The following is a 72,089-nucleotide window of genomic DNA, read 5'->3' as shown; positions in this document are numbered from 1 at the left end:
GAGAGCCAACAACACAATACGGGGCAAGGGTGGAAAGTCAGGTGGGTGCTAAGGGTGGGTGCTAAGGAATCTGAAGGACAGATTCAGGAGCAGGCGCTCTCTGAAGTGACGACAGCTAGCCATTTCAAAACTAAAGAAAGACTCTAATCGCTTGATTTGGAAATCTCAGAAGACAGAATGGAAGAAAGGAACTCTCAAGGTCAAAGTGTGGCAGACAAGAAAGAGCATCAGGAATGCGGGGCAGTCAGACAAGAGTAAGGAGGCCTCTGCGTCAGAGCTCTCAAGTGAGAGGCAGTGGGGTAGCATCTTCAGCATCCTGAAGGTCTGCCCGGAATTCTAAGCTGGTTTAGCTCTCACCCAGGAAGACTGGGGGTTAAAGGGCACAGAGTCGGGTCAGGCAAAACACCCACTTTACAACACATTCTTCACTCAAGAACAAACGAAGGCAAATGATTACAGAAAGGACATCTAGGAAACGAGGCATGTTTTGTTTTGTTTCTAAGATAGCGTCTTGTTACGTAAGCCCAGACTGGCCTTGAACTCACCACCCTTGCCTTCACCTCCTGAGATTAGAGATGACTATGTACGCCAGTATGCCCAGTTTATACGAGGGAATTTTGAAAAAGGAAATGTGCAGAGAAAACTAAACAGATGCCAACTAAACGCTGACAACGATGGGCAGTGCTGGGGTAATTCATTTGCAATGAAATCCTTGATCAGTGAAAGCAAGTGAGGCAGAATGGGTAGGAGGAGGAGATTTGCCTTTACTTACTAAAAGCACATTCTGAGTCATGAAGAGGAACCAGTGAAACGAGAGAGGGAGCCGTTGAAGCCAGTTAAAGGAAGCAGACAGAATTTCAACAGTCTTCCTCAAAGCTGAGCGCCTGACCTTGAGGATCTGAGTCTGAGCAAGGGGCACGGCCTCTATAAGGGCAGAACTGTACTGGTGGCTTTTCCAGTGCACACGAAGGTCAAGGTTTAGTGAAAATGGTGGGAAGCAGATTGTCCTGGTTACTCCAGAGGACACCTGCCACTGGCTACCTGACACTCCTCTCTCATTATGGGCACCTAGTCTCAGAAGCATCTTAAATGCCCTTTAGTACACAAATGGATGGAAGATGGATGTTTCTGTGCAGAGGAAAGGACAGAATAAATAAATACAATGCGCTCTATTATCGATTATTCAACACCCCCTAAACACACAAATGGGGGGAGGGGCGTTCTTTCAAGCCCAACACAGAACCTCAGAATTGGATCCTGCAAGCAAACTGAACTGAACTGAAAGCGCAAACAACTCTAGAGAAGCATCAACTGAACTGGATCTAAAAGTTTCTCTTAGCACAAAGAAAAGAAACTAAGAGAAGAAGCTTCCTGGCTGACCATCTGGAGATGTTCCATGCACACAGCAAGGAGAAGGGGCATTAGAAGAACGCAGCCTCATCCCCGGCACGTGAGACAGAAGTGTGCACCCTCCTCCCATTCCCGCACACCCAGAGACCTGGGAGTTTATGACCAGACTTGGGTTGGCATATCACAAAGAAAAGAAGGCAGGAGAAGGCCAAACAAGCTGCCCTCTCCCTTGTCTCCTTCCCTGGCTATCAGCTCTCCATTTCCTACCTGACCAAATATGTCAACCATGCTCTCAAAAACTTCTGTCTTTGAGAAGAGTTGTGGGGGACAAAGAGCCTGGATCTCTTAGAGTCATCGTGACATGCAGCTCATGTCTCTGCTTCTGCTCCCTTTCTGTGTCTGTCTTTGTGTCTGTCTCTCTGTGTGTGTGTCTGTGTGTCTGTGTCTGTGTGTGTGTGTTATTTTCTATTGCCTGTCAAAAACATCATGACCAAGGCAACTTATAAAAGAAAACATTTAATTTGGGGCTTATGGTTCCAGAAGGCTAGGGTCCATGACTGTCACACAGGGAGTACAGCAACAAGCCATCCCCAGTGACAATCCCTCCGAGAAGGCCACACCTTCTCATCTTTCCCAAACAGTTTTACCCACTGGGGACCAAGCATTCGGGTAGATCAGCCTATGGGGGTATTTTCATGCAGACCCCACAGTGTATGTATACATTTATTCTGTTTCTACAGCAACACTGCTACCTTCGCACATAGAAAACCGTCTCCCACCATAACCAGAGCACAATTTGGATACTGGAGGATAATCACCTCCTTTCTATGCCTTAGTCCTCGATCATCGCTCTTACACCTATGCCTGCCAGTCCACACTTTATCAGAAGACAAGTATCTTGTCCCTACTCACAACAAGCTGTTTCTTACTTCACTAACAGTGTTGCTCTGTGTATCTGAGAATCTTTTCCTCTCTGGTCTGGCCAACAGTCATTTGTTTTCTAGATTGGGCTTCGGAATCACCATCTCTATGGAGTTTTCCTTGACACTCCTATGTTCCAAGTTGGCCTAGGTGTTTCTCTTTGGGATTCCCTTGACTCCTTGAGTTATGTGTATTATAAAACTTATGGTGATTAGCAAACCAACATCTATAGTGGCCTCTGGTCTATCAGGAGTAGTACAAAGCAGTTAACTTATATAACTATTACATTTGTTTTCTTTGAGGCAGGGTGTCACTATATAGCTCAAACTGTCCTCAGACTTGAGTCTTTACTTATTCTGCCAACAAGTGATGGGTTACAGGGATGTGTCACTAAACCTGATGGTATTCCGGTTTCCATTCTCTATACTATTCTTATGTCACAATTGTGCCTGCTTTCCCTCCTTGTCGTCACGTAACTAATGCCTTCGTGACTAGCAATGTGCCCAGCTTATTAATCACGCATCACTGCTAACCCACAGTTTAACTTTCGCCAGTGGGAGCTGTTGGAAGAGACAATAGTAACACTCTTTAAATGGCGGCTGCTGCAGCTAGAAAGCACCTGTTATCCTCTATCCTTCCTCCAGCCTGTAATGTTGACATGATGGCTGGGAGCACCCTAGTCATCTCGCAACTGTAAGACAGTCTTCCAAAGGATGCCAATCCCAAAATGGTTATTTTTTTAAAAAAATTTAGAAAGAGACCCACTTCTGTTATGATGATACAAACTATTGGAACAAACCTCTCACCATGTGTATCTGTTGACTCTAAGCAAAATAAAAGCCGCAACTGTCTACAGGCGCTGGCAAACAAAAGCTGGAAGGCAGATTGGGAAGGAGAGAGAGTTGACATTCAGAAGGAGGAGGTTCGGAACACCGAGTGACTGCAACTTTCATGTCCTACACACAGTAGTTCAGAGTCATCTTGAGTAGGCATTGAGCGACAGGCATCCTGTGCGGTGACGAACTCTCGTGCAGAAAATCCAAAGTTTGTCTAAGTTTAAATAAAACAGAACAAAACTCAGGAAAAGCTCAGATGCTGGGAAAGAAAGAAGCAATTCCAGAGAAGAAGGCAGAGACGGGGGCTTTGGGTTCTTGGCATCAACCAGTCCCCTGGCTAGTGATGAACCATCACTCACGGGGCAGACTCCAAACTGTCCAGATGGTAACAAAAGAACTCAGCTGAGATTTGAATTGCTTCCCTGAGACAGTTTTGCAGACTAAATCCAACCCCTTAACTTGCCAGAGAAAACAAACACCAACACTCTACACAATGATATAACATAGTCTTCATCTCCAAATTATACCTCCAATGTCCAGGGCACCAAAAATTATCCAATATACCAAAATAATAGGAAAACACAATTAGTTCCCAAAAGGAAAGACAGATAACAGAGACCAAGATGTTGGAATTAGCAGACAAGGATTTTAAAGCAGTTCTGTGATGAAGAGTGTGTAGCAAATGTGCTTGCAATGAAGATGGAAAGAAACATTTATGATACTGGATCTTGGAGTGGGTGTACCTGGAAAACTCAATGTATCCAAAAGACTCCAGCATCCTCCAATATTGCTGAGTCCAGGCAAAGCAAGGGAAATGAAGTATTCAATCAACTATGCATTGATGTAGTTACTATCTCAGGCAAGGCACAGGGAACCAAAGTACTCAGCCTACTGAGCATTTAGTATAGTTACCAGTCAGGACTCATCTATACAACTGTGTTGAAGGAGCTGCGGGGTAGCACCACGAAGTGGTGGCTTACCGGAAAGGATTCTAGTGTACCATCTTGGGCTGGAGCTTCATCGCATCTGCCCTGGAGAGGAGAGGCGTGGCGTCTGCCTCACTTCCTCTTCCTCCCAGCATTTTGTTCTGTTTACTCCACCCACTTATGTTCTAACCTATCAGGCCAAGCAGTTTCTTTATTAAATAACCAATGAAATCAACAGATTGATATATGACGCTTCCACATCACAACTGTGTAACCCCTTTCCAGTATAGACCATCAGTCCCACACTGTGAGTGCCCTCAGGACTGAACCTTCAGTAAGATCTGCAGCCCATCCTGAAAGGACTCTGTCTGGACGGTGGCCCGAACAGCCAACACTGCCTCACCTTCATCTTCAAGAGCAAGAGCCAGCACTGGCGGCTGGAGGGGCATCTTCAGGATGGGAGTGTTCTTGAGGCTCTGGCCTTAGGCAGAGAAACAAAACCTTCAAGATCTGATTCTGCAAGTCCAACACCAGAGCAATGGTACTTGGTTCACTGGCAGTGGCACACAGGACTCCAGTAAGCATCAACATCTGGGGGTCTTCCTGCCTGCCATTGATCATGACATTGGGCTGGCATTTGCCCAGTGGGGCTTCTGTGGGATTGCTAAGATAGGTTTCTTCTCTCCCACTTTACACGGGTAACCAGACAGTCATGGTTTCAGTACACACAGTGGGAGACAGTAACAATAGACGCATGTCTATAATCCAAGAGTCCTGTTTCCCACTTGGAATTCTAGTCTTCTAATCACACGGGTGGCATCATTCATCTCCCACCTACCCCACGTCACCCCATTGTCCTGCACCCCACTGTTGCTTATGGTCCAGGATTGTCCATTTCTGTCAACTCTGAGCTCTTTGAGGTCAGAGACTCTGTCTCTAGAGCCAACAGTATGCTATAAAGTCTAAGTCAGTCTTAGGAAGACAGGACACAGCTGTAATCCAAGGAAAACTCCTCTAACGCTCACCTCTCCTCTCCCAGCAAGTCTAAGATGGCAGTGACCGATCTGACAGCCACCAAGATAAAACACAATCCATGCCATCTTTAGGCAAAGGAAATTGAAACCAACTAGTCTGGTTGGTAGTTCTTTTTTTTTTTTTTTTCTTTTTCTTTTTTAAAGCATCCCTCTGAACACGATCAGGCAAAGCAGTCTCCTTAGAACCTGGAGAGCTGGAATGCATTTGAGGTCTCTGAGGTTGTCCAACCGGAACCTGCATATCCAGAGACCCCACCTCATTCCTGGGATCTGACAAGCTGATTGAGCCCCTACAGGAAGAGTAACTCGCTGGTGATTGCAGATATCCAGTGTCAGCTCATTGTTGGGGAGGAAGCTGTCAGAGCAGACCTCCCTGGAGTGCCTGGGGCACTCTGGTTCTTATTTTCCCTTTGGAGGTGGGAGGATGGTGGGGGTGGTATCAGGAGGTCATCACTCTTTCCCTCACCCAACTGGACATTCAAAATCAGATATCGCCAGTCCAGGGTCTCCCACCCCTAGAGGGCTCAAACCAGGGAAGCAGAAAACACCTAATGCTATTTTCTCTGAAAAAAATTTTAAAATTTTTTCCCTTAAAACGTATTTTAAATTTCGTTATGATTTGACATTGAATGTGAGACCTATCTTCTCAGTATTTAAAAACTGCACAAAGCAAGATGTTTGACTGTGGGTGGACCGCTGAACAGCAAGAGCTCTAGAACATTCTCACTGTGCTTCCTTCAATTTCATGCTCGGCTGGCCTCCCTGCATCCTGGAAGTTCTGCTCCCCTCCGGTCGGTGGGGCTCTGACTGCTCCCCGCACTTGGGGCATGTTTCAAACCCAAAATCCATGTATTGAAAACTTAATTCCAGTGTGAGGCAGGAAGCCTCCCAGGAAAACCCCCTAATATCATTGACCTTCCAACCGCACTTTTTCCTGTTCTCAGCTAAAACTTAAAGCAAGCTGAGCATGCCTGTTGTACTCTCATCCCTCATCTACGCTCCTAGATAAGCATGCTCAGAAGTATTGATGTCCACCAGTTTATTTTTTTCTTTTTTTTAATTTATTTTTTTTTGAAAAATTACCACCTCCTCCCCCTTTCCCATTTCCCTCCCCCTCCTCCCACACATCCCCCCTCCCCCCCACTCCATTCCCCCTCCCTCTCAAGAATGATGAGCAGTCCAGGTTCCCTGCCCTGCGGGAAGTCCAAGGTCCTCCCACTTCTATCCAGGACCAGGAAGGTGAGCATCCAAACAGGCTAGGCTCCCACACAGCCAGTTCATGTATTAGGATTGAAACCTAGTGCCATTGTCCTTGGCTTCTCATCAGCCTTTATTGTCCGCCATGTTCAGAGAATCCGGTTTCATCTCATGCTTATTCAGTCCCAGTCCCACTGGCCTTGATGAGCTCCCAATAGATCAGTTCCACTGTCACAGCAGGTGGGATGTCCCCCAGTTTAATCTTTCAAACGTGTGCTCCATGACACAGCTAAGTGGCCTGAATGTGCCCACCATCTTTCCTTCTTCAACTATGACTTTAAAATGAGCATGACCAGAAACACAGTAACTGAGCATGCTCAGAAATACAGTGCTCTCTAAAAGCTTTCCTATGTGAACCATTTGTTCTGTGGACCAAAGCCCCCATGTTTCTCTGTTGAAAGAGCTCATTGTCTTGGAAATAGCACTCATTCTGTCCTTACCCACCACAGGTCATTACTCTTCCTCCACTCTTTCAATCCTTAGCTGGACTTTGCACTATAGGGGCAGAACCCATTATGTTTGATTACTATACACTAATGGTATTTAGGGGTGGATCTTTGAGAGGAAATTAGAGTTTATGAGATCACGAAGTTGGAACTCACCATAGTTAGGTTTTATATTGCTGTGATAAAAGTCCATGGCCATAAACAACTCGGGGAGGAGAGGGTTTATTTCAGTGTGACAACTCTAAGGTCACACACGACTGCTGAGGGAAGTCAGGGCAGGAACCTGGTGGCAGGAGCCGAAGCAGAGGCCATGGAGGAATACTTCTTACTGGCTTGCTCATCATGGCTTGCTCCGCCTGCTTTCTTAGAGCACCCAAGACTGACAGCCCTGGGGTGGCACTGAACACATTGAGCTGGGCTCTCTCACATCAATCAAGAAAGTCTCCAACAGACTTGCCCACAGGCCAATCTGGTGGGGGCATTTTCTCAACTGAAGTTTCCTCTTTCCAAACAACTCTAGCTTGTGTAAAGTCGACACAAAACTAGCAGGCACAGACTCAGTGATTTGATGAGGATGATGATGATGATAAAGAGGAGGAGGAGGAGGAAAGCTCCTATTAAGCAGCTTGTCCTGTCATGCCATGCAATGCCCTTATGTCATGACGCGGGAAGAAACTCCTCAATAGAAGCCAGGTCACACCCTTGAGTTCCCATGCTCCAGAACAATCAGCCCGCATGACCTCAATTCTGAGTTTAGACATCCAGTCCATGGCAGTTAGTTGTAGCAACACGAAAACATGACATGAAACTGTACATTTGGCTTTCTCTTACTGGTGTATTTCACTTAGTGTAATTTGTTCAAAGCACATCCACGTTCTCGCACACAACAGAGTTTGCTTCCCATTCAAGGTTGAATAATATTCCATTGTGTGTGTTTACACCATGTTTTCCTTATCTATTAATCCTCTGCCATTTGGGCCTTTAGACCTCTGAGCTACCATGTCTAGTGCAGATATGAACATGGAAATGTTAAACAGCCCTTTAATATCTTGTCTTCAGTCATTGCGAACACTCAGACTGGAACTACGATATCAGATGCAGTTATAGTTTTAATTTTTCCAGGAATCCCTACACTGTCCCAATGTTCTACAACTGCTGCCCCATTTTATGTTCCCACCAGCTTGGTACAGGGGATCCAGTGTCTTGGCAGAGCATCTTGTCTGTCGTTCATCTGATAATGGCTGTGCTGACAGGCATGCGGGGGTATTTCGCTGTGCATTGGATTTGCATTTTCCTGGCGATGAGTGAAGCTGAGTCTCCTTTAATGTGTCTGTTGGCCACCCGTGAGCCTCTTTACAGGAATGTCTGCTGGGGCCTTGGCCACTTTTTTCATGTCAGGTGACTGGGTGTCTTGCTATACAGCTATAGGAATGCCTTGTGTATTTTGGACACTAACCCTCTGCCAGATACATGGCTCACAAATACCCTCCCATCCCGTAGGCAGATTTTCACTGTTTTCCTCTTCACTGTGAACCATTTGGGTTGATATAATCTCACTTGACTTTTTAATTGCCTGTGATTTGATGTCGTGTGTGTATGTGTGAAATAATCGACATTTGGCCAATGTCATGTTCATTTTTGCTATGTTTTCTTCTACCACATTTACAGCAATAGGTATTTATTTAAAGTATTTATTTTACATATTTGTTATTTTTACAATTGTTATTAGTCCCTTGAGAATTTGTATGATATATTTTGATCATGCTTACCTTTTTATATGGTATAACAGCCTGATTTCATTGTTTTGCCTGTTTGATAGTCAGCTTTTCCAACACTGTTTGTTGAAGAGACTATTTTGTATGCATATTCTTATGTATTCTTGGCAACATCATCTAAGATGTTGACTGTATCTGCACACATTTAAGTCGGGGTTCTTTATTCTGCCCCACTGGTCTATATGTTTTTCTTTATGCCAGTGCAATTGTGCTTTCATTAAAATATTAGTAATATACTTTCTAAGTGTCCCAAGATTTAAAAAAGACATATGTGAAATTCCTGCTGAAAGCATCATAATCAATAATGAAAAAAGATAGCATTTTCCTCTAAAATAAAAAAAAACAAGGCTATGATAGCCACTCCTATATTTCTAACATTGTAAGGCCAAGACAAAACAAATAAGTGAGAAAAAAGATAACAAGTGTCAAATCAGAAACAAGTGAGCTAACCCTATTTTCAGTATTTCTGTATTAACATACAGAATGTGTAAATACTCAATAAAAATTGTAATAAGTGATAAATTACCCCAGTAAAGTTGTAAGATACATACACACAACACACCCAAATCAGTTATGTTTCTATACACTAAAAACTAGATGGAAAATAAATTAGAAAAATGTCTCATTTATGATAGCATCAAAAATTAATGAAAGAGTCTCAAGACAGGATGTCACAGAAGAAGGAGCCAATGACTTCAAGCTTCTGAACAGCTCAGCATCAAAGCCTCGAGAAAACAGTTTGTCAGTGAGGTGGCTAACTGGGGGATGCGCTGAAGTTCAGTATTGGACAGAGACTGGGTGAGACCAGGTACTGGCTACTGGACTAAGAGCGAATCATCTCCCAGACTGTGGTCACCCAGCAGTGCAGGGCAGGGGGGGGGCAGGGAGGGAGGAGCAAGAGAAGTGGATGCAGGAGACATGCAACAGAGAATACACGGTCCGGGCGCAGATGTAGAAGGGAAAGAAAGGCAGGGTAAGTTCAGGGCGAGCTGCAGAGGAGGATGGCTGATGTTGCACTTGTCAGTGGGCAAGCGAGCAGTGACAGGGAACCGTTTCCAGAAGATCATGCCCACGCCTGTTGCTTTAAGAAACGCCAGTCCCTACAGTTCCCTCTCCCATGATGCACAGCAATGTGGTCACGCTGTTCCTGCCAGCACCTACACTGTGGCCCAGAAGGACCCTGGCAGAACCACTGTAGTCTCCATTGAGGAAAAGAAAACCCCGTGTGCTGGGTTCAGGTTAATGACATGGAATAGATGTGGACTTGACCTTCTCCTTGATTCTATTCTGGTGGCCCGAGCAGCCAGCTAAAGACTGAGCAGCGCTTGCAGTTATGGGTAGAGACTGGTCTCACAATCACAGGCACTGAAAACTGCATACAGCATGTGGCACTGCCTCACCCGTCAGTCCACTGCTCTCCCAGTGTGGGCCTCGGAGGGTGCCTGGGAGCCAGATGAGCGGCAGACTGTGGTTCCAGCCCTGGGGGCACGCTGAGCTAATCTGTGTGGAGCAAACAGACCCTAGTGAGCAGGAACACAAAGCTGTTCTAACCGGCTCCAGTCCCCAGCTGCACCCCCTGACTGACTAGAGAGCAACACACAGAAAAGAAGGGGTGAGTGTTCTTCAAGTATTGCCCTCTCCAGGACACGGACACGGAGCCCAGAAAGACACAGGCAGTATGCAGATTGCAGGAGGCACTGACTTCCACTCGAGCCCACACAACACCCAGTGAGGCAATGCTTCTTTTCTTTTTGTATATAGATCAAGTATGTGTGTGCATGTGTTTATGCATTGTGCATACATGTGCATGTGGTGTATGTGTGTTACTGCATGTATGTATAGGTATGTGTTTACATGTGTCTATATGTTGTATTCGTGTATACTTTTTGCTTTTTTCTTAATACGTATTTTCTTTTCTTTTCTTTTTAAAAAAACTTTTTTTATTTTACATACCAACCCCAGTTCCCCCTCCCCTTCTCCTGTGACCCCCACTTCCTCCCCATTCCACCCCCATCCACTTCTCATACAGGGTAAGGCTCCCATGAAGAGTCAAGAAAGTCTGTCATATCACCTTGAGGCAGGACCAAGGCCCTCCCTTGTATCTAGGCTGAACAAGGTATCCCTCCATAGTGAATAGGCACCCAAAAACCAGTTCATGTGCTAGGGATCAATCCTTACCCCACTGCCAGTGGTCCCACAAACTGCCAAAGCCACACAACTGTCACCCACATTCAGAGGGCATAGTTTGGTCCTATGCAGGCTCCCCCACAGTCAGTCTGAAATCAGTGAGCTCCTACTAGCTCGGGTCAGCTGTTTCTGTGGGTTTCCCCATCATGGTCTTGACCCCTTTGCTCATATGATTGCTCCTCCCTCTCTTCGACTGGACTCTCAGAGCTGTGGATCTCTGCATCTGCTTCCATCAGCTACTGAATGAAGGTTCCGTAATGACAATTAAGATAGTCATCAATCTGACTACAGGACAAGGCCAGTTCAGGCACCCTCTCCACTATTGCTTAGAGTCTTAGCTGGGGTCATCTCTATGGAAGTGTTTTCCTTTCTTATAAGCTGTTTTTCACTATTTTTCACTGGTTCTCCCTCCCTCTTCTAACAATGTCTTTTAAGATTCTCTTTCTTTCTTTCTTTCTTTCTTTCTTTCTTTCTTTCTTTCTTTCTTTCTTTCTTTCTATTTTGTAATTACACCCTTCTTCTTTTACTTTCTTTATCCCTTTCCACTTTATTTTGCTTCCCATTTTCTTCTCCCTTAATTATCTTTTCTCTCTTTGTTTATTATCTTCCAGAACTTCCTAGCTGATATCATTTCTGCCCCCACCATCACAGTCGTTGCTGTTGGGGTTGCAGGTGTCACGGATGGAATGAGTGTTTTTTATTTCTTTTATACATCTGGCCCCTGCTATTAGTTGCTATTGCTGTTATTTGATTCCTCTTTACCATGCAGTGCTGGGGTAGAACAAACAGTGAGATGTTGAGGTGGGATTCCCCTCTGTATGCTAGGAATATGCTTTATTGCCATTGGTTAATAAAGAAGCTGCTTCGGCCAGTAGCTTAGCAGAATAGAGCAAGGCAGAATTCCAAGCAGAGACAGAAGGAGAAAGTAGGAGGAGCCAGAGGTACACCACAGAGCCACTGCAGGAGGCAGACTCACCAGAACCTTGACGGTAAACCACGAGCCTTGTGGTAAAATATAAAATAATAGAAATGGATTAATTTAAGATGTAAGAGCTTGCTATAAATATGCTTACGCTATTGGTCAAACAGTATTGTAAATAATATAGTTTCTGTGTGATTATTTCGGGTCTGGGAGGCTGGGAACAAACCAGCAGCCTCCCCTGACTCTGCAGTTAAGCCACATCCCCAGGCCACATCTGATTTCTTTCTCAGCCCATTTATCATCTGTGTAAAGAAGGGTTAATCTTGTGTCTTTTTTGAGTTAATCTTGTATCCTGCTACATTACTGAAAGTGTTTATGAATTGCAGAGGTTCTTTGGTAGAATTTTTGGGGTTACTTATATAAACTATCATATCATCAGCAAACAGTGAAAGATTGACTTCTTTTCTGACTTGTATTTCCTTGATGTCCTTTTGTTGTCTAGCTAGACTCCAAGTACTATATTGAATGGATATGGAGAGAGTGGACAGCCTTGTCTTGTCCTTGACTTCAGTGGGATCGCTTTGAGTTTCTCTCCATTTAGTTTGATGTTGACTGTTGGCTTGCTGTATTTTGCCTTTATTATGTTTAGGTATGTTCCTTGTATCCCTACTCTCTCCAGGACCTTTATCATGAAGGGGTGTTGTATTTTGTCAAAAGCTATTTCAGCATCTAATGAGATGATCATGCTTTTTTTTTTTCAGTTTGTTTATATGGTGGATTACGTTGACAACCAAACTACCTGCCTGACTCCACCTCTTCTTCCTTCCTTCCTCCCTCCCTCCCTCCCTCCCTTCCTACTTTATCACACTCTAAATGTTCTGATTTATCAGCTTTGCCATCAAAGCCCAGGAATTCTCTTGTGCTATTCTAGATTATTACCAAGGATTTCCACTATTTTTTCATTTGACTTTCTGAGCTGTTCACTTAATAACGTCTCTTTGATTCTTAAAAAATTTCTTTTTATTGAACTTCTTATTTATTTTCTGCATCGTTTTCCTTAATTTATTCAATTGTTTTTTAAAAATATTTTCTTTGGAATTCAATGATTCTAAAACTCCTTTTGAATTCCTCACCCAGCATCTAAATTCTTCCCATGTTGTTGGAAGCAGTTCCTGGAGAGTAATGAGCTCCGACAGTGTCATATTGCCTTGGTTTTTCGCATATTTTATATTTCTAGGTTGAGATTTATCTTTTTGCTGTTGTTTTGTTTTATGGTAGCATCCATGAATGCTACTGGAGGAGAAGTAATTACCAATTAATCACTGGGTAATTATGTTTCCCAGAAACTTAAAAACTGCATTCTAAACTATTCATAATGTGTATATTTTATACTTATACATAAAATATACATAAATATACATAATTGAAGAAGATGGCCCCAATAGGCTCATACATTTAAATGCTTGTTCACCAGGGAGTGGCACTATTTGAAAGGATTAGGAGGTGTGGCCTTGTTGAAGGAAGTGTGCCACAGTGGGTGGGCTCTGAGGTTTCAAAAGCTCATGCCAAGCCCAGAGTCTCTCTCTTCCTGCTGCCTGTGGATGCAGATGCAGAACTCTCAGCTCCTTCTCCAGCACCATGACTGCCGGTGTACAGCCATGCTTCCCGCCAGTTAAATTCTTTCCCTTATAAGCACTGCCATGATCATGGTGTCTCCTCACAGCAATGGAGCACCGACTACAACATGTAGAGTCTCAAAGGCCCTCAAATAGCCAAAATAGCCTTGAAGAACAGAGCTGAAGGCATCTTGCTGCCTGATTTCAAAATATACTACAAAGCTACCATGGTGGAAACAAAACAGTATGGAGCTGCTGTAAAAAGAAACATGCAGTCCAGAGATATGCAATAAAGAGCCCAGAAATAGAGCCTCATGTGTACAAGTGCATTTTAACAAGGGTTCCATGGCCATTCAATGAGGGAAGAGCAGCTTCTCAACAAATGATACAAGGAAAACTCTCAAAAGCTCAAGCTACTTCTGGGTGGGTTTTTTGTTTTTGTTTTTGATATTGTGGTTGTTAGAGTTAGAGCTTTTCCCTCTTTTTAAAAGTTTGTATCTTAGGGCTGGAGAGATGGCTCAGCGGTTAAGAGCACTGGCTGCTCTTCCAGAGGTCCTGAGTTCAATTCCCAGCAACCACATGGTGGCTCACAACCATCTGTAATGAGATCTGGTGCCCTCCTCTGGCGTGCGGGCATACATGGAAGCAGCATGTTGTACACATAATAAATAAATAAATAAATCTTTAAAAGAAAGTTTGTATCTTAAAGTGGTGAAACTCATTTGAGGTGTAGCAATCCAAACAAACCCTGAGAGTTACTCTCACCTACACCTTGGAGCCAGCAAAGGGCCCTCCAGCAGCCCTCCCCCACCTGTCCCACTTAGCAATCCTCATCCTGAATCATTTGGGTTTCTCTCTCTGTAACCACTTACCTCGTTTTTAACTATAGTATAAATCTGCTGTGACTCTTTTAAGTCCAGTTTCCTTTACTCAGGATAACGTGAATGAGATGTATTCCTGTTGCTATGGTTACCAGTTCTTCTCCTCTTGTGGATGTGTGGTACTTCACTTTATGACTAAGTCTTGATTTATTTCTCTTTCTTGTAGAATATTTAGTTTTTCGTGTTTTGAACTATTGTGAATAAAGTTGATATTATCTCTTATTTGCATATATTATATAAAAAAATAGATCGCATTTATTCCAATTTATATATTTATCCCTTCCTTCTCTTCCTGATTGTCCACTTCATGTTTCAAAATATTTTCTTTCTACTCTTATACTTTTAAAAATAGAGACCCTGCCTTTGAGGCTAAAATATTAACATTCGCCTTTCTCGGGGGGGGGGGGATTATTTCATTTAACATGATTTCCTGTTTTATCAATTTTTCTGGAAATAACACGATTTTGTTCACCTTTATGGCTGAACAATACTTGTGTGTGTGTATTATATATTCTTTACCTATCCCTCGGTTGATGGACCCTACTCTGAGTCCATGTCTTTGTTATTGCAAATAGTACCGTTATAAACATGTGCGTGTCATCTCTATTGTAGGCTGATTTTGACGCCTTCGGGTGGACCGCCAGAGTGACACGGGAGGGTAGTTCTCTTTTCTGCTATTTGAGGAACAGCACTACTGACTCCCATAGTGCATGGACTAATTTGCTCCCCTATAAACTAGATAATTGTCCCTTTTCCCCAGGTATCTTTGCCCGCACCTGTTGTCTGTTTTCTTGATAGTAGTCATTCTGACTATGGGAAGTGGAATTTTCTGATTGCGATAGGCGGTGGGGTGGTTTGAATGAAAATGTCCCTCATAGGTGCACAGGGAGTGGCACTATTAGGTGAGACCTAGTTGGAGCAGGTGTGGCCTACTATTGAATAGATGCATTGTTCTCCAAGTTTGCTTTCTATTTCTGTGACAAAATGCTATGACGGAAAACAACCTGGTGAGGGGGGGGATTTATTTAACTTACATTTACAGTCCGTGAGGCAAAGGCGAGGCCGGAACTAATGCAGAGGCCACAGAGAAGTGCTGCCTACTGAAATGCTCTCCATGGCTTACTCAGCCTGACTCTTCTCAATCCAGGACCACTTGCCCAGGGGTGACACCACCCACACTGGCCTGGGCCAGTTAATCATGAAAATGTCCCCACAGACTTGACTACAGGCCAGTCTGATGGAGGCATTTTCTCCATGGAGATTCTGTTGTCTAAGATAACCCTCGCTGTGTCAAGGTGACCCCCAACTTAGCAGCATGGTTATGTTTTCTCCCAGACTGTGGCTTGTCATTGCTTATTAAACTTGTAGTTTAATGTGTAGCCAAGAGGAAAGATAAAGCCCATGAGGTGAGTCCCCTGGCCTGCCTGAGGAAGGAGCTGAACTCTTCCCTCTTCTCTCCATGCCTAAAGGGGTTCGGGAAGAATCAGGAGCAGGGAAGAGGGAAGAGGCCAATTGCCTGTCTATATAAGGGATGCTTGTCAGATGAACGGCAATGGAGAACAGGCAGTTAGGCCAGGGACTTTCCAGAATGGACAGCCTTCTAATTGCAGATTGATTTTACTTACTTATTTATCTAAATTGAATGTAGGCAAGCAAAGCAAAATAAAACTCCCCAAACTACCTGCAGCATCCAACCCTTTCCCCACCAGAGGGCTGCACTGCAAGCAAAGGGGAAGGCAGCTTTACTGAAGCCAAGGCTCCCTCATTCCTGGACAAGGGACCTAAGTGAAGAACAGGTTTGAAAGGACGAGGGAAGTAAATAACCCAAACATACAAAATCTCTCTGTACTTTGTACTCTTGACGCTGTTTCCTCAACTCTGTTCTGTGGTTTGCTGAGGTCTTCAACATGAACGGATGTTGAATTTCACCAACCACTTTGTCTACCCCTATCAGAGGTACTGAGCGCAGGCGTTGCTGTGGTTCACATAGTAAGCTTTTGGGGGGTCGCGTCTGCTTCAAATGATTGAAGCTGAGGGTGGTGGCCATCACCTTCTTGGGACTGCTATGAAATAGAGCACGTTGGGGCTGATGAAGAGCCAGCAGTGATCTTGAGAAGAATGCATCCTTTTACAGGACATAATTTCCCAATAGTCTTAGTATTTTGCTGTCGCTGCTTACGCACCATGATGGCCAGTGTTGGTGCTCCTGAGGTGGTGGGCTGCAGAGCTGTTTTGGGGACCTCTGAGTCCCTGGAAGTAACCCCCACCTTCCCCATTTGTGGTCTTTGTAATGTCTTCACTAGAAGAGATTCTCTCTCCAAACATTGGTAAATGTGATGCTTGGCCCAGCCGGATCTTCCTGACTGCTAGAGAAAAGAATCTGGGTCCAAAGAGAACCAAACCAGACAAGCACTGGAGAGTCTTTGGAGAGAACTCTTAGATATGTCTTACATTTCTGCATGCAAGACTTTGGGAATAGGATTCTTTTCTCTTTTTTTTTCCTTGTTTTTTTTGAGACAGGGTTTCTTTGTGGCTTTAGAACCTGTCCTGGAACTAGCTCTTGTAGACCAGACTAGCCTCGACCTCACAGAGATCCACCTGCCTCTGCTTCCCAAGCGCTAGGATTAAAGAGCACTAGGATAACCTCTTATTCCCATTCTTTATTCCAGATCCAAACTCTATCCCCAGACTAGGGCAAGGGTTCAGCCATTGGCTGCCCATTCACAGCAACTGGACTCACACCTCCATCTTGACACTTTACCACAGGGCCTTCATTGATAAGCTCGAGAATGACCCCTTCCATTCCTTCCTTAACTTCGGGGAAAACGCTGTCCTAATCACACACTGCTGACAGTTCTTGACAACCTGCTTGTGTTCACCTTTATTTTCTTAACCAGCTCCTTGAAACCAGGGACCAAGATCTCCTTTCCTGGAAGGAACCTATGTTCCTTTAACTTCCTGGGAACGTAGTGGGAAGATTGACTAACTGTTGCTTCCTGGCTCATTTCTTGGTCCTTTAGTGTACCCGGGATCTCTAGTGTGCCAGCATTTTGGCTATTCACCAGCATGGTATAGCAGGGTCCTTTGACTGTCAGCCACACCATCAAACAGTTCACAGTTATCAATTCGTCTGTGAGCCACAAACAATTTTCCCCAATAAAGGTGTGTTCTTTGAACCAAACTTCAAGAGAGACTGTTCACATAGGGTCTTGCCTAGCTATGGCAACTCTGAGTATGTGGGACAGAGCTTTTAGGGACCCCTGCAGGGGCGTATATTGTGCCTGCTGCATTTAGCTGTACTAGGGGAATCCAGGCAGCAGGACAACTGCCCACCTACTCGGCAACCACTTTCTCCTAAGTCCAGAACAATTGCGAAGCCAGGAGTCTTGGCACAAGGCTGCTCCCATCCTTGCCGCCATGGGTTCATGGATGTTAAGCGTCTGCTGATGTGAACCGGCTGAAAGCACGCTTCCCTAGATGTGCCGCACACAGAAACACAGCCGCTTTTATCGTCCCCTCCACCTATGGAGGAAACGCTCACCCACAGATGATGTGGAGATTACCGGGGCGTCAGGCTGCTGTGTGTTCTTAGGCCTCCTGTCAGCTCCCATCTGCTGTGGCTAGCAGCGTGCAGGAAGTGGGACACACCTCCCTCCGAGCTGCAGCTTCAGGCCCTCTGGCAGAGTCTAAGGCAGGGGTGTGCCTTGGGAATGGGAGGAGAAAAAGCCCATTCCTTACCCCAGCCCTTTCCAAGGTTTCCTAGCCCCAGCCAGGACTGTAGGGATTCAGCAGCTAGCACCACCAGGAGTGTGCTCTCCCAGCCTGGCAAACAGTGTCAACACAAGTCCACCACACCTAGGGATGGCCACTCTTCTTCACTCCCTGCCTTCTACCCCTCCTCCCCGAAGGATTGCCAGGTCAAATACAGTCCTGGGCCAGGGACAGAAGACAAGAGAGTCAGTTCTTCTGGCCCTTTGCTGACAGCATAGCATAAGCCAGAGTAGACTCTGGAGTCCTTTTCAGCGGACGCTGGCCAGACTCCAAATTCCCTTAGGAAAACATATTTCACCATCCAAAAGAAGGGAAGAGAAAGGTTAAACCTCAGAGCCAATGTGGGCAGCAAATATTCAGAACATCATGGAAACAATGGTCTTCCAAATTCTTTCTGAGCCAGAAGAGTTTCCACTCTTTGTCCACACCACCTCTCTCTAGATACGGAAGATGATGCAGGTGAGGGACGTCTACCTCTGGCTTTTACCAGCTCACGTGCTAATGTGTGTACCTCAGCTTGCACAGCCAGCACTCAGGACCAAGTTCTCTGGGTTTTTTGTTTGTTTGTTTGTTTGTTGTTTTTGTTTCAGTTTAGAGGTTGAGATAATGTCTTGTGTATTTCAGTCTGGCCTCAAACTTGCTACAGAGCACAAGATGACCTTGCATGTCTGATCCTCCTGCCTCCACTCTCCAGTGTGAGATCTTACTCATGCACCGCTGCACCCAGTTTATGAAGTGCTGACCATTAAACTCAAGTCCTCATACATAGCAAGCAAGCTCTTTACCAAATGAGCTGTTATCCCCAGTCCTAGGACCGGTTTTGATTCTGGAATATCAAACAGATTCTCATGCGAACCCTGGTACATGGTGATCTCACTCTACCTGGAGTTCGCCACCTTCTTCCCCACCAAAGACCTCTGATTGTGCACTCCCACTGTACCCCAATACTTCTCATGATGTCATCAAAGCCCATGAACATGGGCACTGGTTGGACTGACCTTTAAAGTCATGTAGAATTCACATAGTCTCAGACTGCCAGACTGCTTTAGATAGCCTAGAATCCTTCTGATCAACATTGGCTTTCTCTTCCACTTTGAATTTTTTCAGAGACGTTTCTCATCACACTCATTTTTATTCATCAACCTCAAGGCATCTTGGGTCAGGTCTACCTAACCTCAAGGACTGACCTGCAATTCTGGAGCAACGTCTTGCAACCACTCATCATGTGGTTGCATGCCCCAAAATAGCAAGATGATCTTGTAGCCATCATTCTGAGTGAGGCGATGAGCCAGAAGCATTCCCGTGGTCCTCAGAGCTTTCTCCCCACAGTATGTTCTGTCAGTAAATGGCTTCAAGTGGCCCTGGAGCTGCGACATCACACCGATGCTTTTGATGCCAATTACTGTTCAATTTCATTTTCTGTCTGCTTTCTTGGACAGGGTACTAAAGGCCAAGTGGTGGTAGCTCTAGGCTTATCAGTCCTCTAAGACCATGCACAGGGCAGCACAGTGTGTGTGTGTTTGTGTGTGTGTGTGTGTGTGTGTAAAGGGGGGGGTCATTGTGAGTGATTGCTCAGGGATCAAGTGCAGCACGAACATCCCTTCTGTTCCAGAAGAGGCCAGGTCAAGATGGCCCCAAAACACCTGTTTGTCCCCAGGAGAGGGCTCCCTATGGCTGAGAGAGTGTACATCATGTGGCTTTTCTCTGGGAGCAGTAGCCTGAACTGGGGTCTATTTGGTGGCAAATACTTTCCCAGCCTTTGCTGCAGCCCAGCTCCCACCATGGGGTGGCACGGGATCCTGTCCTTGGGTGCTTTGTCAACTCCTCTTTTTATATGTGTTATGGTTTGAATGCTAAATATTCCTTATAGAATTGGGTGTTGAAGGCTTGGTTCCCAGTGGCAAACACTATTCTAGGAGATGGGGAAAGACAGAGGAACTGGACCGCTAGAGGTGTGCCTCTGAAGGTGGGGGGCAGTCCCCAGTCCCTCCATCTGCCTCTGCTCCCTGCCCACCATGAGGTGAAAAGGCTCCTGCACACTCCCTACTCCATGAAGGTCATCCTCAGCGCAGGCTGAATTAGTGGAGCAAATTTTGAGCTGAAACAAATTTTCCCCCTTAAGTTGCTTATGTTGGACATTTTGTCAGAGTGACCCAATTCTAACTAACACCAAAAACGTAGCCTAAGTTTCCCAGAGAATCAATTTTCTGAGTGTGTCTTTGGTACATTTTGGTTTTCATGTGTGTTTAGTTTGGGTTTGTGTTTTTTTGCAGGTTGAACCTAGAGCCCTGCACCCACCAGACAAGCTATCCACCTCTGCACTATATTCTCAGCCCTCTTTCTGCTTTTCAAAACAAGGTCTCCTTAACTTGCCTGACTAGGGTTAAAGTCACTGTGAGCCTAAGCAGGCCTTGAGCTTCCAACCTCCTACCTCAGCCTCCCAAGTTGCAGGGATTACAAGCTGCACCTCCAACCCCAGCTAAGTGTTTTCTAGACAGCAAGAAACCTTGTATAGGATCTGAATTTGTTGACGTTTAGAAATCCCCTTATCCTCCAGGCCTTGGTTTCCTCATTTGTCCAAACAGGAGAAAATGGCACAGACTTTGTGCTTGTAAAGGTGGACGCACTTAGTGTAAACTCTGTGTTCCTGTCATCTTATGGACGTGATTTCTCCTCTTCTGCACAAAATTCTAATGTTATTGAAACCCAACGGTTTCCTGAGGGTCTGTGGTTTGCCAGACCTGTGCTGGGCTCTGAATGCAAATTAATTCCCATCCTCCTCCCAGCAGCCCTGTGTCGTAGACCCTGCTCTCACGGTTCTCATAGAAACCAAGGCACAGAGCACTGCACTGCTTTCTAAGCCATAGCACTCACAAGTGATGATCCTGACCCAAAGGCACAGCTCAGAACAAGCAGAGCCCCACGGAGCTCCGTACCTGTGTGTTTAGAAAGCTCTCAAAGGTTTCATCACTAAGTGGCACTCGGGGATATAAGGGACAGATGCAGGTCTCCGACTCTTGGCAACATTACCTTCCCCTCTCCCTTGGCTTCTGCTCTTCCAATTCATTCAAGCTGAAGCAGCCCTGACCAAGGGCAGAAAGTCAGCCTGCCTGTCCTCATCTTCAGATTTCTCTGCCTGGGGGTTCTCTCTCTGACTCTTTCCCCTCTCCTGGTGTCAAAGTTTCTATCCCTCAGAGGAACACAGGAGTCTCAGCTCCCTCTCAGTGGAGGGAGTGGCTGGCAAAGCTCCATGTGGGAGACAGAACCCTTAAGTCCTGCTGACAGGCATACAGGGATGAAGGGCGACCAGTGGGCTCCCTGCAGTATGCCTAAGAGGAAAGTGTGGAAGTCCCCTGGGACCTTACATATATGTACATATGTATACACACATACTTGCTTATATGTAATGTACGTGGTGCATGTGACTTTTTAAAACAATGGAAATTTTGTTTCAATGCAAAGCTAAAAATCTTGACCTGTTGGTCTTGAGTTCAGACCTCTTCCCTGACTCACAGCCAACTGGACTGTAAAGTGGTACCTAAAGCACCCTCATCCCTGGGAGCTTGGGTTGGCTGTGGAAGTGGATCCCAGACTTCCCTATTTCCCCTCTAGGTTTTCCTCATTCGTGTCTGCTTGCATTAGTGTCTCTACTGTGTTCTCTATCCCTGTAATTTGTTATGCGTGGTCTTGACTGTTGATGTTCTCTGATGTCTTTTTTTTTTAACTTATTTGATTGACTATTTCTTTCATTCCCACTGTTTTTAGTTGGTTTTTCTTCAGTGTTTTAACTTCCTCGATGATTTTTTTTCTCCTACATTTTTGGTTTTCTCCTAGAATGTATAAACTGTTTCATCCACTTTGGAGACTGTCTTGTCAAGGTCTTGGACAGATTTCCTTAGTTCATACACCTGTTGAGTCTTCCATGTGGTCATTCATTCTTCCAAAGAGTAAGACTCTGAATTTATTCTCAGACATTTCATCAGTCCCTGAGTTGGAAGGTTGGGGATGGGTTGTGTTTGAGAGGTGAGCTATGATCTTGGTGCTTGTCATGTTTTATACATATACTGGAATGGATTTGTCTTCCAACTTTAACCTCCCTTTTCGACAACTCAATTTGGTTGTTTTACTTTCCATACGTCTTCCTAGAGGGTTAGCTGTATGAAGTTCAGTTACAGATACTGAGGAATCCTGGAGCTGATTGCCAGGTAGGGTCATTGAGGTGATCTGGTCTTGGCTAAGTGACAACAGGATCAAGAGCAGGTCCCCACACTGATTACCAATACAATGAGATGCAGTCAAAACCTTGGCCACACATTAAATTCTATGAACCTATTGGGGTCTATAGTCAAAATACCAGTTCCTCTGAACTCTGTAAACTGACTTGGGGCCATATTTAGAACTTCATTCTACAGTGGATTCTGGGCCCACTGGAGTCAGAACCCCAGCACTCTGGCAAACTTTGGGATTACTAGAGCCAAGCTCTGATCTACAGTGAACTCTGTAGGACACCTGGAATGAGTCGGAACTCCAGGGCCACGTGATTGATTCTGGGACCAATTGAGTCCAAGCCCTATTCTCTCAGAGACTCTGGAACCAAAGAACTCAAGCCCTGGTCTTGCGGTGAACTTTAGGGATGCTGGCACTAAAAATCTCAGCCCTCTGCTAAATTCTGGGATCACTGAAGTCAGAATTTTGTTCCATGGGACTGGTGAATCATGAGATACTGGCAATGAAGTCCAGGCCCCACAGGGAACTTTGATGTTGCTCAAGCCTTGGCTCTTTTGTTCTCTAAACCTTCTCTTTCAGGATGTCCCTGGTCCCCGAAAGGTTGTTATTGATGTACTCTTTAGAGCTGAGTACTCAATGGTCAGCTTATTATCATTTTGACAAGTCTCTGTATTAACCAACACTTTATGTTGAGAATGTCACTAGTCTATTGGCATAAACATAAATATTTAGACAGAAGCTTGATAACAGGTCTATTTAGGGAAACAATGGTAGTAAATCATCCCCCTCACCCTTTGGACCCATATCTGCCCTAAGTATAGAATTTTAATCTAGTTTATAGTAATAGCTGTGCATTCCCTTCCATGGATTAGCATCTAATCCAATAACAGATCAATTGGTGATCCCAAGACAGTCATGCCACCATTGCCCAGTAGGCACACACTGCATGGCAGGTCCCTATCATATCAATCATGGTCTACAGTTAGATAAGACTGCCAATGAGTTTCCCCCTCAGCAGCCTACACCACACCTTCTGCCACTCTGAATATCACCAGCAGAGGGCAAGTTCTCAGAATGGTTCCAACTTCATTTCCCTATGTCCTATAACTAACCAAGATGTGCAATGTCTTTAGAAACAGGGTCTTACCAGCTAATTCTCTGGACAACCAAGTGATGGAGGAGGGTCATTTGTCTATCTGTTGCTTTCATTTGTTAATTAATAAAGAAACTGCTTGGCCTGATAGGTCAGAACATAGGTGGGCAGAGTAGACAGAACAGACTGCTGGGAAGAATGGGAAGAAGGGAAGTGAGTTAGATGCTAGAGCTCTCCTCTCCAAGATGGACTCAGGTTAGAAGCTTTCCAGTAAGCCACCACCTTGTGGTACTACACAGATTATTAGAAATGGGTTAATCAAGATGTGAGAATTAGCCAATAAGAGGCTGAAGCTAATGGGCCAAGCAGTGTTTAAAAGAATACAGTTTCCATGTAATTGTTTTGGGTAAAGCTAGCCAGGTGGCGGGACATAGCCTGCCACTCCTTCTACAACCAAGAGTGACAGAAATGGCCAATATTCTTTTGGGGACCTCTAGGACCTCTCAGCCAACAATTCACAGAGAGGTCCCACTCCTGTCAGTAGAGTATTAGTTACAAGTCCATAATTCCTTTCTCAAAGTAGCATTAACCCATGAAAGGCACCTGCATTCCAAGTTCTTTTATTATTTTATTATTATTTACATTTTAGGTTGTACTATTTTAGTTTATAAAGTAAGTTTCCTCTATAAAAATTTTTTTTAAAAGATGTATTTATTTTATGTACGAGTACTATCTGCAAGTACACCTTTATGCCAGAAGAGGGCATCAGATCTCCCTAGAGAAGGCTGTGAGCCACTGTGTGGTTGCTGGGAATTGAACTCAAGACTCTGGAAGATCAGTCAGTGCTCTTGACAGCTGAGTCATCTCTTCAGACCTTCTATATAGCTTTCCCATGCATCCTTAATTTTGGTTAATTGTCCCCTGACCTCCATACTTCCCTATCCCAGCACCATTTAAATCTCTTCATACCTAGTATCTTCCAGCTCATCTTAACCCGTGTTTTAATACTCCCCACAGGATTCCTGACATATAGAGACACTCGGATTTAAATACAGAAATCTATAAATCTGAAGCTGGATCCACAGATATAAGAGAGAATATACATCATTTGTCTTTCTGGGTCTGGCTTACCTCATTTAGTATATTTTTCCCAGATCTATCATTTTTTTCAAATTACATAATTCCCTTTTTGCAGCTGACTGAAATCCCATGGTGTATATGTGCCACATTCTCTTTATCCACTCATCTGTTGACAGACATTTAGGCTGATTCTGTTTCCTAAGCACTGTGACCGGAGCTGCAGTGAACACGGGTGTGCAAATTCCTTCCTCAGAGAGTATGGAGGTTTGGGGGTACACACCCCAGAGGGGTATAGCTGAATCTTAGGTAAGTTCTATTTCTAATGTTTTGAGGAACTCCCACACTGATTTCCACAGTGTTGTTTCTCCTTGTGTCTCAGAAGGCTGTGCCCCAGCACCATCTTGGGAGCCTACTGTTTAACAGGAAACTACCCTGAAGGCCTGAGAACAAGAAATAATCACAAGTCAGAGAATCTGAAGGCAACAGGTCACAGCCCCTAGGTGGGAGATGACTGCAGGAGGCAGCTGAGGAGATAGGGAGAGATGGGTGCAGACAGGATCGGCATAAACTAAGGACATGGCCTCTCCAAGATATGGTTAAGGGGAAGGTTTTTATTATAGATACAGGAGAGAAAACAGTCGGAAGCATCTGGAACAATATATAGCAGAGAGAGAAAGAAATAGACGGAACATGAACAGCAGACTAGACCTGGCCAGGGCTATCTGTGAGAGGGGAATAGCAGGGGACAGAGAATAGGGGAACATGGTGGGAGAAGCAGGAACAGAGTGAGAGTGAGCGAGTGCATGAGAGAGAAAGACAGAGAGAAAGAGAGAGAGAGAGAGAGAGAGAGAGAGAGAGAGAGAGAGAGAGAGAGAGAGAGAATAGCAGTTATAAGGAGAAAGGGTAGCTGGGGAGGGAAGCTCACAGCTGGAGAGTTTAGAGTGGGGGAGGAGTTGAGAAGGGCTAGGATGCTCTCATGGGCTTTGAGATGTGTAACAGGTGCTTGATGCTTGTGATTCTAGGGGAGCCTGGAGGCCAGCCTGGGCTTTTCTGTGCTACATGGCACCACATGTCCCTGATGCCAGAGGCAGGGGAAATGACTCCTTTCGGTAGAGGGGACCAGCTTCACTAACTTCTGTTTGTGAATCCTCCTCTAGACCAGGTTGAGCTCATTTCTGGAGTTTTGGACTGCTTTTAGGAGTTTGGGGAATTAGAGTTTCCTTTGGATCTGACAGAGTGGGCCTGCCCAATCTCATCTGCCTTCAGAAACTAAGTATGGTTGAGCCTGGTTAGTATTTAGATGAGAAAGAAATTCTTTTCACATCACAAGCAGTTTCTAAAATTGGGTTTGTTGTGGTTAGCACAGCAGATTGGCTACTCAACAGCCATTTGGTTTCCTGACCTCTTACTCCCTTGGCTTCCTTATTAAAGAAGCTAGAGGACACATTCTTACCTTTCCAGATTCATTTGTGGCTAGGAAGTCACGTGGCATGTTGTAGCCAAATAGATGAAGTCAACAGATGAATAACTGGGCGAATCTTCCAGTAAAAGTTATAAAAAGTAATAGATTTACTCATGCCCTTTTGCTGGCTCTTCTTTCTTGCTTTTGAATGCTGATGTCATGCCTGGAGGGGCAGTAGCCATCTGGAGACCTGAAGGGAGAAAGAAGAAATCAGATGGAATCTGAGTTCTCAAAAGTCCTCCTAGGCTGGTACATCAGACTTGAACTGCCTACTCTGCAATTTCGTTACTGATAATAAACTCCTGTCTGTTAAAACCACCGTTGTCACAGTTCCTTACTGAAGGCATCCTGAAGGTATATATAATATACTATACAAATATGCCACAATATGTATTCTCACTGACTTTTTATGTATTACCCCAACTACTTTATAGTATACTTCAGTCTAGGAATTATTAGTCAAAGGGAAGGTGGGATCATGATGGGAGATGTTGTTTTTGTTTGGATTTTTGGCTCTTGGTGTATCTATCATTCACAGCATACAGGTGGTTCATAGCATCCCCAGGTGAGTTAGGACGACTTACAATCCACTTCAGGAGCTAAGTCTGCTACATCCCATTAAGAGTGACATGGAAAGATGTCTGTGTTCTGAGTGTTTCAGAACATCTGAGGAGGGAAAGAGGCAGACGAAAGAAGGGCCTGACATTGCTCTTGCCTCCGCAGCTTCTGCCAGGGGCTCCTTATTCTCTGCCAACCACCACACAACTGGCATTTGGCATGGATACTTCTTTATAGTAGTAGATACCCTGAACATAGTAGGATATTTAGCAGCAATTCAGGAGCCTACATACTGGATAACAGTAGGCCCTTCTACTTCTGGGTTATAACAATCAAAATGTCTCCAAATGTTGCCACATGCTCCCTGGGGCAAAGGAAAAAAACTAGCTCCAGTTGAGAAACAACTGGCATAAGGAATAGCCCAATTCCAGAAAGAGTGAAGATGCGGGTTCTGTTCATAACTGGGTAGTCACATGACCCGAAGAAGGGGTACTGATGACATGGTTGCCACACGAATTGGTATCAAAGAAAGATGGTGCATCCATGGCACCCCCATAACTGTGACAAAGGCGGGCACTGGGCACACCAGTAAAGTGTGTAAAGACATTGTCTACAAGGAGTGAGAACAGTCTGTGCTGGAGAACTCATAGAAATACCAGGACACCCAAAGTGGCAGATGGGATTCCTTCTTGCTTCTAGGTATTGCAGATCTTCTGACGCCTCAAATGTGCTGCCCACAATTCTGGCGTCTGAAGGCATGTGAAGAACCAGGACTGCAGCTTGAGCTCTGCAGCCCCTTGTGTAAGAAGGGCTTCTCTGGGAAGTCAGCAAGCATTGGCTGAGTACAGCCTCACAGCAGACAGCAAGCTGGATGCCAAGGCTGTGACAAGGAATACATCAGATAAGATCTTCGCCTCCCGGAGCCTGCAGGCACTTGAGGAAGTGAGACTATTAAGCAAGAGACTTCAAGACCAGAATGGATTATATATGGACTTTGGTTTACTCCCCTGTCACATGGCAAGAGCAGTCCTTAGTCACCGAACGTCCAGGGCTGCAGGGGGATCATGAAGAGTGTGTGGGGACAGCATACCCTGAGGGAAGTCACCAAAACAGAGACGGGCAGAACGTGGAAACGAGCAGCTGAATTTGGTTAACACAAGCAAAATATGGAGCCCATTCTGTCCATGAAGCAAAATGAGACCAAATCATGACGCATCACTGATCTCTTGTTCCTGGTCATTGGGATCTCTGTAGAAACACAGACAAGGACAACAAGCAACTTGGGCAACATAAGTAACTGAGACAGAAAGCCATATTTTCTTCTCCCTCCTCCATGACATTAACCCGCTCTCTCCTGGTGACCATAGCAGAATACAAAAACCGCCACGATCGGTATTTCCACAGACACTGGGAAAAACAACTCCCTGAGAAGCCATTGCCAGCACATCCTTTACACAGTTCTTCCTCCCAGAATCCATTGGTGAAATCTTACAAGGTCAGCCCCTCCCCAAGACGTAAGCTAAGAAATACAATCTTCCAGCTCTACTGTCATGCTCCAGGAATATTGATAGGAAATACGAGTAGAGTAGATGCTAGAGACAATCAGGTTCTGAGCACAGACTTGCTGAGAGGCTCATAGCCAGGGTCCTGGCAGAATAGAGGGAGGAAATATTTAAGAAGAGAAAGATAATTCTTTGGGACTCCACAGGTGGTGAAGTCTGGACTCAGGTGTGGTACAGACTTTAGAGACCATTTTCCAGGCAGAGTTCCTAGGCAACGGTACAAACGGCTCCAGGCAGAGTGAGTCTTCCAGCCCTTCTCACCAGCCTGAGCTGATAGCAGACACATTTGGCCTTCCGTGTTCTAGAAGCTTTCTCCAAAATCCTCCCAAACAAAAATTTCCCTTCCCTAGCTCCCAGCAGAAATAAGGATTCTCACCGAAGCAGACTCTCTAGGAATCCCTCTGATAGAGCCTTACTTCTCACTCTGGTACCCACCCCTTCTCTGCTTTATCTTGGCAGTTGGACTAAAACCTCTAATCTATCATCCTCTTCTTCTGCTCCTTCTAACAACAGGACAAGAGCCAGTTACGATGAACAGTTGAGAATACATGATCCAGACCCTAGACACAACTAATAACACTGAATGGTAATACCTAACTGCCTGACCTCAGAGCCTCTGCTTCCGAACGGAAAGTCCAGGCCTTAGGTGGCTCTGCTCTGGCTTTTCACTAACTGTACCCCTGCTCCCAAATGGTGACTTCACGTGGCTGACCACATATACTCCCTTCTAGAGCATGCTCTGGTGTCTACAATTGGATTTTGTGGATTTCCTTAGGGGATGGCTATCTCCCATGATGCTGTCCTCCAATGGCAAAAGGAACCACAAGGGTGTGCAGCTCTAGGCCTGTGAGATGGCCAAGGATATCTGTCTACAGAGCCTGTATGGTGACTTGAGTGTCCAAATTCCTGCATGTAGAGCCCCTCGTAGAGCAGAATGAGAGAATAGGGTGGCCTGTGTATTAGGAGCCAGCTCACCCCATGTTGCCATATTGCAATAGACGATTCTGACAGGTATGAGAATTCTGACTTTAAGCTCACTGCCTAGGTCACTGCAAAAATGCATTTGTCGAAGTAGGAGGAATGAAGATACACTTTACTTTGTGTGTGTGTGTGTGTGTGTGTGTGTGTGTGTGTATACAATGCATGTTTTGAAGGCCCCCATGTGTATCTTGTCCTGGAATCCCAAATGTTATGATAAGCATATTCCCCAGAGCTGTGTCTTTTGGCCCACGAGTGCAGAAGGCAGTACGGCATTTGCAATGCACCTCCCTCTCTAAGTAATGCAACACTCTGGTGGTGAAAGTCAGGAATCAGCACTCGGGGACACAAAAATTGTCCTCCTTCTGCACCAAAACAGACTTCCTTCTGCATCTGCAAGACATTTGCAAAGCAGGAAACAGGTGGGTCCTTGGAGGTGGGGGCTGGCAGACTTGGCGCTAGCTTGACAGAGATGGTAATAAAGCCAGTGGGGTCATTTGGAAAGGAACAGACACTACAGGGAGTGGGCAGGGCAGAGCTAAAGATTTACTCTTTAACATGTGCCCTCAACTGGAGAAAATGATTCACTCTGGCATCTAGCTCACAAGGATATTCTAAATGGAAGCCTCCGATATCATCTATCGCAATGGTTTCCAGGCCTTTTTCTTATCAACAAAATCAAAAAGATTTATCAAAATGAAAACTTATGTGAAACCCCCAAAGCGAAGCAGCCAAAAGAGAAAAACCAATTCCACAGACAATTTAAACCCTTGCTAAGATTTGAAAAACACTTCACTATTTACAGATATCCCCTAAATGCCTCCTCAGAGGTCTGCGGTCCCTGGAGCAGGGATTAAAATCACTAACTTAGCAATGGCAGGTTACATGGCTGGGGCCTGGCCAGTACCTATTCGATTTTTCTGAGAACAGTCATTCCCTTGTGCATTTGGGTGAAGCAAACCTGTATACTTTCTGTTCCCAAGCCAGAGAGGTCACGGGACCTGGACCACAGACATTCTATCTCTGGCCACAGTGATTGGGTCAAAGACTGTTGGTGCCTAACATAGAACCAATCAGAGGTTCTCGCAAGTCTTGGGGGAGGGCAGTGTTAGCTCTATTTAAAAACAACAACAACAACAACAACAACAACAACAAAACCCTCTAAGAAAGCAGGCAATAAGAACCAGAGATGGGAACTGAGTTCAGATAATAGAAGCACAGTGAGGTCTTTCCTAGAAGAAGACAAACAGTCTGGGCTCACACTTGCATCAGCCAATACAGTTCTCTTCTCTACCCAGCCAGTTTAGACTACAGCCATCTGCCAATGGGAGAGTCCTGACTAGTGCAACCCAGGTGAAAATGCCAAAACCCGACAGAGGACAGCACCGCTCAAGGCCTCCAGGTCTCCAATAAAAACTCAGCTCCATGTAAACAATCACATTTGCATTTTAAGCTTTTCTCTGTTCCTCTTTATTTGTTGACTATAACTTTCGCATGTGGATAAGAAGTTCCGGTAAGTTAGAAACGGTGAGAAGAATAATACCGGCGTCCCGGCAGACAGTGGAAGACTAGCTTTTCACAAAGACGGGGTGTTTGTGGTACCATCGGAGAGCCCAGGAAGGTCACTTGGGAAGAATCAACCTCTAATATTCCAAAAGAGAACTTCACTAGATTAAAATACTGCCTTTTTCAGATTTCCCTTTCAAAGTTCGTCGCTTCCTGGCCTTGGTGACATCCTGAACCCCTGATGTCATCTTGAAAAGATTGGTGGCCACCAGGAAGCGTGAGTGTAGAGGAGTACAGACATACTGCCATGGGCACTGAACACCGGCAGGGAGAGAGAGCGACGCTGAGTGGATGCCAGTCATACTGTGGACGATCCTAAAGACACAACGGAACGAAGAGAGACAGACCTGGCTTCGGACCCCAATCCAGCTGCATCCATCTTGGCTCATATGGGGGCCAACATTCAACATCTGAGACTTCACTTCCTACCCTGTGAATGTAAAGCACAAATATCTGCTTTGTTGTGAGGCTGAAACAACCTTGTGAAGAACCAAGTGTGTAATAAGTGAGTTCCCCTTGCATCAAAGAAAATGGAAATTACTAGCTCCATTGTAGTGGATCGTTTCCACAGTTGTGATTCTTCTGTAACAGATGGAGAGTTTGGGAGAAAGATCTGCTTCCCTAGGTGGAGTGCATCCACCTCACCTAACCAAGCTCATAGAGGCAACAAGCCTCAGCTCAGCACACTCCTTAGATCCAACGGTCTAGACAGGAGCTCATGGCTGGGACGAGAGATCATTCTCACACCAGCACATTACACACAAGGGAGCATGCTTTCCCCAAGTCCCATGGGCAGCAGGATCTGCAACTACAGACAGGAGTAAACTGGGTCCAGCAGCATGGGTATGTGCTACACAAGGGTCCCAGGCCATAGAGAAAGGAACTTCATAATGGTAACGCTTGAGGAACTGGGGCACAGATAGGTTAAAAGACTGTTACCCAGCAAACAATGGCAAGGTGGGGTTACAGAATAAATCTAACTCTACCCAAGATCTTTTCCCCAGCACACCGTAAGTAGGGTACCATTTTCAACCCCTCAAAATAAGCCATGTGGAAAGGACTGCTGTGGGCAGGGTTGTTGGAATCAGAAGTGACTCAGAGCTAGATCATGGCAAAGGAAGAAACAAAGAAGCATAAAGCGGGACATTTATCTCCCTTTTCCAGGCTCCTTCATCTTAGAGTCCGGTGCTGGAGATAAAGATAGAAAAGGCCTCCTGTGCTAGGGTATTAAGAGTCTCATATGTTACTCTTCAAGGGAATTTGCATCTAAAAAGCAGAGCCAAGCATCCTCCTCCAGTGTAGGCCAGATGGCTGCAAAGGAGGGGTTCCAGGCAGTGTCCGCCAATAGTACTGCTATTTCTACCTAGGAGCCCGTCTGGGGCTAAGCAGTCCTTCTGGAGGGGGGAAGAAGCCAGCTCTGTGGTGGAGACAAGGCTGAGCCAGGAGTGGATGGATTGTAGCATGTTCAAAGATATGTCACAGGAATAATGGAGTGCCCTAGCCTCAGGCCAGGCTGACCTCCCAAAGTATGTGTTTAGGAGTTTGCAGCTGGAGCGGGATCGCTTGAAGAGAGCCAGGCCCACCCGGATGCAGGCGGGCGGCCGGCCTTCCCACCCCCACCTCTGGACCCAGCCATGAGCAGAGTCCTGCCTGACCAGCCAGCATTGAGGTGGCGGGCACCTTGCCTGGGCTGGACCTGCAACGAACTAGGACCACCCCTCAGGACACCCCCATGGGGAGTCACGGAGCCTATGTCAGTGAGGCTGGGTCAGGATGCACGGTGTGAGTGGACCAGCTTCATGGGTGGCAGGGATGGCACAGGGAATAGGGAAGAGCTGCCACTGAGAGTGCCCTCCCTCTAGAGAAGGGCCGCAGCAGGGCAAGCAGACACCAGTGTTCCCAGAGCCTCTCCTCCTCACTCCTGGCTTTCCACAAGATGCCCTCTTGTGGTGTTTTCAAGCACTCTGCTAAACGAAAGGAAATTGCTACCCTAGGAGGTAATTTTGGAGAGTGAGACAGTTACAGGAAGCAATATAGGTCTTTGGACCAGTTAATTGCCGTGAGATAGAGGTTGGTGGCATGTGTGAACTCGGGGATCAAGGGCATGTCCCCAACCCAGACAGGCTGGAGTAGGGCTGGGGAGGCTATCACCTGGCAGAGAGTGCAAGGCTTCCCTCCTAGCCAGGAGCCCTGGTGACAGAGATCCCATAAATCTTAACATGCTTCTCTCCTGCCAGGCTGGCATACCCAGAAGGCAGCGGGGAGCTCAACTTCAAACTGTTGGGTTCAGAGGGAGAGAAAACTCAATGGGCCGCAACCCAGAGATGATGGATCTGGTTTTAGTCTGGCTAATGTCCCTTCCATGGGACTTGCTGGGGTATCCACAAATGACCAAAAGAGGCAAAGGCCATCAGGCTTCCTCTTCAGTGGTAGAAAAGAGGACTCCCTTTCAGAATGTCTGTACGTACCAATCCACATCTGGAGTGGCACCTCCGCTAACAAGCATGAAAGACAGAGCCCCAGGATCCTCTCTCAGCCTCAGCAGGATCATCTCATCTTCTCTGCCCACACACACCTCTCCCTGCTTCTTCTGGCCCAAGTGGCCAAGGTCTCAGATTGCCCATGTCCCCACAGCACCCACACAAACACAGCCTTTACACAGGGCAAAGACCAACAGCCATTCCTAGAGTCACATATACTTCCTCATGTGCATTCAGAGCTGTGTCTTGCTCAAGCGCATTCATTTCACACCCAAACACACACACACACACACACACACACACACACACACACACACCACTCGGAAGCACTCAGCAAACAAATATTACACATTCTTACACATATACACTTTATAGTGTTCCCACCCCATAGCTTTTCAAATGCATAGAATTTCCTTAGTAGATTCCCACAATCCATATTCATATATACATATCCACATATCCATATATATCCATGTACTCCTACATGTGTACACATAGTCATATATATTAGCATTTTAGCATTAGCCTCACAAAGGTTTATAGAGAGTGAGAACTGCTAAGTCCAGTCTCCTTTCCCTAAGACCTCCTCTTCACAGTCTGCTGCAGCTGCTTCCAGAAGTCCTTCCCCTCAAGACACATATGGGTTCTCTGCTAAACGGCTTTGTCAACCAGTCATTTCCTGATCCTTTTCAGGCGAGTCACAAAATTCGCCTTGTTTAAATAACTCTCCAGTGACTAAAAGCAATCTGAAAAGCAAAGAGTTTATTGGGGTTACCTTCCACATCACACTGTCACTGGAGGAAGTCAGGACAGGAACTCAGGGCAGAAACCAGGAGACAGGAGCTAATGTAGAGACCATGAGGGGATCCTGCTTGCTGTCTTGCTCCCCATGGCTTGATCAGCCTGCTTTCTTATAGAATCCTCAACCACCAGCCCCCAGATGGAACCACCCACCATGGACTGACCTCCCCGATCAATCACTAATTGGGAAAACACCCTAAAGCTGGATATTATGGGGGCATTTTTTCAATGGAGGGTCCTGCCTTTCAGATAACTCTAGCTAGTGTCAACTTGACATAAACTAGCCAGGACAAGTGACCCCTTGTCTACTTGACACACAGACGTCACTGTTAAGCTATAACCGTCCCTTTCTGGTTCATCCTGAAGCTCACACATTAACACCAAACTCACTTCTTTTACAAGATTTAAAAGTCTCACAAATCTTTACAAATTCAAACACTTTAAAATTCAGTTTGTTTAAAAAGCCAAACTTCCTTTTGAAACCTAAAACCTCTTTAAAAATTCAGTCTCCCCTCTGTGGGCTCTTATAAAATCAAAATTAAGTTAAAGATTTTCTTTTTCTTTCCACATAAACTTTTTGTTTTAAGAAATCAAGAATATTTGTGGCTTAGATTTTTAAATCACGTTTACAGATAAGGAAAACTAGACCCAAACAGTAACGGTGAACCTAGCGTTGCTGTAGGAATGCAAGCCCCACCTGCGCTCGATACCCAATGCAGGGGACAACATGCACAACTCACTCTAGTCTAGACTAGGAGCAGGGAGAATGGGTCCTCAGTGAGGGATGCGCAGCACTCTCTGACCCCTCCAGTCCTGCTGCGGGACCAGTGCACAGCTGTGGTGTCAGAGGAGCTGGGGCTGAGTTCCTGCCCACACCAAGCGGCCCTCTCTTCTGTAGACACTGGGCATTGGCTGCAGAGGGTATCCACTGATTACCAGTATTAGAACAGAAAGAGGAGCTACACAGATATCTGCTGCTCCAGGATTACAGCCTTGGATAAACTGCACCTCCCCAGGCTCAGTCCCAAAACCTCCTATTGGCATTTGCACCAAACAAGGCTCCCTGGGCTTCCGGCATCATCTGTTGAGCTAGGAGATCCAATTGGCTTTCCAGAGTGTTGGAAACATTTATGTCGCAATCCCCATCATAGATTTCAACTCCACCAGCTATTTCCTCAGGCAGGTAAGCCTCCTGGTCAATTTAGACATTACCATCTTTTCTGGTGGCAAGTTTATACACAGAAATTGCTTTTTGTACTGAAGCCTTCACTGAAGGGAAATCTTGTTTTCTGCAACGCACAACAATACGAGGCTCCAACAGCTGGTACAAGCCCTGAAGGACCAGTCCATTCCACAGCACTTGGTAACGAGTTGTATCTTTTACCGCCTTGCTGAGTCTCTGTTTTGCCTCATTTAGCAGATCAGTGATGAAGTCATCCCTTGCTTTGAGGACTTTGAGTCTTGCTTGATTCATCAGATTGTACATTTGATTTTTTTTTTTTTTTTTTTTTTTTTTTGCTGCTCAATCTTTCTTCTCTTAGTAGTCCATAATCTTCAGTCTTTGGGTTTGCCCAAGACGACCTTTCTCAATGCTGAACTCCTCTTCTGCCTTTGCATTGATTTCTTCTGCTTTCTCATTGGCTTCTCGTTTGACGACAGCCGCCATGTGCTTCATCTGCTTCTGTACATCTGCATCACTGAGGGCCACGGCAAAGACGAAGCTTGGCCAGGGGACTGCCTCGAAACTGGGTTTTAAGTTGCAGTGGAGCGAGCAAACCCGAGACGAAAACCCCAAGTTAAAGAGTTTCTTACTCCAAGAGGGAAGTACCACGGCACAGTCACAAGCTGAACAAAGCAAAACAAAACCCCAAACTTGTAAATAACTCGATGTCCAATTATTTGGGATTCACTCACTATCTTCTGGGCTCCTCCAGAGGGCGTAGGTCACTTCTCTGATTCTGCCCTCTGCAGCACACACAGAGCATGTCTTCTAGGCTCCAGCTTGCTCCTCAGCTCCATTGCTGCCCTTCTTAGTGGTCATCCCATGACACTGGCATCTCCAAAATGATGGAGCTTTGTGCTTCACCTGGGCTGCACTTTCACCAATAGCCTCTCCTGCCTCTTTTCAGAGATTCCAGTCCTGCTACACAGTGCCAGGACTCAGATGTTCTCCGTGACCCCTCACAACTTCAAACCCAGCACCACTGGTGACTCTTACACTATCAGGTTAGGCTGCCAGCACAAGACACCACTTTGGCCACCTCTGGACCACAGTTTCTGGACATTGACTCTTAGGGAACACTTCCCAAAAGATTTGACCTCAATGATGCTGGCTTCTTCTTAATCACAGTCCAGCTGACCAGAAACCACAGATTCCTCACACAAAAGGCCTGATAAAGTCTTTGCTTTCCCCTGAAACTTCACAAGCCAGGCCTCCACTGTCTGAATAGCTATCAACATCCTTACCTTCCAAGCTCCCACAGAACATCCTACTGAGCTTTCAACACTCAATGTGTTTCTAGCCCAAAGTTCCAAAGTTCTTCCACAACCCTTCCCAAAACAATATAGTCAGGTTTGTCACAGCAATAACCCACTATCCAGGTGCCAGCCTGTCTTAGTTAGGGTTTCTATTGCTGTCATGAAATACCATGACCAAAAGCAAGTTGGGAGGAAACAGTTTATTTGGCCTACAATTCCACATTGGAGTCCCTCATTGAAGGAAGTCTGGACAGGAACACAAAGCAGGAACCTGAAGACGGGAGCTGATGCAAAGGCCATGGAAGGGGTGCTGCTTACTGACTTGCTCCCCATAGCTTGACCACCCTGCTTTCTTATAGAACCCAGGCCCATCAGCCCAGGGATGGCACTACCCACAATGGGCTGAGCTCTCCCCCCATCAATCACTAAGAAAATGCCCTACAGCTGGGTCTTACGGAGGCATTTTCTCAATTGAGATTCCCTCCTTTCAGATGACTCTAGCTTGTGTCAGGCTGACTTAAAACTGGCCAGGACACCAGTATCCCATCTATAGAATCCTTTCCCATCTATAAGCCCCTGCCACTAATGAAGCAACCCCTGGCTCTGAGAAGTGCTGGCCTGGGAACAAGCCTGAACCCTGAGAAGAGTAATCACTCAGGGAGGTGTGCCCTGTGTCATAGGTATGAATCTTGTGTCACTTGTGAGATATTGAAAGCCTTGAGGACCAAGGATAGAAATGTGACCCTTCTCCTTCTCCGGTGACTCTAATATGCCTACTGGACCTCAGTTCAGCTCCGCCCAGAGTACTGCCATACTCTTCTTCTGGTTTAATTGAAGCCTTCCTTAAAAGGCATCCACCCCTGCCTCAGACATACCTGGGTACAAATCCCAGCCCTTCTAACTTCATTGCTTGGGCAACCTATCTAACATTTCTGAGCCTCCGTTTTCTCATGTAAGATTTTAACACAGCAACACCTCTTCTGTAGCTCTCAGAAGAGGCCACGAAGTACTCTGAACAATTCCGGGCACATGGCGTACAGTCCAACATAGTACCTCCTTTGCCTCTCTCATTTCCCTGTCTGCAGCCCAAGGCGATTGACCCCACAGGCTGCAGCGGGCTGGAACAGGTTCAGGAGAAGCGAGGGACACCTGGCTCCAGCCCACATCCACACACACAGGGCTGCATCTAGTCTGTTCCCCCTCATGTGGTGTTCCAGAGTTACACGACATCTTTGATTAATAAGAAGCAGAAAGATAAGTCACATGATAATTAATAAATCATTGGCGGCATTACTTTTCATCAGATAAGCCCATTAATCGTTCCCATTTCCTTACAGAAAGCCCAGGCCTTGAGGCCTCTCACAGCAAGTTGATTTCATGAGAAATACAAGGCAATGAAGGAAAGCAGAGCTGTGGTAGACCGAGCTGCATTGACCTGCAGGAGAGAGTGTGGCCAGCCCACACTCTTGGGCATGCTGGTTCAGAGTTCACCAAACAAGCACTGGTAGGGTTGGCTTCCCCAGTGAACCCAGAAATTCCTATCCCAGAGCTAGCCCACAGGTTTCCTCTCTGGCGGCAACACCGAGTGTCTGCCAGCATCCGGTGTAGCCACACTAATAAAAATGCATCTAAACTGAGAGGAACTTTACTGCACCTAAAAACCTAATAATGCCTTTCATTGCATGTGGCAGAATAAGAGGCACAGGGACATGCCTGCCCATCCGTTTGTTCACTTGTTCACCTCCATCCATCTATCACACAAATGATCAGAAAGCATCCATTGACGTGCAAGGGACTTGGGCAAATATATGGAAGAAAAAGAGACAGTGCCCACTTTTATAGAGCTTATATTTACTGTCTCTGAGTCCTTTATCCTTACAGAGAATGAAACTGATACAGAGAACTGCTTCCAAAAGCCATATTGAGAGTCAGTGGCAAAACTGGAGAAAAGTCCTTCACTGTACTTTATGTCCCATCTCTTCCTTCAAAGACTTCGCAAAGGAACACTAGTCCTCCACATCCCATCCCATCACATCCACACCCCATCCCATCCACATCCACATCCCATCCCATCCCCATCACAGAGACAGAGCTGGTCCTCCTGCTTTCATACCCTCAGGGCTGGCTCACCCACACCTTTACCACCAGGGTCCTTTTGTGTTGCCTAGGCAAGGTGCAGGGGCCTCTCTCTCCAGTACTGCAACTGACAAAGGGCAGGGACAGCTATTGCTATCATGACCTCAAGACAAGCTCTCCCACCTGATACAGGTGATGGGGTTGGAGGGGGGGACATTTATCCCTCATCCACACCACCTTAAGGCAGATGAGCGGTGGGGTCAGATCTCCCACACTCAGGTTTTCATCTGTGCCCCATCAACAGGGTCAGCTCTACTAGGCAGCCCAGAAAAGGGGCAGGGCTTGCTTTCCTGAGTGCTGCAGCTGGTAAGGGGGAAGATCAACACCCTTGTATAGCAGGAGGATGTTAGTTTATTTCCCGGCCAACCCGGCAGCTCAGACCCGAAATAATCACACAGAAACCATATTAATTAAATCACTGTTTGATTTCTGTTAATCTGTGTATCACCATGAGGCTGTGGCTTACTGGGTAAAATTCTGGCATCTGTCTCCAACAGCTCTATTGCTTCTCTCTGACTCCACCTCCTTTCTCCCAGAATTCCATAAAGTTAGTTTTCCCTGCCTAACTCTATTCTTTTGCCCTATCACAGGCCAAGACAGTTTCTTTAATAACCAATGGTATTCACAGCATACAGAGGGGAATCCCACAATTGAAAAGGGGAGGTGATGTGGGAATTCCCCTCTGCATGTTGTGAATACCATTGGTTAATTCTTATTAATCCCACATCACCTCCCCTTTTCTCTTTAAATAAAAAGGAAGGTTTTAATTTTAGCATAGTAAAATTCTATATAACAAAACAGTTATCAAGCAAGAATTATAGTTACAATATTTATATCTATTTATTTCTTATCATAAATAAGAAAAACTAGAACTATAAATTCTTCAACTCCAGAAGGATATAATATTACCTAAGTAAACAAGAAGTGCATTGGAAGAAACTTCCAAAACTCTAGAATTGACAGAGACATCTCGCTGTCTGGACAGTTACCCAAAGTTCTTCTGTACCATTGGGGCATCCATCTTCAGCCTACAGGTCCATAGTATCCAGCACACTTTTCTATGAAGCAGGAAATTTCAAAGACAGTTCCACCTATATTGGCAATTTGTCAGTCATTTTCTTCCATGCCCTGCAGAATGTCTAACAGACTCCTTCATGAAGCAGGGACCCTGAAGGACCATCTCATCTTTAGGCAAGTTCAGTAGTCATTTTCTGTGGGTCCTGCATGCCCAGTCCACATAGCACAACATCAAGCAATCCAGGCAAGAGCAGTTTAAACATTTTTAATTCTCCAGTACATCAAGGACAAATATAAACGTCAGAGGGGGAGATTTCTGTAATACATATGATAAACCAATGATAAAGAGTTCCACAGAATGAAGAATTTCAGATAAAGAATTTCACAGGTAATTCACAGAGGATAAGCAAAAGGCCAAACAGCCAGGACTCTCAACCTGCACACTCTTGACTTTGAGAACAGGGACAGCATTTCAACCACCACCATCACCACCACCATCCCCCCAACATTACCAATCACCACCACCACCACCATCCCCCCAACATTACCAATCACCACCATCACCAGCATTACCAATCACCACCATCACCACCACCACCATCCCTACCACCACCATGGCTGCCCTATTGTGAGATCCAACATGTCTCCAGGTACTGCCAAATGTCCCTTGGAGACAAAAATCAACCCTGGTTTAGAACATAAAAATATGCACAGTCATCTGAGTGAACAAGGAATTGAAAATTAAAATAACAATGTCACTCTTTCAGAATAGGAAGATTCTTAGGAAAGATGCCAAAGGTTTGGGCAGGGGAATGTTTGTGGTTTTGGTTTGTGGAGACACAAACAAGAGACACAGTTTTAGAAAAGGAGCCGGCAGCACCGGGCAGTTCTCTAGATGTACCTTCCCTTGACTCAGCAATTCTCTGCTCCCACAGAACCGAGCACAAGAGTGCACGGGGACATACATCCAAAGGGTGCCTAGCAATTGATAACTGAGAATTTGGAAATTATAGTAGAAGGGCAAAAGAACAGTTAAACTGCGGCATATTGAAGAAAAAATGGGAAATAATTGTCGAAAACATGAAATTAAATAAGGCAAGTTAGGAAAATATGACCTAGAATTTATTGTTAGAATACTGCATTCATGAACGCTTGTACATTCCATTATAAAATACTAATATTATAAGTTAAAATGCTCTATTCACGAAAGCTTGTACACTCCTAACAGTGCTTAATCCTTGAGACAGAATGTGGTTGAGGTGGTGAGGGGATTGAGCTTGGACAAGGAAGGGAACATCTTCCTGTTGTTTGTTTTGTGACAGTCTGTATGGCTTGAGTTGGGAGAGTCATAATTTTTTAAATGAACTCTTAAAAAATTCCCAAATGGAAAGCATTCATGCTATGCATGCCCCAGTAAGTGGGTCAAGCCACTCTGACCTCCGTGGACCGTGTCACTTTTTCCATAGATCAGATTCTGGAAGGTTACCACCAGGATATGGAACTTCACCTGCCGGCTGAAGTGAGCTGGAACGTGACTACAGCAAAATCAGATCTGGGTGGAGTCTCAGCCACTGGCTAAGGACATGCTGGACCAGGCATGTGTTTTCTTAGCAGTTCCCTGAAACGATCTGGGAAAGGGAGCTGGTCAAGCCCAACGCCAGTTTTCTTCACTTTTACTCCATGCTGCGTCAGTGAGCCTCCCCACTCTCTCCAGCAGATGCTCTTGTTTCCCGGGCCCACGTTCAGTTTACAAATCTCTGGCTCTGGTCCACTTCCCACCACAGTGAATTGTCCCCGGAACACAAAGAAAACAGAAGTTCTGAGGTCTGGAGCTATTTTTCATTCTTTATTTTCACAGCATTATAAATTTTAAGTTATGTTTTCAGCTTGGAACTTGCATCCCTGGTTGGAAGCCGTGAGTTTGAAGCACAAGCGTGTTAGCAGTGAAAGTGTGAGACTCGGAGGCAAATTCAGCAGAGCCATGAGACGCAGTGGACGCGATGGACATGTTGCTAATCTCTTCCACAAGACCCCAAGTTCTGTAAGAACCATCGCTCCATCCCAACTACACCCAGTGCACCAGTAGAGCAGCCCACTAAAATACCCTGGATTGAGCTGAGTGGGCATCACGGCAGAGTTCCGGATCAGCATATAAAATCACAGTATGAGGTCGTTGCGACTACAGCCATACTGAAAAGAATCCCCCTGCAGTTTGAGGCACCATCCACCTGCCAAAATCAAACTACCAGGAATAAAACTTCCTTCCCAATAGATCCATCTATTTAACTTCTGGTTTTTTTTAAAAATTCTTATTGCTTTTGTTATTATTTTATGTGTACAGGTATCTTGCCTGCACATACGTGTTATGTGCCATGTGCATGTCTCTTTATGCATATGTGTATTTGTAGGCATGTGTGTATGAACATGTGTACGGGCATGTGTGTGTAAGTTCTGGGAGAGGTGAAAAGAGGGTGTTAGGACGCTGGGAGCTGGAATTCCAAGCAGTTTTGAGCTATTCGATGTGGTTCTGGGACCTGAACCCGAGCCCCTCTGAAAGAGCAATGGGTGCTGTTAACTTAGGATCTCTTCAGCCCCTCCCTTTTCTTTTATTCCTAGCTTCAGCATATGACAGAAAGCATACGCTTGCTTCTCGGAGTCTGGCTTGTTTCGCTTAACAGAATGATCTCTAACTCTTACCTATTTTTCTGAAAACGACACATGTTCTTATTAAAGTTATTTGAAATGGGGTCTGTGTCGCCAGTTAGAGTAGCCTCCAACTCTCCATCCTCCTGCCTCAGTCTCATAAGTACTGAAGATGTGGGTATGTGCCACCACATCCAGTCAAAGTGAGTTAGTTAGAATTGTGCCTGGCATAGTAGTGTTTGTGTGCCAGGGTTAGCGGATGGCATCCTCACTCCTAGAATTACCTATTATTTACTGAACTGCCAGCCGACCAGGGCAGAAAACCCTTCCCTCTTTCTTGTTCTGCAATCCCAGCTCTTGGAAAAACTAGGTGATCAAGGTCTGATGAAAAAGACAACTGGCAAGCTGGGTGTGCCCACCCTCCAGGGACCCCAGCATCCCAAAAGCAGAAGTTCACCATCCTGAAGAGATGAAGGGTAGACCCAGCAGGGCTTGCTCAGGGGTTCTGGATCGCCTGATCACTCACCATGGGGCTTTCTCAGAGGCAGACTCACGCATCCTTAGCAGGACCTACCTTCCTAAGGACCCAGACTTTCTCTGAGTCTGGAACAATTGCCCTCTTATCTTGATGGGTCATTGTGGTGCCATGATCTAGAAAAACTTCATTCTGAGGAACTTCTGCTGTCTGTCATCTGTGTTTAGAACAGCTGATTTGCAATCCCTTTCAGTAAGAGCCCTCCAGCCCATCACCCTGACATCTCTCTGAGGGCACCCTTCACATCTGAATCTCTCAGGCCACATCTGTGTTTCAGATCCAGCCTGACTCACAGTCCTCAGATTTAATATGGAGTCCTCCACACTGCTGCTCAGTCGAAGCCTAAGTCTCAGGCAACATTCTAGCCTCCCCAGCTATGCTTGATCGACTCCCTCTCTCCTTACCTTAGTGGCCAGCCTGCAGCTGTCCAAAGCCCCAGATCCAGCACTTCTGTGGCTGGTTCCCCTCTCTCCAACTGCCCTTGGAAGCTAGCTCAAAAATCCTGTCAGATTTGCATAAACTGTGGCTTACTCCAGGGCATGCTTCCACAGACAAAATGCTATGGCCTGAAAAATTCATTTCACACCCAGTTATTTGTTCATATTTTTTTTTCTCTATTTCAGGGTGGACAAGCTTTTTGAAATTTATTTGTGTCCAACATTCATTCCAGAATACAGTACAAAATCATCATTCAGAAATAGTGATCTGTCACCGGAATGAATGAATGAATGAATGAATGGCAAGACAGATGTGTCTGTAGGGCCCTGTGGCGCATAGGAGTGCCACAGTGGTACTACTGACTATAATCCCAGCACTTGGGAGGTTGAGGTAAAATTTCAAGTTACAATCTAGCCTAAATTACATAAGAAAAGAGAGAAGAGGGAGGGGAAAGATTATATTTAAACTTATTGTGTTTCTAGAAGTTCTTCTTTAGAAAAAAAAATGACAAAAACAAAGAGGCCAGCCAAGAACTAGAAAGAAGTCCTGTAACATGCAGCCCAGGGCTGGCCAAGAACAGCTGACTTCTGAAGAGCCCAAGGCACCCAGCTTGCTACCCCTCCCACTTCGTGTGAGTCCAACCCAGCCTCCTTCCCTTGGCATTGACTAGACACCTGTGTCCCTGCTTTAATCCCCAGCTAAGCTGCCTGTACGTAGCCTTGCACCTTCCCTTGTCCTGGCCATGGGAACATCAATAGTCCAGCACACCTGTGTGCTAGTGGTCATTGATCCGTGGGTGGGGCCTAGCAGGACAGAGGCCTCAGCTTTTGAAGCCCTGACAAGACTTCTCTACCAGGCCTGACCCTTGACCTGCAGGTGGGCACAGCCTTTGTCCCTGCATGTCCCAACCACTGTCGGTCCCATTGCAGAAACCCGTGAAGGTATTCAGTTCAGGTCAGCACAAAGCAAAACAAACAGAAGGGCAGGGGGCCAAGCCTGTGTGGAAGGCTTTGCTGGACGGGGAAGCCACTGTTTGCAATACAAGGGTAATCCTCACCAGGTAGGTCCCGCAGGACAGCAGGGCTCCACCTGTCACAGCAGGTTGTGTATAAATGTACGGCCAAGGTCAGCTCTCCAAAACAAGAGGACTGGAAAGCAGGGGCCCTGCAGAATCGGAAAATGCCTGGGCATCAGAAAGCAACGTTTTCCCTTTTTGAGCACACAGATAGGCACAAAGCCCAGAAGCTGTGATCGGAGCCCAGGCGTATGGAGAGCATCAGCTCACCTGCATTCACGGGGCTTGAGTCACCAGAAGTCACAACACAGCTGGCAACTGTCACTGTACTGCTGACAAACAGCAGTAGCGCTGAACCTCTGATTCGGGGGAACCTACAATAAGCGGCAGAAGAGGACAGACCTGGATCTAATGCCACCTCAGCCACACACAGATCGGCTTCAGAAACTCACTCAAGTGGCTTACCCCCACGGGGCCTCGCTTAAATCACCTGTAATCAGACGTGCCAAAGTCTTGTGCCAACAAGAATGGAGGCTCTAGAGATCGGTCATGTGCAAAATAGGTTGATGCTACCCTCAGCCTCTCGCTTCCCACCACCTACCTGGCACAGCAGGTCCTGCAAGTCCCAAGCACTAGGACTTCTCAAGCACTTCAATGTTACACTATTCTTTTCATATAACTTGCAGAAAATACAGTTTTCTTAAACCCCAGTTGTCTTATTTGTATGATCAAGGTAAAAGTAACTATCTTGTGGCCAAGTGGTAGTGGCATATGCCTTTAATCCCAGCACTTGGGAGGCAGAGGCAGGCGGGTCTCTGTGAGTTCAGAGTCAGCCTGGTCTACAAGAACTAGTTCCAGAAACAGGCTCCAAAGCTACACAGAAACCCTATCTTGAAGGGAAAAAAAAGTACCCATCTCGTAAGCTTTTCTTTAACTTAATATTTAAAGTTACTAATAAAATATTTTCTCCCAGTACAAAAAAGTCTTTGTGCATGGTATATTGATAGTTTCTGGGTTTTCTTTGTTTATGTTACATCTTAACCTGTAGTTGAGTGAAACTGGCCTCTTTCTCATTTCATGCGTCATCCATGTCAGGCTTTAGAATATGATTTTGCCTCCAAGTTTATCAATATCTTCTGTCTTGTGGCAGAATCTGTGTAAGATTAATAACATTTCTATCTTAATTAGTCTCCAGAAGCTAATTAGCCTCTGATATTTTTACTGTAGCAGCAATTGGGGGAGTGTTCAATTTCCTTTAATGATTAGAGGACTACTAGAGTTTCTATTTATTAGATCCGTTTTGGAGCATCATGTCTTTATCAGGATCTGTCTACTTTTTAAAGTGAATGCTTTTAACACTTTGTCAAAGATTTGGTGTTTACAGCTGTGCGTGTTTATCTCTGGGTCTTCTAGTCTGTTTCATTGGTCTACAGGTCTCCTTTGCCACACTCTCTGCATCACTATGGCTCTGTGGTATAGTTTGAACTTGAGAAATATGGCCTCTCCTGCTGTGTTCTTTCTGCTTAGAACTGCTTTAGCTATTTGGGGTCTTCTGCTCTTGTTTTTCATATGAATTTTAGGACTGTTTTTTTTCAAGTTCTGCAAAGAATACCAGTTGAATTTTCATGGGGATTTTATTGAGTATGTAGATTGCTTTCAGTAGTATAGCCACCTTCATAATGTTGACTCTACCAATCCAGGAGCATGGAAGAAGGTCTTTCCATATCTTGTATCCTCTTTAATTTCTTTTATTTGATTATTACTAAGATTTAACAACATGAGATATGCTATCTGATGCAGCACTGCTTCGTGTGTGTGTGTGTGTGTGTGTGATGGTAGTAACAACAATCAGATTAATACATAATCCTTTAGTAAGTTAACTACCATAATCATATGATTTTATATCTTTGTGGAATTAGGAAGCACAGGTTTAGGAGAAAATGTGGCCGTGGTAATAAATAGGCATGTAGAAGATTATGCTCAAGCAAGAAATGTATATAGCCATTAACATATGTACACACAAATGAATCAAGTGATGTCCAAGTATCCAGGGACCTTGGGTGCTACTGATGGATTGAATAAATGTAGATGTCCTGATTTTGATATTATATTCTTTTTGTTTTACAAAATGTTGTCACAAAATTTACAGTGGATATATTTGAGGTTTCTTGCAACTACATATGAATTTATTATCTCAATTAAATTTCAAATTAGCCAAAAAAAGTGGAAATGAGCCAGGTGTGAGGATGCACACCTGTAGACCCAGCTATTTGGGAAGCGGGGGCAAGAGGATCTGCTGAGCCTTGTTCCAGGCTAGCCTGGGTAATATAGTGATCTCATTTCTCTTTTCTTAATAAAAGAAAAAGTTAAGCCTTTATCCACAATTTTAAAAAGAAAGCTAAAACATAAAAGGTCCTCAAAACTTTCCCCTGGGAGAGATCAAACTCGGGATCTGAGAATCTAACCCTAGTGCCCCTGCACCTGCTTAAAAGCTGGATGCTAGCGAGTATCTAGAACCCTGGGTATGAAGGATAGGGTGGGAAGACAGATGAATCTTTTGAGATTGCTTGGCAAATTGGTAAGCTTCAGGTTCAGTGAGAAACCCTGTCTCCAAGACTAAGGTGGAGGGCCAGCAAGATAGCTTGCTTAGAGAGTAAAGGTGCTTGCCACCAAGCCTGGTGATCTGAGTTTGATCCCTGTTAGCAGAGGTTTCTGTCCTGCCTGGCCCCACAACAAACACACAGAAACTATATTATTTATAATACTGTTTGGCCAATATCTTAAGCATATTTCTAGATATCTCTTACATCTTAAATTAACCCATTTTCATTATTTTATATTTTACAATGAAGCTCATGGCCTACTGGCAAGGTTCCGGCTAGCAGCTCGCTTCTTTCTCTTCTGGTGGCTACATGGCCTCTCTCTGATTCCGCCTATCTTATGTATATATATATATATATATATATATATATTCTCTCTTCCAGCCTAGCTATGTTCTGTTAAGCCTTTGGCTGAAAGCAGCTTCTTTATTAACCAATGAATTAAACACATATACAGAAGGACCTCCTACACCAGATCCCCAGGGCTCAAACAGTTGTCTTCTGACCTCCACACATACTGCAGCATCCAGATGCATGAAAAGCATAGACACACATGCGCACACACTAAATATATGTAAAAACAATAATCATAAGATAGAGAGTAACTGAAGAAGACACCTGACATCAAGCCATTGACTTCTGGCATCCACACACGTGTGTGTGCAGTTATGTGCACATAAACACACAAACAACATATATGCATGGCAGCTACTGTTATTAGAATTTAAAATCACATTACTGACAAGGTGTGGTAATGCACATCTATCATCCAGTACTCAAGAAGCATAAGTAGGAGAACATATAGTTTGAGACCACCTGGGCTATACACAGAGACCTCCACAAAATGCATCCAAAAGTTGGTCCCAATGGCACAAGTTGATAACGCCATTCAAGAGGGTCAAAGCCTGTCTGGGCTATGGGGTGAGTTCAAGGCCCCTGAGAAACTTAGTAAGAACTTGTCTTGAAATAAAAGAAAAAGAGATAAGGATACAGCTCAATAGTTGAGCACTTGCCTCATGTGAGTGAGGCCCTAGGTTCAGGCCTCAGTGTCAGGCAGAAGGGGAGTGGGGAAAAGGGGAAACAAGGAATCCTAAGTTTTCTACAAACATGACTACAGAGTTGTCTCAGTAAAATGTACAAGATAACAAGAGGAAAGAAACCACTGAAGCCAAATGAAAGATAGCCAATGAGCTCCTCCAAAATTCAAATGTAGGCCAAATGCGGGCAAATGGTGACAAGGCTTCAACAAATTCAGTATCCTTGGGCATCAGAGGAGAGAAAGCTCTTCAGCATGATTTTAAGGTTATATTGGAATTTTTATGCCAAATCTGCCCACACCATACACACACACACACACACACACACACACACACACACACACTAATACACCATGCACACACATGCCACACCTGATATACATGCACACACACCATACACCATACACACACACACACACACATACACACACACACCATGAGCATGCTTTAAAACAGAAGCAGAGTCATCAACAACACATTGTGAGACGGAGCTTGGCAGAGCATAAGAGAACCATCAGCAGATTCCTGGGCAGCAGCTAGGTGAGCCTGAGAAACAAGTTAGAAAGCCGTTTGTCATAGGGTTTCCCTGTGCCCTGGGCAGTAGCTGCTCTGTGGACAGAAGTGCAGTGTCGCCCCAACTAGTCAGTCCTACTATCTGGCTAAGACAGTGCTTACCAGCAGATGTGTGGGTAGGAGGTGTGGGGTGGGGGGATGGAGAGCAAGAGAGAGAAAGTTTAAGTTTCATATTTATCAAGTATTTTTGATACTTTTAATTCATTTTTTCACCTGTTTACTATAATTAGACACTAAAGTTCTATCATCTATCTATCTCTCTGTCTATGTATGTATGTATGTATGTATGTATGTATGTATGTATCTATCTATCTATCTATCTATCTATCTATCTATCTATCTATCTATCTATCTATCTATCCCCCCAACCAGGTCCCAGGGTTGGGAATCAAACCCACAGCCTTTGTCGCCCACACCAGGCAAATCCTTTACCACTGACCTACACTATCAACTCCTCCTCTTTCATTCTAGAAGTTACACTCCCATGAACACAGTTTTGTCCGTTCTGTGCCCATATTTCTGAATTTTTTTCTCCTGAGGACCCATTCTTAGAAGAATGAGCATGCCAACTGCTGCAATGGCTTTTGAATTTGTCATAAACTTTAAAATCCTTGGTGCACTCAGTGTAAGAACCCTCCAGAAAGTTAGCATCACTCTATGCTGTGCACAGATACTTTCTCCTGCATCCTTCATAGTGTTGAAGTATTTCCCTTCTTCAGCCTGTTAATCCAATCGAGCAAAAAAAAAAAAATGGTGCCATGTCATTCTTCCAGGCGTGCTAAGAGAGCAACAGCAAAGGTAATGATCTTTCCCTCGCTTGCAGCCAGTTTTCTTGCTATGCTTTTCTCTACTTGCATGAAGACAACCCTTGAAACCTGCTGCCTTACAGAAATCTCTCCATGCTGGGATTTTTTTCTGGCACAAAGGCTTCAGAGCACGTGTAGTGGGAGACATGCAGTCCTGGGCCAGCCATCAACCCACTACCTGGCTGGCCTGACGACAGAGAGACAGGAAACCTGAGTCCCTTTTTGTAAAAACACTTTCATAATGGCCAGGCCTCTGAGTGGGTGCAGATGCAGGATAAGCCAAGAGGAGGATAAAGTGAAAGGCCATATGTGAGGTCTCTTAATTGCCACAGGACTGGAAACACTATTACACTTGCTTTTAATCGCTCCACTCTCTGTTCCTCTCTTTCCTTTTAATTTTCCTAAATGGCCCAGCCGCTGCTTTGGAGAAGGTATTTAATATGGGTGAGGATTTAGCTGTTCCTCCAGCAGCAGGCTGGGCTACCGCTTTTGAAATGTCATCTTGATTTGCTGCTTCCCCACTAAGTAAGAGACTTACTAGGGCTTAGGGCATGAAGCTGGATACAAACCTCCCTAATGAAATGGTCCAGGCCCTCACCTACCGCTGTATCTCAGAGGACAGCTGCCCCTGGAACAGGAGCTGATAGGAAAGGAGCCTGGAGCCTGAAGGACTGTCTTCTGAGACATCCCCTCTGTGTCCTTGGCTCCAGCACAGAACCACACCATGTCCTCCTGATCTGTCATATGTGTGACTCTCCTCTCCCGAGCCACCTCTTCTTACCCCAGGTCAGTCAGTTTAAGTTTACCCAGCTCTCCGAACTTACGATTCTGCTAGCATTTGTTTCGCAGTATGAGAATTAACTGTCAACCCTCACCCTCTTTCCCTTCCATCTACATTCACCCCAAACCTGGAGTTCTTTGAAAACAAGGATCACATCTGTGATCCCTGGGTGCCAAAGGAGTACTCAACACACTCCAGAAGAGTTCTCAATGAATCATTGGCGTGCACAGACATGAATGACTGAATCACTGGCGTGCACAGACATAAATGACTGAATCACTGGTGTGCACAGACATGAATGACTGAATCATTGGTGTGCGCAGACATGAATGACTGAGTCATTGGTGTGCACAGACATGAATGACTGAATCATTGGTGTGCACAGACATGAATGACTGAATCATTGGTGTGCACAGACATGAATGACTGAATCATTGGTGTGCACAGACATGAATAACTGAATCATTGGTGTGCACAGACATGAATGACTAAATCATTGGTGTGCACAGACATGAATGACTGAATCAGTGGTGTGCACAGACATAAACAACTTGACTAGCCTTAGAGAGGTCCTTAGCTTATGAGTCTATTACACCTGTTTCCTCGCCTATCCAATGGAAAAGCAGCCTCCTGCCCAGCATCCCTTCACATAGGCATTGCACACCACTATTAAATGACTGTGAACAGTCGACTTTAAGGAAACATGGATGGTGGGTCTCCCAGGAGTCTCTAGACAGGATGGTGAATGGAATCTGGAATCAGGCATGTTCTCAGCCTACCATGAGCCCCACATCATGGTGAAGTCAGGCTCGAGATGCTAACGAGGCATTAAGCAGCCAAATGACAGAATCACTTAGGCATTCTGCATTGTCCAGTCTCTGGCTTTTGGTTCCCAGCTGCCAGTGCAACAGGATTTACATAGTCCCATGCAACAGGTCACATGATCCCACACATTTCAAAGACCTTTCATGCTGTTGGTCCCACTAAGAGCTGTCAGTTGTCCCTATCCTGCACCACCAAATCAAGCAAGTATTCTCCGGTGCAACATGCATTGGTTCAAGAACCAACACAGACTCTGATGCTTCTGCTGGGTATGAGAGGCACCATTCATCCTTTGAAGGTTTCAGTATGCTGTGACCACTGAACCCCTGTCGTTTCCATAAACACAGAGGCTCTGCATCTTCATGAGCTTCACCCCAATCTCCACAGGGAACAAAAATCGCACCTACACCTCCAGGCTACTTGCCCTCTCTTGCTCATCCATGCTTTCATCAATATGACCCTATCAGTTACCTTTCTTTTTGCTGTAACAGAATACCACATACATGACTTAAGAGATGGAACGCTTGTTTTGACTCACAGAGGCATGTCAGCACTTCGCAGTGGGGAAGGCAGGGCAGTGTAGCCCCATCCATGCAATGGGAGTCTGTGGCAATAGAGAACGTAAACTAGAGCCACGGATAGCGATAACATCTAAGGACCACACCTACCGGTAGAGCCACGGATGGCGATAACATCTAAAGGACCACACCTACTGGCCTAATTCCACCAGGCGGGTCTCACCTCCTCCATACCCCACAGTCCCCACAATTCACATCACAGCACTTAATGCATGGCTCTATAGGAAATACTTCAGGTTCAAACTAGAAGAGACAGTATGATGCTCTTCAAAATATCCAGGTCCCTTGGGATTACACTGCAATATAAGGTAAAAGAAACAGCATCACAGCAGACAGGGTCATCAATGTGCCCTATTGTCCGTGGCATACAAATCCAAGTGGGTTGTGTTCCTGCTTCACAATTGTGGGTTTATGTCCACACGTATCTACTGAAGACTTTTGTTAGCCCTCTGCCAGCAAGGTCAACATAGCTGGCTCAGCAGAAGCAGTGGAAGAGAAACTTGGTGTTGAAATAAAAATGAAGATTATTTGAGGCCAAAATGTGATGGCTGACTCAAAAAGTTTTACTGTCAAATAAGGAATCTGATCCAGCCCAAATTCTAGGTGAACTCTTCGGGCTAAGATTTGTGAAGAGACAAACAGGGAAGATCTGTCAACGCCAACAAACAGAACTGTCTCAGGACTGCATTAGGGAAGCAAACGGGGTGATGCTGATTGACAAGTGATCCTGCCTTTTCCCATCCTATAAGCTTCGCAGATGGTTGTCTGGATATACATGGTCCATCTGACTTGTGTCAGGCAGATGCTTCTGCAGAGGATTTGTGCAGCCTCTGCCGAAGAGCATGACACCCAAGTGCTCCAGACCAGCCTGAGCCAGACCACACGATTATGTCACTCAGTAAGAGCTGATCAGTTTCTCTTTTTTTTTCTTTTTATTTATTCTTCTCTCATACAAGACGTCCGGACTGCAACCTCCCCTCCCTCCATTCCTTCCAGGTCCCCCTCCATCTCCCCTATCCTCCAGATCCACTGCTCCTCCATTGCCCTTCAGAAAAGAACAGGCCTCCCAGGGATATCAACCTAATGTAGTATAACAGATGCAAAAAGACTAAGCACAAACCCTCATATCGAGGCTGAAGGAGGAAACCCAGGAGGAGGAAAGGGTTCCCAAGAGCAGGCAAAAAAGTCAGAGATGAGGGTTGTTAGGAGTCGCACAAAAAATCCAAGCTAAACAGCCACAACATACATGCAGAGGACCTAGGACAAACCCATGCCCCTTTAGTCTTGGTGACACCTGCAAGCCCTGCTTAGTTGATTCTGAAGGCTATGATCTCCAGGTGTTCTCAACCCTTCTGACTCTTATAATCCTTTCTCCCCATCTTCTGTGGAGTTCCCAGAGTTCCACATAATGTTTGGCTGTGTGTCAGCTGATGAGACAAATCTCTGATGTCAACTGGGCTAGGCATCCATCTGAGGTCTCTGGGCCATCCAGTTACCCGTTTCTGCCCACTCAAGCAGTGTGAGGCGTGGGCTCCCTCTTGGGGCATGGGCCTCAAGTTAGACCAGGAATTGATTAGCCACTCTGACAGGCCCTGGGCCACCACTGGCCCAGCATGTCTTACAGGCAGGGCAGGTTGTATGGGTCCAAGGTTTTATGGCTGAGTTGGAGTCCTACCACTGAATGCCTTGCCTAGTTACCAGATAAGGTTCCATATCTTCCATCACTAGAAGTCCTCACTAGGGATACCCTCATTGCTGGTAGGAGTTGCTGAAGAAAGCAGAGGCAGGAAGATCAGTAGTTCAACACCAGCCTGGGCTAATCAGTATCAACAGGTATGGTTTCAATATGAAATGTCCTGCACAGATTCATCTAGGTCTCCAGTGGGTGGCACTATTTAGGAAGGCGATAGATTCTTGAGAATGCAGGGCTCTACTGGAGGAGAAAGATCATTGAGGATAGATTCCTGGGAAAATCTTGTCCCTGATCCCTGCTGTTTTATGGCTGTTCCCTCACAATAGAAACATTTCCTCCTGGGGAGGGGGCTAGATCACTCAATAAATCTCAATGACAAATATGAAAATATATGCGTGAGCCAGGCGGTGGTGGCGCACACCTTTAATCCCAGCAATTTGGGAGGCAGAGGCAGGCAAATCTCTGTGAGTTCAAGGCCAGCCTGGTTTACAAAGTGAGTTCCAGGACAGCCACGTGCGTGTGTATATATGCATGGAATGTGGGAGACCTTTGGGACACTGTAAAAGAACTAAACTTTAGATTATGGGTGTAGAAGAATACAATAGTGAAGGTACAGAGACTGTTTTAAATAAAACCACAGGTTTATCAATGGGTACAAAGGTACAGAGGAGCAAGGGTTCTAGGGTGCTGTACTGGGAGGCTGTAGATGATGAGAAGATGCTCTACAAACATTTCAATGTGTCACCAGAAAGTGATAATACACGCTTGAGGAGACTGGTATGTTTAACACAATTTAAACATGCACCAAAACACTACATGGCACCCATAAATATGTATGGCTTTTCTGTACCTGTTTAATTTTTTTTTAATTAGCCAACTCCTTCTACTCTATCGGAATATAGTCCCTTTCCTCCTCAGACAGCCCAGCATGCCCTGGGCTGGATTCTTCTTTGGGTATTCCCAACCACACAGAGCACTGAACTCAGCACTGCCTGTGGCCGAGCGAGTGTTTAGTAAAACACGTGAAAAGTGAAGGGCACCTGCTGTCCTCGGGAAACATTCTCAGGCTTCCCAGGGCATACACTGAGCTGACATTCTTTAAACTGCTTCCTACTCTGGTCTTTGTACGTGTGGGTACCTTTGAGCACAGGTACAATGCCTGGCTGCTTGCACGCATGTTGTGGTTTTATGGTGTAGAACTGGTGGGGTAAGTGATTGGCCAGACCCGGAAGAACGTCTGAAGATTTGTGAGACTAGGAACAGCTGTATGTGGCAATGCTGGCATTGCTGGTGCTGCTATTTATGGTACTGCTTTTGAAATGGCCCTGAGGTCCTGGATTCAGAATCTACGATATCTGTTCCTCTCTTGTCTTGGGTCATCTCCAATCAATCAGGTCTACTCTGCTTTCTCACATACATCATTGCCCTCTTCAAGCACCAGGCCCCATCTATATTCACAGAGATGAAGTCGTTCTGTTCCCTGGGGCCTGACTTCTAATGAGAATGACTATTCATGAGCGTTCTCAACTGAGCGGAGAGTCAATCTCCTGGACTTGCTGTTCCCAGCAGTCTCGACTGACATCAGTGTGTATCAGCAAGACCAAATGCTGAGCCTCAGCCTCTCGCTGGTTTTAGACTGGGATTTGAGGATAGAATAGAGAATTAGAAAAAGGAGAATTGTTGTACAATCAAGACTGCACCAAGCCTTACCTCTCTCTGATCACATGGTCCATTGTGCAAGGCGCACTTACTTGTGTGCATATGCGTGTACACACGCACCTAACCTTTTCCTCTTGTCTTCTACACTTGACCAGCTTAAGTGACTTGGCTGATGACATGCTAGCCAAGGAAGGTCCCTGCCAGATCTCAGTTGATTCACATGCCAACCTGCCCTCCCCACCCATCTAATCCTGGCCCCTCTGCATTCCCTCCCGCCCAATCCCAAACCTTGGACTTCTCTGTGCTTCTTTGTGGTCCCACACCTCTGGGCACTCCTACAACACTGCTCTGCCTGAGGGTTTATAGTTCAAAGGTCTTCCCTCCTGGGAATCCCTCCAGCCATCCCAGTCCTTCAACTTATAAAGTACCCCGCGCTCAGCCCTCTCCCATGACCTCTGACACTCTCTTAGGCATGCCCTGGTGTAACAGTGTGTATGTAGGCATTTGCCGTTACTCTTTGAGCTTTATGAAAAGAAGGAACTGCCTCTTATTTGTTCCTGGCAGAGTGTGTGTGTGTGTGTGTGTGTGTGTGTGTGTGTGTGTGTGTGAGCATGTATACACGCACACCTTCGACCCTGCAGAAAGCTGGGTCAGCACAGCTCTTAGTTTCACAGACTTCCATCGCCATGGTATCTATGATCATCATCAAAGGCATCTCCTCCTTGATTCCCTGCTGTCACCCCACATCCTTCCTGCCTCCTTTTGTCTCCACACTCCCAGAGCCTAACCCAGAGCACAGAAAGGTGCGCAGAAAACATGGCGTGGCATAACAGGTGGAGGATCGAATGTTATCCCACCACTCAGGGAATTCAGTCTACCAGTGCAGGCAAAGAAACTAGTTATTGGAAAGAGACTGGGCTTCTCTGGCTGCTACAGAGAGAAACATAAAGCAGTGTACACACTGGAGACTAGTTGATCGTGTGGAAAGGAAAATTGAAGGCTTTCATTCCAATTTAGCTCAATCCGTCGTGCTAAAGATGGTCTCTCAGCACTGTATCCAAAAGCGAGGTTTGGGGAGGGGAGGGTAGCTCGGTGATACAGCATCTGCCTAACATGTCTATATGTGTAAATGCACATACAGATATATGTATACAGATGTGGCAATATATACCATTTATAGCATTCAATACCTAGCATACACACATTCAACACACGGCATTATATATACACAAATATATGACATATGGCAAAATAGCACTCAGGGGGCACTCCTGAGCCCTAATGATGTTGCTGTCACATCACTAAAAACCGGCCCTTGTGAAACATTGTCTACAGTGCCTATCTGCGAAGTTTGCCCACATCACTGCCAGGATTCTGAGGCCATAATACCCTTAGAAACAAACAAGCTTGCCCCAGGTTTGATCCTAGTGGTAGATTATTAAGAAGAGGCTGCAATTGGTTCTGTCCTGTGCTGATTACCACATGGCATTTGGGACCAACAGAAGATGTCAGAGACACTGTATACACTGGGAATGGACTTGCACAGGGACCTCGTTCCTCTTTGCAAATCATTGCTAGAGATGAAAACAAATCAGAACCAAGTCCCTCAGCCAAACTCGGCCCAGAGCCACTGAATCCCAGAAGATTTGTTACCTGTGTGATGCTAGTGTGGGCCCTGAGGTTCTGGGGTTGCTTCTTATGTAGGAATACTGTAGCAATTAACTGCTTTTTAGATGATCTACACAGCCGTTAGTGATCTGAAATTTGGGACTCCCAAAAGTCAAATCTGTCAGTAAGAAAAGGATCACCTTTAATCCCAGCACTTGGGAGGCAGAGACAGGCAGATCTATAAGTTCAAGATCAACCTCTGGTCTACAGAGAGAGTTCCAGGGCAGGCTCTAAAGCTACAGAGAAACCCTGTCTTGAAAAACCAAAAAGAAGGAAGAGGAGGAGGAGGAGGAGGAGGAGGAGGAGGAGGAGGAGGAGGAGGAGGAAGAAGAAGAGGAAGGAAGAAAAGGACCTTCCTTCCTTAATTAAGCACTGAAGTAGACATGTAATAGGGTCTAAAGGCAGTCACTTAGAGGAAACCACCCAAAAGCTTCGAGTAATGACAACATACTCTGAATAAGTGCAAAGCCTTGGCGGAGTGGGGAGGAGGGGACTCTTGAATAAAGGACAACATGCAAGCTGGCACACCTGTCTATCTATCTGATAATACTTACATTTACTGAGTACCCCCTAATATAATCACCAGATTCACCAACATGGGTTTTTTTCCTCTTTAGGAGATGATCCCATTCACATTAGACTAATTCAATTAATGGACGCTACTATGTCTAACTATGGCTGATTTTTTTTTTCTCTCAAAATGCCAGATGCCTAAAAGTAGATGCACGAACTGCTAGATTAGTGGGAAATTATTTGAAAATCTGTTAACAGACTACCGTGAAACTCAACCACTATCACTGGGATTCCCGGGAGCTAGTGTCAGAAACCAAGGCATATGTTTTCCATCCCTACATGCTAATACATTAAAAAGGAAGGTCCTTTCGACCTAAAAATACAGTTTGCAAATGTTCAAAGGCTGCTTGTCATCATGTCTCCTCTGAAGATGTGCAGAGTTTGCATTTTAAGTGCAAATGTCTGCTGGTCTCCAAACTCCGGGGAGAACCATAGCCCGGCCAGGCTGCAGCCAGCTCAGGTCAGTGTCTTCTCCACCAAGAGTTACACTTACAAGATGGCCTAATAAAAGAGCAGTGTGCTGGAGCTCGCCAGCAGCCCCAGAACTTAGGATGCTGAGGTAAGAATAATCGCTATGAATTCAAGGCCAGCCTGGGCTACACAGCAAGGCAATGTTCACGGAGCAGGAAACATGACTCAGCAGTTAGAAGAACCCTGGCTGCTCTTCCGGAAGACCCAAGTTCTAGTCCCCGCACCCACATGACAGCTCACAATTCAGCGTGATAGCCCCTTCTGGCCTCTGTAGACACCAGGAACACGCATAGTACACAGACATGCAGACAGATACCTATACACATTTTAAAAAACGACAACAACAAAGAAAACCTTATCTTAAGAAAATCAGAGCTTCAGATCTCAGATTTATCTCAGTAGATAAATCACTTCACAAACAAGCATGAGTTTAGCCCCCCAGAAACCATGTGAAACTGGATTCAGTAGTATGTGTGCAATCCCAGAGTTCTGGTGATACAAGCGGGCAAGGGGAAAATCCCCAGAAGCCTGTGGGTCACTTAGCCTGGACTATGGAGCGGCAGTGAGAGATTCTGTCTCAAGCAATGTGGAAGGCAAGGATCAACACCCAAAGATGTCCTTTGACATCCATACACCATGTGTGTGCATGCAAGTGTACACACACATGCCACAAACACAAAGATTTATAAAAGAAAAAAATTGAACAAAACAAAAAGGTGTTCTGACTGGGACTTTATGACACCATTCCAGGACTAGATCTTCCCTCTGGGAGAAGGGATTTGCTGGTTCAGATGAGCATAGGGCATTCTTTAAAGACACTCTGGACCGTTTAAGGCGAGGCAAGTAGGAGAGCTTTGCCCAGCATGCATAAGATCCTGTGTCCAATCTCCTGGACTGCAAGAAAAAAAACAAAGAAATACATAGGACAGAGAGAGAGAGAGAGAGAGAGAGAGAGAGAGAGAGAGAGAGAGATTGAGAGAGAGAGAGAGCGCTGAAAGAATCTGTACCGAGTACATGGTCTTTAGAATCACACCTAGTCCCATCCTGGTCCTGACATCTGTTTGCTTTGGGGCCCTTGGGAAGTCACTGCATCCTTCCAATGTCACGTTCCGCAGCTGTGACATGGGAACTTGGTGGCTGTCACGCCAGCATATCAGGAAATGGATGTGGAGAACTGAGCATGGTACCTGCCACACAGAAAACTTTCAAAAAAAAAAAAAAAACCAGCCACGAAATGCAGGTAGTGGGTTTCAACTTGATGAGGTGGGAGCTGTTTAAAGTAACAAAAATTATTAAACCAATGGTGTGACTGGAGAAAGCCCCAACTGATGTCATGCTGATTTTAACAACTGAGAAGTCCCTCCTGGCTATTCTGCCTAGCATTCTTGTCTCCAAAGCCACAGACCAGGAAAACACCAAAGCAAACAAATAATATACTAATAGAATCATGCCAAAAGAATATGTAAAAACCATCCTAGTGGGAGAATTGGGACCTATGAGGCTCACACCCAGACTCTATGGTCCCCACCTTCTTGTTCTCTTTTTTCAGGTACATTACCATTGATGGGCACCTGCTGTGTACCAGGCACTGTGCCAGGTGCACAACGGGCATTTTCATCTTATTTTCACAAGGGCATGGCAAGCTGTGTAGTGACATCCCAGACTGGCAGGTGAGGAAATGAGGCAGAGCAGCTAAGTCCCTGCCCAGACGTCCTTTGGCCATTGTGTAGTCTGGTGGACTGGGCGCACACCTTAATCTCAGCAGTTGGAAGACAGAGGCAGGCATATCTCTGTGAGTTTGAAGTCAGACTGGACTACCTGGCAAGTTTGGGGACAGTCCCAGAGACAGAGAGACCTTGTGTCAAGGAAACAAGAGAGGAATAGAGAATCCGCATGTGCCCTGCATCCTGCACACCATATGCAATGAAGCCCTGTCTTCACTGTCTACTGTCACACACATTGACATTCATATTTATTATGCATGCATATACAGACATAACCTTTATTGTGGAAAATGTTTCTTTTTCTTATAAAGAGTTTCAAAAGAAAACCAGAAATGATTAATTGCGCAGCAAACTCTTACGTCCTCACCGCTCAGCTCCAACAACTGTCTGCTTGTGGCTAGTCATGTTCCCGATGTATCCCAATCCACTTCACTAACTCTGAATTTTAAAGCCAGCGTGGGGCACTGGGTTGCTTCACTCATAATCCGCGGTAATCTCGACACTGGGAAACATTTGGAGAACGTTTGCCGGGTGCCATGCAGGCTAAATCAAGGCAGACACACACTCACACATCATCAGGAATCACAACGTTGGGACTTTACTGCTATCCCTGCCCCACAGATGGTGGTGGGACACAGAAGCAAAAGCAACCCACCAGCCCGAGGTCCCATGGCTGATTATGGCACATCTGGAATGTGAGCTCAGGTATCCTGGGCTCTTAACCTCTGCACTGCACAAGAAGCAAAGCCCTTTTTCTCCCAGGATCCTCTTCTCCCACTTGTCATAGAGCTGGCCCAGAATGGGTATTATATAACATATTATATAACTATATTATATAATATTATATAGCTCATCCTCTTTGCTGCCCTGTCCAGCAGCTCTGCCACATGGTCTTTCTATCAAACTGCCTGGAAGGAATTGTGCCTCCAGACACAAGTTGACACTGCAGTTCCTGTGGCCTCTGCTCAGTACGGAACGTGAGGCTACTGTAATAGACGCCAGCCTCCACTCCTGGGACCGAGTCACAGGGCACAGAACACGGGTCAACCTTTGGCAGTTTTTTACAACTTGACACCCCAGTGCTCTCGTCTGCAGCCCCCACTGTCTTCACATAGGCGCTGATTTCTCCAAGGTTTTGCTTCTTGAAGTGAACACGGCTGCCACTCAGGATGCTCTTGACCACATTGGGAACAGCCTGCGAGGAAAGCTTTTCGTCTTGATTGAAACCCTCCGCATTCATTAGCTCGCAGCAGCATGCGGGGTCCTGGTTTAAAGAGGGTCCTGGTTTAAAGAGGGGGTGAAAGGGCTTAAATGTCTCCAAAGGTTCCTGAGACACAGGACTTCTCGAGGGAGAAAGGGTGATGATTTCAGGGGTAAAGGAATCAAAAGCACATGGCCTGCCTTTCTCTGCGCATACAGAGTGACTCAGAAATGAAGGGAAGGAAAAGTTAGGGAAAACAGTTTTGAGTTTCGTTGAACCAACATTGGAAAAATGCAGCAAGACCCTTCCCAAATCCAAAGCAGAACCGTGTCCTTCCACCTCTGTGGGAAACTCTGCTTTGGAAACCTGGTCTCGTGGGGCTGCCAAGAGCCCCAGCCTCAGCAGAGTCCACCCACCCACCCCCTGCGCTCCCTTCTGACGCCACCATCCCAGACCAAAAAGCCCAAATAAAGGGTGGGAAGGAGACCAGGCCAACGCTGGTGATTCTCAATGCACAATCTGCTCCTTGCTTGTCTGTGATGCCAGTAGAACCATCCCCGTGGATGAGAACATGAGTGGACTCTTGCCGGGGAGACTCCATTAGCAGGTGAGATGGTGAACGTGTTTGGGGCCTTTCCAGCCACCTGTACTCACCACTAGCAAGTAATAGTCCCTGCCACTCTGCTAGCTCGTGGCTTCGAATGCTCTCTTGACCTCTGCCTTGTCGCTGACTGCCAGAAGGCATCTATCCCCCTTGAGTACCACACCAACCAAAGGACTTGACTGCATGCCAAAGCCTGAGTCTCAGAATCCTGCGGCAGAACACCCACCAGCCTGTACGACACCGTCTTGGTTAGTCTCAGTACCTAGACCAATAGACTGTGGACAGAAGAAGGTGGTGATACAAAAGGAGCCACCTCTGGTCACTCTGCTTAGATCACAGACTTGAGAGGAGAGGAGAACTTGGAATCTACCACGACCCCATTTGTTGCCCCAGACCCGGACACAAAGGCCTCAAGTTCCCGGGCAGAGCATCAGAGGCTAAAAACCAAGTCTCGGGTGTGCAGGCAGGCTTGTGAGCGGAACAATGCTGAGCTTTGATTAGGTTAAACCTGTTTTGTAAGTTACCCTGGCCTTTTAAATCCCAACTGTCATGGAGCCTCTGCTTTCCAGGAAGTTATTCCCAACAGCAGTTGTTTCTGCCACCGTGGTTATTATGAAACCCTTTATTTTGAAAACACATCTCCAAACAAGGCTCCTCGTGCACTGCGCTTTCTCTGGTCCACTAGAAGCAAGATGGCGCAGCTGTTTCCCCACGGCCCACTTCTCCATGTGTTATCCCTGCAGGGCACTCAAGTCCCCAAATCCATCTTGTAGTCACCACGAAAAAATGCAGAGGCACGCTGTGGGGGAATCATGTCAGCTCATCCCAAACACTCCCCTTCAGCCGGCTCCCTGCCCCACACATGACTGAGCCATAACACAGTGACCAGTGCAGAGAATAATTCATTATGTAATTAAAAGTTTTTTTCATCCGAGTCTATTTCTAAAGCCACTGCTGGGATAATACCAATTAGGAAGCACTAACAGAGGAGGAGCTGGGCCCTGACGTCAGGGCTCACGCCCGTAAAGTTTACATAAGTTGTCAGGTTCTTGTGCCAGGGACCCTGACAGAATCTGCACATGCTCCTCAGGCTGGCTGGACCTCTCTGCAGAGGGCTGAGGCCCACATACAAAACTGTACCTGAGTGGAGTGCTGGGAAGACAGAGGGCTTTGAGAGGGGATCAGCTAAACTCAGCTCCGACTGTCACAGCTGCGGCGCCCTGGGCAAGGCACCATTACTTCCCTGACCTGAGTTTCTGCACTGGAGTGCTGTTGTTACTGCTACCTGTCATATGCCAGATCTCTGTGAGGACAGAGGTTCATGTGCAAATACAAGAGACGAATACAGGCCATGGTCAGTGCGCTGTACGGAAGCTTATTTGTTACCGCACGTCCTCCAACCTCAGCGTGAGCTTGGAGTCTATGACCCCTCTAGTGGCATGTCTCCCAGGGTCTCAAGAGAAACCGAAGGCTGTGATTCAGAACAGGACCCTGTTGGAGCCTCTCACTGGCAGATTTCCCTCTTCCTTGGTCCCCTTTTTGATAGGAGGGGTTCTGTGAACTAACCATAAGTTGCTTCCCTTGGGACCACTCTCAGGGGATATGACAAATTAGAAAGTATAAGCACAGTTCACATGACAAGCGCGGTGAAAGGTGCGCGCACGGTGCCTCAGAGATCACCGAGGAAAGACCCCGCTCTGCTTCCCGTGGGTGGGCACAGAGGGGGAGGGGACACGTTTCCGGGCAAATGGAAGCCGAGACGAGCTGGGAACAGGGATGAGACAGCGCACTCCATCCAAGGTCAGTCTTCCCTCTGCTCCTCTTGCCTCTGCTTTCCCTTGCTCTCCCCATCCCAACACCATCCTTCCTTTCCCTTCTCATGAGCAGTAACACCAGCTCTCCCTTCCTGCCTGAGGTCTCTTCAGCCCTCTGGTTCATCATGCCCACTTCTCTTTTTTCCTGACTCCCAACTAGTCCATTCCTGATCAGCGGAAGCCCACTGTTGGTACCTTGGTGCATCCTGCCTGAGCGTGGATGTCGCTGAGAGTCTGAAAAAGCCAAACGTGTGGTGTGAAGTCCTTCCCATCAGCACCCAACTGGATATGTCCATGAAGAGCTCCTCTGCCATACATCTTCCTACCTTGGGACTCTCTAAACACTAGTTAGCAAACAGCTTTTATTTTCTTTTTGTATTTATTTCTTTTATTTTTCTTTCTGACAAAAATTTTTATTTTCAAATTCCTCCTCTCCTTACTACACTCTAACACATATTAAAGAAACTGATTTCAAATTTTTCTATTGGAGAATTTCTTCTTTTTCCATTTAGTTTGAACCTGGCCTCAACAGAGAAAGGTATTTAATAGCTAAGCATTCAAACTCGGGGTGACTACAGTTCACAATAACCTATCATGTATTTTTTTAATTAATTTATTTATTAAAAATTTCCACCCCCTCCCCTCCTCCCATTTCTTTCCCACTTCTTCCCTCCCCCTCCAGTCCTAAGAGAAGTCAGGGTGCCCTGCCCTGTGGAAAGTCCAAGGCCCTCCCCTCTCCATCCATGTCTAGGAAGGTGAGCATCCAAACAGACTAGGCTCCCAAAAAGCCAGTACATGCAGTAGAATCAAAACCCAGTGCCATTGTCCCTGGCTTCTCAGTCAGCCCTCATTGTCAGCCACATTCAGAGTCCGGTTTGCTCACATGCTCCATCAGTCTCAGTCCATCTGGCCTTGGTGAGCTCCCATTAGATCAGTCCCACCGTCTCCGTGGGTGGACGCACCCCTCACGGTCCTGACTTCCTTGCTCATGTTCTCCCTCCTTCTTCTCTTCATCTGGACCTTGGAAGCTCAGTCCAGTGCTCCAACGTGGGTCTCTGTCTCTATCTCCATCCATCACCAGATGAAGGTTCTATGGTGATATGCAAGATATTCATCAGTGTGGATATGGGATAAGGCCAGTTCAGGCACCCTCTCCTCTGCTGCCCAAGGACCTAGCTAGAGACATCTCCTTGGACACCTGGGAACCCCTCTAGAGCCAAGTCTCTTGCCAATCCTAAAATGGCTCCCTTAATTAAGATATCTTCTTTCCTGCTCCCATATCCACCCTTCCTCCATCTCAACCATCCCATTCCCCCAAGCTCTCCCCAATCCTCCCCTTCTCCCTACTCTCTCCCCTTCCCCCATCCCACCCCACCCCTATGCTTCCAACTTTTGCCCGGCGATCTTGTCTGCTTCCAATATCCAGGAGGATAAATATATGTTTTTCTTTGGGTTCACCTTCTTATTTAGCTTCTCTAGGATCACGAACTATAGGCTCAATGTCCTTTGTTTATGGCTAGAATCCACTAATGAGTGAGTACATACCATATTCATCTTTTTGGGTCTGGGTTATGTCACTCAGTAAAGTGTTTTCTATTTCCATCCATTTGCATGCATGCAAAATTCAAGATGTCATTGTTTTTGACCGCTGAGTAGAACTCTAAAGTGTATATGTGCCACAACTTCTTTAGCCATTCTATTGAGGGGCACCTAGGTTGTTTCCAGGTTCTGGCTATTACAAATAGTGTTGCTATGAACATCAAGAAGATGAAATCACTCTGCTCTTGAGCAGGCCCAACCAAGCTCAGCGGACCACTCAAGCATGCACTCCTGAGGCCATTACAGGCTGAAGGAGTGGACACAGACAAAACGTGTCTGTCAGAGACATTGGATCCAAAACTTGCTTCACTCAGAGTTTCTCAATATTGGTCACACAGCCTCTGGGACCTGGGGGCTCTTTAGCCTCTGGAGCTTAATTTTGAGAGAACTTGCCAGCCCCCCCCCCCCCCCCCCCCCCCCCCCCCCCCCCCCCCCCCCCCCCCCCCCCCGCAATGACTGGGCTTTCAGGAGAGCTGGGCCTATCTTAGTTGCTCCATAACCCGCTGGCATTCAGTGAGAGCTCAAAAAAGCCTTTGAAGCCTTCTCAGGAGCAGCAAATTTTATTCTAAGGAGGATTTCCAAAGAAAGAGAAAAACAAAAGATGGGCTGTCCAAAATACACACACACACACACACACACACACACACACACACACACACACACACACACACTGCAAAGATTCTCTTGGATGAAAGGACCTGCAACAGTGCCATCTAGTGGGGGTCAGGGACTGTCCTGTGCTCTGGTTTCCCCAGCTGATCCCAATAAAGATAAAGCTTCTAGGATAAAGGTGTGTCTGAGGCTCATCAGAAAGATAGAGAAGGCAGGACCAGAATATGTGAGTCTGTAAACCTTACCACCGTTGAGTCTGTGAGCCTAACCACCTCCTGGCCGACTCAGCCATGCCCTCTGTCTCCCTGTGCACACTCACAGACATGCTCTCTGCCTTTGGCCATGCCACTGCCTGCCCTGCGGGGCTCTGCTGCAGGCCTTTCTATCCAGCACACTGTCTTGAACTCAGACGCACGTTTCCAATAAAACAGACAAGGCTCTCTCTGGACTTGAGCTCAACTGTTCCCGTTTTTACAGTTTCTTACTTTGGAACCTGTTTACATTATGACAGGGTTACTGTGAGAAGTAGACCGTTCTTTTCAGAGTCTCTATTCATGAAGGCTGCCCGGGAAGGTCATGGTCAGCAAGGCCCTTTGCTACACATCTGGGTAGGTATCACCCTTAGAGGGGCAAGGATATCTTGAAGGTCCCTCTTCACCCAATGGGAACTCTGCCCCACCCCTCTCCAGTGAGGATCAGGACCCATCATTTTACATAATTTTGTGACTTGGGCTGCTGTCCAGGAGGGCCCTACCTTGCCTTTCAGTATTGGGATCTGGAGGCTGTGGCCATAGCAGTGAGGGGCCAGCAAGTAAGGTTTGCATGGTCCTTGCTGGACACATGGATTGGGCGTCTTCTTTGGCCCATGATGAGCAGTGAGAACGAATAATAAGCTTGCTGGCCTCTTAGGCTGCGGATGGGGAAATCTAGGAGGCATCGCTCTCAGCATCCTCCTTCCTTCAGTGCACACAGGACCACTCTGGGCTTCTGGGAAAACAGGGACTCCCAGCAGCAATCATCCCTGTAAGAAGCATCGCTGTAGGAGGAAAACATGAATCATAGCCAGAGGGGCTTAAAAAAGGACTGGCTGGCTGTTTTGTGTGTGTGTGTGTGTAAGAACATAAGAAAGGGATTTCTTCAGGGCAAGAAATAAGGTCAGGTCGGCTGTTTCTCTATAGTGTGCTCTTGTGTGCATTTGCTCCCTCCCTCTTTCCCTCCCTCCCTTTTTTCTCTCTCGTAGACTCATTCTGCCCCACTAGAACTGACCCAGCCTGATGCACCACCATAACTTCTCTATTTGTTATCAAATCTCAAGAGCACATCTGGTTAGGTTAGTTTGGTCCCTGATGTGGGTCTTCTGGAATCAGATGATCCCTCTCATCCAATCAGCTTACAGGAAAATGGTAAGCGTATTGATTCATGTGACACAAATAGAGTAGCTAGAGCATGTGAGTGTGAGGTAGAAACAGAGCAGGGTGATACACACACACACACACACACACACACACACACACACTGATAGAGATGTAGAGATGCTCCACACGGTGTTATTGATGACAGCAAACACCATGTTCCTCGCTCGCTGGTTCACCCCAGGCTATAAATTCCCTATTCATTCTCTGGACATACAACTTTCGAGTCTCAGAACAAACACCGGACACTGAGATAAATCAGTCACACCACAATCTGCCAAAGGCTCCCTGGGTCATTATATAGACTGAGGCCCAGCTGACATCTGCTTCTCAAGGGGATGCTTTACAGAAGCTGGGCAATGGCTGGCAAGTCCCCTAGAAAAGGGAATAAATAAATAACCACCAGATCAAATAAACTTAGCTTCAATGAGAAAACTGCAGAGTAACCAAGATGACATGAACAGCAAGAGTCAGGCCCTTCCAGGGCTGGGGCCAGGTGCCAATAGTGTCAGGGCCCTGTGGTCCATGGCCAAGAGCCTCAGAATCCACAAGAGATGGCTCCTCTCCAGACTCAGCAAGTCAGTTCTCCCAGTTAGAGTCTGTCTTCTGGGCCGTGAGCTGGCAGTCCCAGCCGATAGATACCGTGTCCTTGCCTCTACCTGAACTTAATTCAAACCATTCTGCTCAACCCTAATTCAGGGCTTTTATTAGGTTTTAGGTTACTCTATGTGGCACAATAGGAATATTTTTTCGATCTTAAATTAGAAACATGCCATGGGAGAATTTTTGAAAGCCTTTCGCAAAACTGTAGGGTGAAATATCTTCAACTCTGTAACTGAAATCTAACCATAATGACCTTTCACCGGGAGACTGCCAAGAAGACAGGCATGTGTCCCCCTGCAAAATGTGCGTCCCTCCCCCCCTTACCAAAAGCCACCAACAATATTCCTCTAACTAGTCTAGGATGTGTGAGTACTGAAAGCAAGAACACCCTAGAGACATTCCAGGAAGAACAAAATGAAGTCACCCTGGCTGGCTTTTCGGATGTGATGCCGCAGCAGACGTGCTGTGAGACCTGGGTGGAAGGCCCAGATCTGTTGCTTGTCTGACACATTCAGACACCAGGGGAAAGTGGTAGTGTGGGCCACTATCCTTGTGGGGAGTAAGCTGGGCATGGGGACAGAGGACATGAACTCCAGGCACCAAGGCAAACCTAAGTTAGGAAAGGCTCTGCTGCCTTCTGGGAATGGCTCCTCTCCTGAGCACCCCCTGGGGGAACACACGGTCTGAAATGAGGTACTCCTGGAGCTAATGACATCCAAGGTTCACGTCCTGGACATCAGAAGGTCAGATAATTCATCAGGTTTATGAATTGGAATATGCAGTTCCCTAGTACTCGGGGCCCTAAGCCCCAAGTGTAGCTTTATCTTGGAAAAAGAATCAAGGCAATGAACCAAGTCAGCTGATAAAGTCAGGGAAAGACAACAGTGAGAACAAGCATGCATTTGTCCCACGCAAGCTATGACATTTGCTTGAGTTACTCTCAAGAAACTCTGGACTCTGAAACCACTGTGTAAATCTCCAAGGTGCTCTTTGTCTCTTCGATCAGACTAGTGTCTCAAGGGCACAACAACATCCCGGCTTGATGCCACAAGTGTCGCACTGCAGGCAGGATAAGCATGGAACTGGGAGGGCAGACAGCTCCTGTATGGAACCGGGAGAGACGGTTCATTTCTCGCGGCACTAAGGAGGATGGTGCCACCTTGCTACCCACACACCTGCGCTAACTGGCCAAGTGGCAAACACCAGGGAAAATGAAAACCTGGCACCTCTAGACGCCGCAGCCTTAGCTGCGTAGGCCTGTCTGAGTGTCACTGGACACATACCTAGCCACAGCTCTGCCTCCGCTCCTGCAGTTCCCTGTATATCCTACAGGCGGCACTGGATCTCAAGCCAGCAGGCACTTGTCACACCGCAACCGGTTTGCACCTGCTTGTAGAGACTGGGACCTCAGGGAACAGTGGGGGAACTGAAAAGGCCATAGGTCTAAAAGACATGTCACGCGAGTATTATAAGAATAAATGGGGGGGGGGAGAACATTGGCTGAAAATCCCAAAGGTCTTCCTAGAGACAAGATTGGAGGTGTGTGTGCCTTGAGGGAAAGGCCAAAAAAGCAGGGGGGGGGAGGGGGAGACGACAGTACTTATATCAGATAGATCAGTCCTTGCTGCAACATACAGGTGGGAACAGACACTGTGTTCAGGGACAGGCGATGTGGGACAAAGGGCTTGCCTTGCAGTGGACAGAAATAGGTCTCAGCCTTGAAGCTTCATTTCCAGGGTGTTCTCTCTGAAGGTCTTCTGGGGAGCTCTCAGGCAGAGCTGCCTAGAAGAGCACTGAGCCTCCCCATCCTTAGCCTCAAGTTGTGGTTTTCATGAGGTCTAAAGACATGGGAGATGCTGCCTGGTCCCACTGTCCTCTCCCCCAAATCTAGTTCCTATAATCTTGAGTAGCAGCTTCTCCCACTGATAAATCCCCAAGATCAAGGGTCAATATGCCCTGCATTGGGCATGGGAGTCAGAGTGCGCCCTGGGACCTTCAGCACAGACCCCAGATGCTGGGCTGGTTGAAGCACAGATTTGAGCCAAGCTCCCTGCCTACCCTCCGCATTGAGACTATCATTCCACTGGTCTAGAAAGCCAAGGACCATCGCTGCATTAGAGTGTGAAAGGGGCTGGGAGGAAGTCTCAGCCTCACAAGCATCATGATATGAGTTCAGATCCCAAGAACCCCCATCAGGCTGGGCACAGGAGTGTATGTATGTGGTCCCTATGCTTTCTAGACAGATGGAGGCAGAGAAAGGAGAATCCCTGGAAACTCATGGGCCCACTAGCCTGCCATATGCAGCAGCAAACAAGAAAGAGACCCTGTCTCAAATAAGGTAGAAGGTGAGGGCCAGCATCCCAGGTTGTCCTCTGACTTCCACATGCATACCATGTATACTTGCACATACATACAAACCACACAAACACATCCACGGGTACATACACAAACACACACACATTACACATACAAACACATATACACACACATATTCATCATATATACCCCACACAAATACATTCATGGTTACATACACAAACACACACACATCACACAAACACAAATACATCCACAGGTGCATATACAAACACACATGCCACACACAAACACATCCACAGATACATTCACAAACATACAAACACACACGTCACACATACCCATACATAAACACATCCACGGGTACATACACAACATGCTACACACACACATGCCACACAGACACACCTGCCACATACAAACACATACACGAACACACACACACAAATTTTAAAAGGAGGAAGTTCATATAGGGTGGATCAGACCTTCTAGAGACAGACCAGTGATGGCTAAGCTTTCCTCTTACCTATACGATATGAATGTCAGAGGCTTTTGATTGCAGTGACCCCACAGGAGCCCTAGTTTCTGGGCTCCCCCAGGTCTCCAGACTTCCTCTGGAATGCTACAGTCTCCCCCTCCAGATTCAGATGGCACATACGTGAACACAGGTAGCACCCTTCCTCTCCAGCTCTAACTCCTGCCTGTTCAGTAGAGAGAGGCACCAGAAAGCTACTCCAGCCACCTCGCATACTGCTTCCCAGGGAAACCTGTCCAGTCCTGCAGGATCATACTATATGGAGGACAAGGACCCGTCCCACAAAGCCTGGACCCAGTACCAGCCCCAGGCCCGGGGAAGTGATGAGAACCTAGACCAGACCAACAAAACCCTCTGTAAAAACACTTTCCCCTTTAGGTACAAAATGATGGGTAAACCGATCCCCATTGCCCAATCAGCCTGGTTCTGCCTGTTAGCTCAGCTTCACTGACTACCAAAGGGGCCCCTCTGAGGAGGAATACTTATATAGTCACCCCATGGCATAATTTGAATTTTCTGTCTTCTAAAAGCTTTTATTTCAAGGATTAGTCAAGCCTCTTGGTGTTAGTGAGAGACCATCTGGTTATTGAGCACGAGGCCTTCAAGGTATACTGGGAAACCACCCCCATGCCTTCTTAACTGCCCTGCCATGGGGTGATTTATAAACTGACTCTCTCGGGTATCTGCTTCAGTAATGCCCTGGTTTCCCAAAGCTAGTAAGTCGTTGAGGCACATTGGAACCCAGACCTCTCTTCAAATCCCAAACTCTCACCCATCCAGATAGAAAGACAGTCAGAAAAGCTCAGGATAAGATGTTAACAGTCTAGGTAGTGCCTCTCTACAACAGTGGGGTGTGTGTGTGTGTGTGTGTGTGTGTGTGTGTGTGTGGTGTTGTCAGATCCCAAACTCTCACCCATTCAGAAAGAATGACAGTCAAAAGCTCAGGAGAAGATATAAACCATCTAGGCAGTGCCTCGCTACAACAGAGCCCCCAGGCTGTGCCCAGTGAGCCCGGATACAGAGGATCCGTGAGTAAAGACAGAGTCAGGCACCGACCCTGAAGGCTCTGAGGGAAGCCTGAAGACGGCAGTGACCCCCAGCTAAGCACTGAGCTGGCTGTTAAATACCCCTGCTTTTCCAGGAAAGGCTCTGTTCTCTAAAAGACCTGCATTTGGGCTTGATCTGAGAGGTTTGACCTTGGAGTGGACTCTGGTTATCAAAGGCAGCCATCAAAGCCAGACTGTGAGTGCTTAGCAGGGCCTGGGTTGGGGAAGATGACCTGTTTCTCTTGGAGACATCAAGGACATTTACTGGGCAGGTCACAGGCAGACCAGCGGGGAAAGAGCTGTCTGGAGGCCTGAGGCAGCCTGCAGTGGGGGGGAGGGGGGAGGGCAGGGCACTGTGCTTTATTTGGAGGGGGTGGGCATCAGTGAGCAATAGCAGCAGGAATTTGGACATTATAAGCCCCTGGAGCTTACGTGCTTGAGCCAGGTGTAAACTGTATGGGATCCCAGGGTGAGCCATTTGTGGTCACAGTTTAGAGCAAAGGCTGCAGACCCTGGCCTAGAAGGGATGTCACAAGCCAGTACATCTTCTTTGCCTGGCTCTGATCCTTTTGCATTTTACTTTAGTTCCATTGAAAATTCTTCCCCAAATCCAACCCCTGGTAGATTTGTGTAGGAGGAGGCCGCTTGGGACCCAAAGTTAAATTGGGGTAAAATGATAGGAAATGTAATATCCCTTTAAGGGGTTTTTCCACAATGTATGAATACAATTACATTTGTTTACTTATTATACGGTTGTTCGTACTACCCTGGAGGCTCGCCCTCTCACCTATTCATTCAATTAACCATACTGAGCATATATAATGTACCAGATTTAAAGTTGAGGGAAATGAATTTGTTGTTGTTGTTTTTAATTCCTTTACGATATCAGCCCCCACAAGCAAGCAACATTCTAAGACCCTGCCGGTCATTCCTGCTGGCAGAACTTCATGGCCCACCAGGCTGTTTGCACGGAAGGCCTCACCCAGCCTCTGAGGAGGGAGAATTTCATTAGTAATTGTCCTGCGGCTTCTGACAGGGCCGGAGGAGAGCACCTGGCTAAACCACAGACAGCGGGAGGGAGCCACCACCTCCCGCGCTAATCTTGCCAGGCAAGGCCCTGGGCCTGGCTCCATGATCAGAAGACCTTGAGGACATAGGAGCAGGGGTGAGAAGAGGAGAGAGCTCTCATACTTTGCACCCACTCTTCTTCCCGCCTTGGGAGAGCAACAGAGTCAGTCGTTACCCATGTCAAAACCAGAGGCAGGAGAAGCCCCCAAAGTGCTGGTCAGAGCCCGACAGTGGCACTGGCCAGAGACAGACAGCTGCTGGGAGGCTCTTTATTAAAGATTCACTTTTAATTTTTAACATTTG

At 46.2% G+C, this 72,089-nt stretch overlaps 1 pseudogene; it reads right to left on the bottom strand.

The window, feature by feature from the left end:
* Nucleotides 1-34,747: 34,747 nt before the first annotated feature.
* On the bottom strand, nucleotides 34,748-60,216 carry LOC126510637 (V-type proton ATPase subunit E 1-like; annotated as a pseudogene).
* Nucleotides 60,217-72,089: the final 11,873 nt, after the last annotated feature.

The sequence above is a fragment of the Alexandromys fortis genome, unplaced genomic scaffold (genome assembly GCF_014885135.2).
Source record: "Alexandromys fortis isolate MF-2015 unplaced genomic scaffold, M_Fortis_MF-2015_v1.1 scaffold_85, whole genome shotgun sequence".
NCBI lineage: Eukaryota > Metazoa > Chordata > Mammalia > Rodentia > Cricetidae > Alexandromys > Alexandromys fortis.
This window is presented reverse-complemented; position numbering and strand designations above follow the sequence as displayed.